At 41.4% G+C, this 62,069-nt stretch overlaps 1 protein-coding gene and 1 non-coding gene across 2 annotated transcripts; one reads left to right on the forward strand and one right to left on the reverse strand.

Moving 5' to 3' along the window:
* Positions 1-1,670: 1,670 nt before the first annotated feature.
* On the reverse strand, positions 1,671-58,036 carry LOC144489451 (zinc transporter 6-like; the record flags this gene model as incomplete). Its single annotated transcript, XM_078207312.1, has 5 exons — positions 1,671-1,736; positions 3,171-3,213; positions 38,310-38,394; positions 41,571-41,657; positions 57,956-58,036. Coding segments are annotated over 5 exons (362 nt in total), but the record flags the coding sequence as incomplete, so codon positions are not given.
* Positions 8,142-8,340, forward strand: LOC144489452 (U2 spliceosomal RNA). The gene has a single exon (XR_013496979.1). It is a non-coding gene; the product is annotated as a U2 spliceosomal RNA (small nuclear RNA).
* Positions 58,037-62,069: the final 4,033 nt, after the last annotated feature.

Raw genomic sequence — 62,069 nt, forward strand, 5'->3', positions numbered from 1 at the left:
GACTGATCTGATCTGATAATCTTCAACACCACTTTCCCACTTATCCCATAACCCTTGATTCCATGAATGATTAAAAATCTATCTATCTCAATCGTGAACATATTTAAGACCTGGCCTCTACAACCCACTGCAGTAAAGAATTCCACAAATTCATTACCTTATGAGAGAAGAAATTCCTCCTCATCTGTCTTAAATAGACAATCCCTTACTCTGGTCCTAGATTCTACCACAAGAGGAAACAACCTCTCAGCACTTGTCCTGTCAAGCCCCTAAGAATCCTATATGTCTCAATAAGGTCGCCTCTCATTGTTCTAAACTCCAATAAGTACAGGTCCAACCTATTCAGCCCCTCCTCACAAGAAAATCGCTCTACACTTGGGATCAACCTAGTCAACCTTCTCTGGACTGCCTCCAATGCCAGTATATCTTTCCTTAACTGTTCACAGTACTCTAGGTGTGGGCCTAACTAGTGCCTTGCATAGCTTTAGCAAGACTTCCCTATTTTTATACTCCATTCCCTTTGAAATAAAGGACAACATTCAATTTGCCTTCCCTTTTATCTGCTGAACTTGCATGCTAGCTTTTGGTTATATATGCATGAGGACCCCCCCCAAATCCCTCTGTGCTGTAGCTTTCTGCAATTTTTCTCCAGTTAAATAATAATTTGCTCCTTTATTCTTCCTACCAAAGTGGATAACTTCATATTTTCCTATATTTATATTTCATCTGCCAAGTTTTTGCCCACTCACTTAATCTGTCTATATCCCTCTGCAGATACTCTATCATCTCCACCACTAGTCTTCTCACCTATTTTTGTGACATCTGAAAACTTAGCAATGATACATCCACTTCCCTCATCCAAGTCATTAATACATACTTGTAAACAATTGTGGCCCCAGCACCAATTCCTGTAGCACTCCACTAGTTACAGACTGCCATCCTGAAAATGCCCTCTTATCTCAACTCTGTCTTCTGTCTGTTGGCCAATTCTCTATCCATGCTAGTATACTACCCCAACAGCATGGGCTCTTACCAAGTAGCCTTTTGTGCAATACCATATTGAACCACATTGATATAACTGAAAATGGTCCATTTCGGTCACCTCCTGCGGTCCTCACCATCAAAAAAGCCAATCTTAAGTCAATTTGATTCACTCCACATGATATCAGGAAACAGCTACAGGATATAGCAAAGGTCACTGGCCCCAACAACAATCCACTGTTGTGAAGATGTATGCTCCTGTGCTAGGCATGCCTCCAGCCAAGCTGCTCCAGTTCAGCTACGACACTAGCATCTAATAGACAAAGTCACAAATTGCCCAAGTATGTTCTATTCACAAAAAAGGCAAATCTCATCCAGCTAATTATTGCCCCATCAGTCTACTCATCAGAAAAGTGATGCGATGCAGTGTTTTATCCATAGCAGAGCAGATAAAGGATGAAACTTCACTACATGTGACACGCGGCTGGAGACTCTGTCAATCTTATGTTGTGAATACAACAGACTTTAAAACCTGTTACTTTACAAATAGGCATCATGAAAACAAATGTCTTAAAAGAGTTAAACATCTTACTTTTGATAAAAAGGACAGAAGCACTCATCAAATTAGTATGGGTCAAAGGAGCTACTTCATCTAAGTGTCTACTGAGTAATGCTGAACATACACTTACCCAAAAGAGTACCCTGGACTAGGTTTCTTCAAAGTCACCCAGAAACTTATTAGGCAAGTCACCAAACTAGTAAATAAAGAGATTAATGTCAAAAGGGACAAAATCAAATATATTCATAAGCTTCAGGCCTTCTTACAAAGTGTTTTTTAAAATTAATATTTCACATAAAAATCTAATAGTGTGTACGAGATATATTTTACAATTCTAACCCCAGCCCCAACAATTTTGTGCATAATTATTCACCATTGGGGGAGCCTTGGAAGATGTTTTTGATTATTGGAATTATGTCATTAATGATACTGAATGTCATAATCTCGACAGTAGCACTGCCCATACTCTGAAAAATACTAAGCTGTGCCTCATAAATTCATGTAAAAAATTGGTTCACAGTGAGAAGAACAAACTACAGTTATTCCCCTTTTCAATAAAAAAAGAGCATGGGTGACCAGACAACCATTTCTTAAAGGTAAGGTAACAAGTGCATGCACGAATTGCATTTTACAGGTCTCCCAATCACATTTTCTGCTGCCAATTTAAAAATAACAAAATCCAACATGACTTTGCTACAACAAAGCTATGCCATTTTCCATTCTGCCTGAATGATGTCACCCCAGATAACAGTCAATTGCATTACTCACTTTCATAAATGACAGCAGGTACCAGATTGATAATCATTCCCTAAGAAAGACAGGAAGGGCAGGCTACTAGAAGCGTTCCATCGGAAATATTAACTTCTTGCCACTATTAAATGGACTTCTACATATTTCTACCATGCGTGTCTTTTTCAATCCACACCTTCAGGGATTGATTAATGTTCTACAATCTAACTCAAATACTGACTGTCCTTTGTACTTTACAAAGTAATGAGTTTTGAACAGAATTTTACAAAAATGTTGCAGGAATTTTCATGTCAAAATTTCAATAGAGACTCATTCAGAGATATAGATCAAGGTGCAGAAGGTTTAATATTCTCAGAAACAAAATGGTTATTCTAAGATATCCACCATCAGAACAAAAATAACTTTTCCATTATTACGTGGCAGAACAACCAAATTAAGTGAGTTGTGAAATTACAAAATGCGAAGCAGGCAACACTGCATCGCCATGGCAGAGCGTACCATAGCAGGTACCTAATCTCAGAGCTGTGTAACCAAAGGGAAGCTACAGTGAGCAGACGTCAGGCATCATCCCTGAGAATGTGGATGATCTCCAAGTCTGTTCTTCTGAACATCCAAGGAGCTGTGGTAAGAGCAGCAGAGGGCAAGAAACAAGTCACTTGTCCACCCTCCCACAAAAGGGGAAGTGTTAACAAAATAAATAGATAACTCGCCAGTTCCATTTAAAAGCAAAACTGATCACAGAATGACAACTAATTCCGAATATATTTCACTACAGACATTTACAAGATTTGAGAAAATAAATCTAGCTTTTATCAATTAAGCTTTAATATTATTAGGTATAAGTGCACTAAAAATTGAGGTTCATAATAAAAACAATTACCTGAAAAGGTCAAAAATGGTAAGGTATGTATAGGCAGTCAAAGCTGTAGAGAAAAGGAGGGGAAAATGTCAAATTAACACTGAGTCAAGTAAACTTCGGTTCAGTCACAGCAAAATATAAATTATATTTTTTGAGTCTAATGTAGTCATTTGTCTTTGAGAAACTCTCAAACTTGATAGATATTTACAATTAATTTTATACTGAAGAACCATTTCAAAATATGATTGCATACTAACTGTGCCACATGAATGCAGACTTGCCAGTAAAAACTAATTTTGCCTCATTCAGATCTTTTTCTCCAGCAATTCAAAAATCATTCCATTGTACATGTAAATTTAACATTGCAAAATGCATCAATCCTGTAACATCTGCCAGAATTCATTGCTTATTTTCAATTTTCTAAAAGTCTGTATTATTGCTATGACCAAGAAAAATATAATTATGACAGGTATTATTCATTTTCATTACATTTTCATCTTCAGCTTGTTGGCCAACTTGACAGTAATGTGGTCCTGATTTACTTTAGGAGGATTCAGACAAAATACATTCTAGTGGATTGGGCAGAAAATGATCCTATTAGTAAGATGGATGGGTATTAATACTAATGAGGCTGGAGTTCTTAAAAATTTCCATTTTAATCCAGGTTGCTTCAATAGAAATAATCTTTACTACAACATACAAGATTAAATCAAAGTGTATACAAAATACTAGGAAACACCTGCAGCTGTAAAATCATCACCAATTGAATATCGTCAAAGCTCCTATGACTATCCTGCGCATCAAAGGCAGGGACATGAACCCTGGTGGTGTGTTTCAGACTGTTCATGATTGCTCTTTCATTGAATTGTTATGCACTGCAGCAATGTCATGGCTTGTACAGTCGTAGATGCTATTTGCTAACTGAAAGCTCCACATCCTTTTATGGTATTTCCTCAGCCAAGGGTTCCACTAACCATCTCCACTGACAGAGATCATGAGCAGAACATAGGAATCAAAAATGTTCAAAAAGATTTATGGTTAAAAAACCATAAAGTCTTTATTACTGTTTTGTATGAATGAAAAATAAATAACAGCATATTTATTAAATTCTGACAACATACAACTGTCCATCAACATTACCTAACAAACCTAACCTTGCCACACGACAGTCTTTCATTTATTAGGTCAAATGAAAACATTTGCATGTCAAAAATCATTTTTGAAATGGGTTTATCTTTTGTTCCTGTAATACTTGACATTTGAAATCCATGGAGCAATTTACTTTGACACCCTGATCCGACCAAAACCGCATCAGAATCCTTAATTCACAAAAGCACTTTTGAAATGACTTGTATTCAACTACTTTATAACAACTCAATTCCTAAAATACATGTTTGGGGGATTTAAAACCAAAGACAGCATTAGTAGAGAAATAAAGCCCACTGGGGCAGTTCAGAGTGAGAGATGATGCAGGTTTAATTCTCATTCCATGGTTCTTGATCTCAGGTGTGCAATTGTGTGGAGTAGCCAAGAAGCCAGACATCTTATAAAGCATAAATAGAAAATAAAGAAATCTTCCTCAGAACCCTTAGCAAGCTTAAGGGCAACACTTGGGACATCTTGTTGAAGTTGTACAAGACATTGGTAAGGCCACACTTGGAATACTGTGTGCAATTCTGGTCACCCTATTATAGAAAGAATATTATTAAACTAGAAAAAGAGTGCAGAAAAGATTCACTAGGATGCTACTGGGACTTGATGGATTGAGTTATAAGGAGAGGCTCAATAGACTGGGACTTTTTTCTCTGGAGCGTAGGAGGCTGAGGGGTGACCTTATAGAGGTCTACAAATAATGAGGGACATAGACAAGGTAGATAGTCAATATCTTTTCCCAAAGGTAGGGGAGTCTAAAACTAGAGGGCATAGGTTTAAGGTGAGAGGGGAGAGATACAAAAGTGTCCAGAGGGGCAATTTTTTCACAGACAGGGGGGTGAGTGTCTGGAACAAGCTGCCTGAGGTAGTAGTAGAGGCGGGTACAATTTTATCTTTTAAAAAGCATTTAGATAGTTACATGGGTATGATGGGTATAGAGGGATATGGGCCAAATGCAGGCAATTGGGATTAGCTTAGGGGTTTTAAACAAAAAAGGGCAGCATGGACAAGTTGGGCTGAAGGGCCTGTTTCCATGCTGTAAACCTCTATGACTTTATGACTTCTGGAATGCTGGCAGCAAAGCATTTAGAAGAACAAAAATCTTCTTAAAAAAAGTTTATTTATTAGTCACAAGGCTTACATCAACACTGCAATGAAGTTACTATGAAAATCCCTTAGTCGCCACACTCTGGCACCTTTTCGGGTACACTGAGGGAGAATTCAGCATGGCCAATGCACCTAACATCTTTGGACTGTGGGAGGAAACCGGGGCACCCGGAAGAAACACACGCAGACACAGGGAGAACGTGCAAATTCTACACCGACAGTGACCCAAGCCGGGAATCAAACCCGGGTCCCTGGCGCTGTGAGGCAGCAGTGCTAACCACTGTGCCACCGTGCCGCCTTGTTGCTTTTCGCATGTTGCTTCTGGGTTTTTTGCAAATCACCATAAATCAGTGCCCATTGGTTGTCAATCTTTCAGTTGTTGGAAATGGCTTATCTTTATTCACTCTATCTAAACCCTTCATGATTTTAAACACTTCTATCAAATCTCCTCTTCACTGTTTGAAAATCTCACAGAGGCACCAATTTCACAGCTCGTATTCAAATTATGCTAAATAGAATGGGAAGTGCGGCAGGATGTACAAAAAGCAGTTTCTATCAGTGAAAACGACCCCCATTTCACTCCCTCTAACAAAAGAAATATATCCATTTACTAGAAATAATACAGGCTAACTTACTGCACATTCAATAGCATTTGATAGACCATTCTACCAATTATATGGTCTGGTGATGCAAGACATTAATCTGTAATTAAATATACAGAAACATTGAAATATTTGGGGATTATTTCTGCTGTTTATTAGATTGAAAAATCATTAATGGGTGCATAAGTAACAATCTTGTTGAAATGAAGGGTAACATTTTCCTCCATAGTTTTCTAGTTGGCAGGCTTGGGAAGAGAGGCAGCAAGGAAACAGTCTGGGTTAGATTTTTTTTGTTTTTGCAGAACATAAAATACTCAGTTTACTTACATGCATCTCTGGTCATGAAATTAATTATCTTGAGCTTCTGTAGTAGGTAACACTGTAATTCCCAAATTAATGACTTACAACCTTACAGTATTAGTAACTACAATAGTCATCCTGATGGCTGTACTCTAAGTTAAAGGAATTACATTATGCCTAGGATGACAACTTCAAGACTACTGGCAGGGGCAAGGTACGGATAGTTGCAGTAAGAAGATCCCTTGTGTACGCAGCTGATCCTTAGTCAGTACAACAAATATACACACAGCAGCAGAGATCATCCCAAAATATACAGCACACCTTTTAAGCAAGTATTGGAATATGCTGACAGCTACGAAGAAATGTGCAACAATGTTTTAGTCATGTAAATACTGCAACGCACTGCAACGGGACAAAACTGTACGTTTTATTATCGACTAACACAGTTCACTCAACTAGCTAAAGTTCTGTGAATTGAAAATAAATGCCAGAGAGCACAGAGGAGATTCACAAAAATGATACCAGGGATAGACAACAGCAGCTATGAAGACAGATTGGGGAGGTTGAATCCATTTTCCTTGGAGAAAAGAAGGCTGAAAGGAGTCATGATAGAGGTATTCAAGATCTTGAGGGGTACGGACAGGATATACAGTGAGATACTGTCCCATCTCAAGAGTACACCAAGAACTAAAGGGCAAAGATTCAAAATAATAGACTAGAGGAGTAAAAGTGATGAGAGAAAAAAAAAAGTTCACAGTGGGTAGCTGAAGTCTGGAATGAACTTCCCGAGAGGGGGGGGGGGCGTTGGCAGGTTCAATCCTGTTATTCAAAAGGGAACTAGATTGCTATCAGTAAAGAAAGAATGTGCAAAGTTGCAGGGATAAGGCAGGGAAGCGGGACTAAGTAGAATGCTCTTTCAGAGTCAGTGCAGACCCAGTGGGCCGAAAGGCCTCTTTCTGCACTGTAAAGATTTTGTGATTTATAAATTCAAATTAACTCACCTTGCTTAGAATAACCACTGTGAAATGCATGTAGAAATTTGCAACAGTTGGAAATAAACGATTGGGTTGATATGTGCTTGTAGGCTGTCAGATGGGTTTATAAACGATGGGAGAAAAGCGAGAGCAATCATTGACAGGACTGTCCAAGCTTCTCTCTCTGAAGGAGACATTAAGGTTTGTGACTATAAAAACCCAAAATCAAAATTTCACAAAATGAGATACTGATACTGGGACACCTCGTGTGTTTGAAATGTGGATTTATTCACAAAAAAGGTAGCCACACGCCAGTAGAGCGGCGATGCTGATTGGCTGTTGCAGGGAAGATTTGTATAGGTGCAGTCACTGCTTTCAGAAGGTGGACCTCCAGAAGACACCCTCCATGTTCAAGTGAAGGTAAGTGTCCAGCAGAGTGGAAATTGTGGGACCGCTAGCAGAGATATTTGAATCGACAGATCGCTTCTTGGCCTTTTGGCATCGACAGAATCATCGCTTCTCGGCCTTTTGGCCAAGATCAAGTGTGGTCTGCTGATGCTGCACTTGGTTGAGGTCATTGGGTTGCGTTTAAGCTTCATTTTCATATGAAGCAATTTTTAAAAGCAGCATCTCGGCCTTTTGGCTAAGTTGCAAATGAGATCAAGCCTTGGAGGAGGAAACCTCCACCTACTCCAATCAGCTTGGCTCATGTAGATCAAGCCCAAGACAGGGTAGGGGTTGCATACCCTGTCTTGTCAGCTTGGATCGGAAATGTCTCAACTTGTTGAGACTCTGAATTGGACTTGATTTGATTGAATTGGAAAAGTATATTAAAAAAAAATTTGAATCATCGACAGATCGCTTCTCGGCCTTTTGGCTAAGATCAAGTGTAGTATCGACATGCTGTGCTTGGTTGAAGTCATTAGGTTACATTTTAGCTTCATTTGAAGCAATTTTTAAAAGCGGCATCTCGGCCTTTTGGCTAAGATGCAAATGAGATCAAGCCTTGGAGGAGGAGCTATGCCTACTCCAATCAGCTTGGATCATGTAGATCAAGCCCAAGACAGGGGGTGAGAGCCCTGTCTTGTCAGCTTGGATCGGGAATGTCTCAACTTGTTGAGACTCTGAATTGGACTTGATTTGACTGAATTGGAATAAAAACAAAAAATAAATTTGAATCATCGACAGCCACAGGTGAGGTGCCTGAAGGTTGGAGGGTGGCAAATGTTGTGCCTTTGTTTAAGAAGGGCTGCAGGGAAAAGCCTGGGAACTACAGGCTGGTGAGCCTAATCTCTGTGGTGAGTAAGCTGTTAGAATAGTGTGATAGTGGAGTCAGACACTTTAGGAACATTTAAGCGGTTATTGGATAGGCACATGGAGCACACCAGGATGATAGGGAGTGGGATAGCTTGATCTTCGTTTCAGATAAAGCTCGGCACAACATCGTGGGCCGAAGGGCCTGTTCTGTGCTGTACTGTTCTATGTTCTAGAAGGTATTCTGAGAGACAGGATCTACAGGCATTTAGAGAGGCAAGGATTAGGGACAGTCGGCATAGCTTTGAGAGTGGAAAATCATGTCTCTCAAATTTAATAGAGTTTTTGAAGGGGTAACCAAGAAGGTAGAGGAGGGCAGTGCAGTTGATGTTTTCGACATGGACTTTAGCAAAGCCTTTTACAAGGTACTCCATGGTAGGTTGTTGCAGAAGGTTAAATCTCTTGGGATCCAGGGCAAGGTAGCCAAACAGGTACAAAATTGGCTTGATGACAGACGACACAGGGCGGTTGTAGAGGGCTGTTTTTCAAACTGGAGGTCTGTGACTAGCAGTATACCTCAGGGATCGGTGCTGGGTCCACTGTTATTTGTCATTTATATTAATGATTTGGATGAGAATTTAGGAGGCATGGTTAGTAAATTTGCAGATAACACCAATATTGGTGACATAATGGACAGTGAAGGAGGTTTTTAGGACTGCAACGGAATCTTGATCCATTGGACCGATGAATGGCAGATGGAGTTTAATTTAGATAAATGTGAGGTGATGCATTTTGGTAAATTGAATCAGGGCAGGACTTACTTAGTTAATGGTAGCGTCTTGGGGGGGGGGGGGGGGGGGGAGGAGAGAGTTATAGAAAAAAGATATCTAGGAGTACAGGTTTATAGCTCTTTGAAAGTGGAGTCATAGGTGGACAGAGTAGCGAAGAAGGCATTCGGCATGCTTGGTTTCATTGGTCAGAACATTGAATACAGGAGTTGGGACGTCTTGTTGAAGTTGTACAAGACAGTGGTAAGACCACACTTGGAATACTGTTTATAGTTCTGGTCACCCTATTACAAAAAGATTAAACTAGAAAGAGTAGAGAAAAGATTTACTAGGATGCTACCAGGACTTGATGGTTTGAGTTATAAGAGGCTGGATAGACTGGGACTTTATTTCCCTGAAGCGTAGGAGACTTAAGGGTGATCTTATAGAGGTCTATAAAATAATGAGGGGCATAGATCAGCTAGTCAACATCTTTTCCCAAAGGTAGGAGAGTCTAAAACTAGACGGCATAGGTTTAAGGTGAGAGGGAAGAGATACAAAAGGGTCCCCAGGGGCAATTGATTCACACAGAGGTTGGTGAGTGTCTGGAACAAGCTGCCAGAAGTAGTAGTAGAGGCGGGTACAATTTTGTCTTTTAAAAAGCATTTAGACAGTTACATGGATAAGATGGGTATAGAGGGATATGGGCCAAACGCGGGCAATTGGGACTAGCATAGTGGTTAAAAAGTGCGGCATGGACAAGTTGGGCTGACGGGCCTGTTTCCATGCTGTAAACCTCTGTGACCTCTATGACTCTAAGAATAGTTCTTCCAAACTTCCAAGTATCCTAATACTGTGAAAAAACTGGCTTGAGAATTCTGTATTTATATTTGTTAACTGATAAGTGCAAACAAAACATATTTCTTTTGGTGGCTGACACCTTATTGGGATTCATATAAACCACATCAATAGCTTCAGGATATCGACATCTCTATCTATACCATTGCCTCAGTAAAATGAGAAAAAATCCAAACAAAAATCATGTGTTAAATCAAGGCTGAAAAGTCAAATTTAAAATGGCAACAGATTATTCTGATAAATAAAAGACATATGAATCACAGGAGGGTACAGTAAGTGATTCATCTCCTAATGGCTGGATTTGAGCAACTTTCACTCCAAATTTATAAATTGAATTGAGAGAGCATCGCACAATCAAGAAAACCCATCTAATTCCAAAAATTATTTTTGTAACTAGCAAAATACACTAATGATCAAATAATCATGAATTATTGGAATATAGAGGAAAACAATATTACTATAAGACAAGTACAGGGGATGAACAGTCTCCCAAGTTACCAATGTTTTGAAATCATCCTTTATTACTGGTATTGGAAATGCTGATAAGGGAGTCTGGGGAAGAGATTTTATGGCTCCTGATTTTGCCACATCCTTCTGTCTACTCCAGTGTCTCAAATAGGGACTGTGAACTTGTACGCAGCACTTGCCATTCATACAATCACCAGAGCTGAACTCCACGTCATTGGCTCCCTACTCTCATTACTGTTTTATTCTGGTCTTCATGAGAATTACAGCCAAAACTCTATTGGATGAAAGGGAGAATGGGGATTGAAGACCCCAAGAGATACCCTCCCCTTCATTGGTACCCTGGTGCTAAAAAACATCTTACATTTTTGGTCCTTTCAAGATCCATCAGTATACATGTAGCCACAGGAGATGATTAACACTGCATCCGTACTTTATTGCTTCAGCAATCAAACTAACACAAACATGAATTCTGCAATCCCATAATGCACTGGCTTGCAAAGCACAGCAAGCCAGACAAGGCATACAATGCATAACAATACTGGATTTATTTTTGAGTCCCCAATCATTAATTTAGAATCTCTGGAAAAACATCAGTTAACAGTGCCAACTCTTTACAGAACTAGCACAGTTGAAAACGCAGGCATTGTGGCCACTTATGCTTACTTGTGACCAATTTAGTCTCCCATGTATGCGTGAAAATAAACTAAAAGAAAAGTTGACTGGTTGGGGTTGAAATGGGATCCCTGTATTCACACACAATAATCATGGCTACAGCTATTAAAAACGATCTTCATTTTTAAGCTTCGTTAACCCTGTCCTCAGGCAGCAGCCTAGTCAAAGAAAAGTTATGGGAAGTGACGAGTATGAGTTAAGAGTCTAGATCTTTTCTTACTCCATATGCTAGGTTCTGTAGCTGGACCCACATTAGTGGCTATTGGAGTGAAGTCATCCATTAGAGTAGATCTCTTGAATAAGTTGAAATATGTGTACTATTCAAATTTGGACAACCGTATTTTCACCAGATTTAACAAATCAGCACCTGAACCACCACTCTTTTGAAACACCAAGTTCAGGATCAGTTACGGTAAATAACTGTAGAAAAGGCAATTCTGCAGAAAACCAGGATGGTTCTGCATTATTCTGCCTTCGTTAAAGCACATTGGTGGCCACAGTGTTGCACACTACCGTCTTGGAGCAACATATCAGCAGGATAAGGTCAGCTGTGTATGTTTACAAAAGTGGCCAATCAAGATAAAAGAAACAAGAACAATAAAGGTAAATTAATCTATCTTTTTGGTTTAATTTTTAATGCTGACTGCAGAACAGAAGACAAACATTCATATACTCCGCTCTCTCATTTTATTTGTGCCATTTTATTTCCTGCCCTGGGGACAGATACATTTCTTACATAACTGCAGCGCTGTTACCAAGGGATCAGCAATGTTAAAGGCTCTGCCCTTTCCCATCCATCTATGCTACATTTAGCCTGTTCCCCTGGCAGGGCTGCAACTGAGCCAATAGAATGGTGTAGAAATGTTCGATTTCCAATATTGAAATCTTAGCTAGTTTTCAGACTCAGAGAAGGAGATTTGCAAACTACAGCATTCTGCTGTCATTGCTTCATGAAACACATATCGACCACTCAGTGTCGGATGTCGTAAAATGCTCTGCATTAAAAGAGAATTCTCCAATAAGTAAACTAAAAGCTTTATTGACTGAAAACAAGAATCCACTTGGTATACTCTGAAAAGAAATTTAAGACTTTAAAAGGAAGCTTTGCGTCAAAGCGTCCCTGCAAAGCTACCATTAATGGCTGTGGATTCAAGTTGATAAAGGCAGCCGTCTCCTACCAGTCACTGAGACAATCTTCCCACTTTAGCAAACTCCAGACATCCAGATGGATTGAGCTGTCATAACATTACAACAGATACTGTCAGCTAGGCTGTACAGATTTCATATCTCATCTGAGATTTCCACTTTGCTGCTTCACAGCACAGTCTGCAAATTAAGTCTGTTTACTATGTTCTGCCAGACTGGGTTTGAAGGTTAATACAGAATATTTGAACAACTGTACAGAAAAATTTTAAAATGCATTAGCCCATATCCCAAGGTAGTGCTCACATGCAAAGTTTATTTTAATTAAATATGTCTCTTGCTGTAATGATCTCTCTGCTTGCCTCATTCCAAACATTTGCTTCAGTCTCTCCATATTTTACAGCGTGTTTGGTCCTATTTTTATTGTCTATTTGAGTCTTTTTAACCATAACCCCCCCCCGCCCCGCAGTCGAGTCTTTAGATCTCACAACGCTGCAGTATTAATTTAGTTTGCATCTTTTACATTTTAAAAGTCCAGGATTCCCAGTGAGATGGCAATGAGCACGGTCGTGGGTGGGGATGTGGAAACTGTGCATGTGAAATGTTTTCAGGTAAGAGAGAACCTAGAGCCAGGGTCCTGCTAAAACAAACCAAAGTGTGATGGGGGAACCAGCAGCAATGAGCCAATCAGCATGGTGTCCGAGTGTGAAACAGCAGATGCTTGGGGAGTACAAGGTGGAGTTAAGGAAACAGAGTATAGACCTAAGGAGAGAAGCTGAACTACAGCACTCAAGGCACACACAGTTGTTCAAAGCCAGCTTGCAAGGGACTAATTCTCAGCAAGGAGGGTGGGATTTCCTTCTTCAATGCTAAAGATATCTATATTTTCATGTACCGTACTAGGTTAACATCCAAAATGTAAGCAAATCTATGTATGTGGTAGCCGTAAGTTAAGAATGCATAGTTTTGATATTTGAAACACCAGATTGTCCCAACGTTTTATCTGATTTGATTTATTGTCATTATTAGTATACAGTGAAAAATATTGTTTCTCGTGCACTATACAAAGCATACCGTGCATAGAGAACGAAAGGAGAGAGTGCAGAATGTAGTGTTACAGTCATAGCTAGGGTGTAGAAAAAGATCAACTTAATGCGAGGTAAATCCATTCAAAAGTCTGATGGCAGCAGGGAAGAAGTTGTTTTTAAGTAGGTTGGTTTGTGACCTCAGACTTTTGTATCTTTTTCCCAATGGAAGAAGGTTGAAGGAGAGTACGAGTGGGGTGCGTGGGGTCCTTGATTATGCTGGCTGCTTTTGAGAGGCAGCAGGAAGTGTAGACAAAGTCAATGGGTGGGAGGCTGGTTTGCGTGATGGACCGGGCCTCGTTCATGCCCTTTGTAGTTTCCTGCGGTCTTGGACAGAACAGGAGCCATACCAAGCTGTGATACAACCAGAAAGGATGCTTCCTATGGTACATCTGTAAATGTTGGTGAGAATTGTAGCGGACATGCCTAATTTCCTTAGTCTCCTGAGAAAGTATAGGCGTTGGTGGGCTTTCTTAACTATAGTGCGGCATGGAGGGACCAGGACAGGTTGTTAGTGATCTGGACACCTAGAAACCTGAAGCTCTCAACCATTTCCACTTCATCTCCATTGATGTAGACAGGGCATGTTCTCCACTATGCTTCCTGAAGTCGATGTCTATCTTTTTCGTTTTGTTGACATTGAGGGAGAGATTGTTGTCATTGCACATATTCACCAGATTCCCTATCTCTTTCCTGTACTCTGTCTCATCATTGTTTGACATTCGGCCAATATGGTGGTGTCAACAACAAACTTGAAAATTAAGTTGGAGGGGAATTTGGCCAGACAGTCATAAGTGTGTAAGGAGTATAGTAAGGGGCTGAGGACACAGTCTTATGGGACATCGGTGTTGAGGATAATTATGGAGGAGGTGTTGTTGCCTATCCTTACTGATTGCGGTCTGTGGATTAGGTATGCTGGGTTCAAAAAATAGCAAAGTACCTTTTATTGAAAATTTACAATAAAAAGAAAATGCTGAAAACATGTGGATCCAAGTAACATCTGTGGAATGAGGAAGTGTGTTAGTGGGCAGAATTTTAACAATGGCACCTGCTCGCAGCAAGGGGTAGGCTGGCTGCAGCTTGAAACCTATGGGGTGGGCTTTGCGTTGACCGAGTTAAAAAGCGATCCCGCATCGCTGCCCTACCGACACTCCCACAGCCTGCATCCTGAGACTGTGATCACCATCCTTTCCCCTCCAATGATTTAAACTCTCCAACCAGTGGAAAAAATCCCTCAGCATCTACCCTATCAAGTCCCCTCAGAATTTTGTAAGTTTCAATGATACCACCTCACATTCTGCTAAATCCCAAAGAATACAAACCTAATTTACTTAGCCTCTCATCAGAAGGCAACCCCTTCATCCCAGGGACCAGTCACAGTAATAAACTATCCTCTATAAAAGACCATTAATTGATAATGGGTTGCATGTTAAATGTTTCAAGAAGTTATCATGGTAGATTTTAATAGTTGCAAAAGCATTCAGGCCTACATCTTAAACTGTAGGAAAAAAAGCTATAAAAAGGTGAAACCACATTATATAGAGTCAGTGGTGGCTGAGCACAAATGATAAAGAAAAATGTTTGATTATAAGTACCTGCCAAAAATCTATGATTAATAAGATCCTTGCTGCACTTCAGTAATTCAGTACCACAGATGCTAGAGTAGACTAAAGACATTAGAGAAGACTAAAGGCATTAGAGTAACTAAATGGCAATTAATGGATAAGAGTGAGGACCCATCAGAACTCAAACTCGTATTACAGCCGGAAGCTGAGGTCACTTTCCCAGGAGGATTAATCCACAACATAAATGATAGGCATTACTGTTTCTTGAATGAGAATAAACATTTACATTCACTCAAAGCTGTTTTGTAGAATTAGCTCCTACCAACCTCACAACAGCAATGTATTAGAAAGACATTAATATAAACTTGTCAGTATATAAATGCCTCTCCCAGAGACGTTAGTAAAATCTGTGTATTTCAAAGTTGTGGGGGGAGAGGGAGAGCAAAGGCATGTATGAGCAATGTTTCAAAATCCTCTCTTTGCCACCAAAATAAAGTTGTTGTAAGTTTTGGCAGAAATTATATTTTGAAACCAATTTAGTTATAGAGTGCATAGGATCACCAGAGTTGAAGGAGGAAATCTGATTGGGGAGTTTGTGTTATAGCAGAATTAATAAGTATTTTTGGATCAGTTTTTTTAAAGGGAAGTAAAAGTAAAAACATAGAAGATACTGAACTAAACTTCAGTTCATGACTAACCTTTTGAACTAAAATAAACTAAAATAAATAAACTTAACTAAAAGTAAAGTTTATTTATTACTGTGAAATTCCCCTAGTCGCCACAGTCCGGCGCCTGTTCGGGTCAATGCACCTAACCAGCACGTCTTTCAGAATGTGGGAGGAAACCGGAGCACCCGGAGGAAACCCACGCAGACACAGGGAGAACATGCAAACTCCACACAGACAGTGACCCAAACCAGAATTGAACCCGGGTCCCTAGTGCTGTGAAGCCATGATGTGGAGATGCCGGCATTGGACTGGGGTAAGCACAGTAAGAAGTCTCACAACACCAGGTTAAAGTCCAACAGGTTTATTTGGCAGCACTAGCTTTCGGAGTCTCAAACTCCTAGGTGAGGAGTCTCACTTGAGGAAGGAGCTTGAGACTCCGAAAGCTAGTGCTGCCAAATAAACCTGTTGGACTTTAACCTGTTGTGAGACTTCTTACTGTGCTGTGAAGCAGCAGTGCTAACCATTATGCTACCGTGCTGCCCACGGTATATGTTTAAAAAAAGCAATTAGTTTTGATTTGATTTATCATTGTCATGTATTTTTTTTTGCATGTTATATAGACAAAGCATACATACACAGGGAAGGAGAAATGCAGAATGTAGTCATAGCTGGGGTGTAAAGAAAGATCAACTTAACGTGAGGTAGGTCCATTCAAAAGTCTGATGGCAGCAGGGAAGAAGCTGTTTTTGAGAACTGAGTGTTGATGGACAGGGCTTCGTTCACGACCCTTTGTAGTTTCTTGTGGTCTTGGACACAGCAGGAACCATACCAAGCTGTGGTACAACCAGAAAAAGTGTTTTTTATGGTGCACCTATAGAAATTGGTGCGTGGTCTCAGACTTTTGTATTTTTTCCCGACGGAAGGTGGTGGAAAAGAGCATGTCCGTGGTGGAAAAGGCCCTTGATTATGCTGGCTGCTTTTCCGAGGCAGCGGGAAGTGTAGTCAGAGTCAACGGATGGGAGGCTGGTTTGAGTGATTGACAGGCGTTTGTTCACAACCCTTTGTAGTTTCTTGCGGTCTTGGACAGAGCAGGAGCCATACCAAGCTGTAATACAACCGGAAAGAATGTTTTCTATGGTGCATCTGTGGAAGTTGGTGAGAGTTGTAGCAGACACGTCAAATTTCCTTAGTCTCCTGAGAAAGTAGACGTTAGTGGATTTTTTCAACTATTGCATCTGCATGGAGGGACCAGGCCAGGTTGTTGGTGATTTGAACACCTAAAAACTTGAAGCTCTCAACCATTTCTACTTGGTCCCCATTGATGTAGACAGATGCATGCCCTCCGCTATGCTTCCTGAAGTCGATGACTATCTCCTTCGTTTTGTTGACATTGAGGGAGAGATTACTGTCATCGCACCAAATTCTCTATCTCTTTCCTGTACTGTGTCTCGTCATTGTTTGAGATCCGACCTACAACAGTGGTGTCATCAGCAAACTAGAAAATAGAATTGGAGGGGAATTTGGCCATATAGTCCAAGGTGTATAGTAAGAGGCTAAGGACACAGCCTTGTGGGGCACTGATGTTGAGGATGATCGTGGAAGAGATGTTGTTGCCTATTCTTACTGACTGCAGTTTGTGGGTTAGAAAGTCTAGATCCAGTTGCAGAGGGAGAAACCAAGCTCAAGCCATGTAGTTTGGAGATGAGTCTCATAGGAATAATGGTGTTAAAGGCTGAGCTGTAGTCTGTGAATAGGAGTCTGACATAGGAGTCGTTGTTATCTAGGTGTTTCAGGGTTGAGTGTAGGGTCAGGGAGTTGGCATCTGCTGTGGACCTGTTGCAGCGATAGGTGAACTCTAATTGATCCAGGCAGTCTGGGTGTCAGGATTTGTGCCATGACTAACCTTTTGAAGCACTTCATAATGATGGATGTCATTAAGGCACTCTGCCTGTCTTTTCTTTGGTACTGGAATGATGGTCGTCCCGAATACATTCATAGAATGTAAGGTGAATAAGCCATCTGGCTTAGACAGCACGCACCATTGTCTGACAAGCAAGTCAGAGGGGAGAGCAGATGCTCCCTAAATATGCTGTGGGACTGCAGAATTCTCAATGTAACACCCTTGTTCAAGATAGAGAAGAATAAGAAAGTGGGCGCAACCATTAGCTCTTCTGACTTTGGTTGTGGGTAAACTGATAAAAATCCATGACTGGAGATAAAAATTAGTGAGAGCTTATAGATGTACAAGTTAGTCTTCAAGGACCAGCATTGATTTGTTAACATAAAGTCATGTTTATCAAGTTTAATAGAGCTTTGTTTGAAGGAGTGAATAAATAAAATAAAACTCGTGATATTGTGTGTCGGTTTTATGGCAACATTCAGTAAAGGTATCTCACCAGAGGCTGGCTCATGAATGTTTAGGGAATATGGTACATAGCAGCAACAACAGAAAGCTGGCTGTAGGACTGAAAAGAAACAAGGTAAATCGGTGTTGCTTCAAATGGAAAGTGCCTGGGATCAATGCTAGTTTACTTCCGTTTTTTGTGATTCAGATTTGGGAATGGGAAACATGATCTCAAAATTTGTTGACAATATAAAGTGGGGAGGCATGGAAAATAGTGAGAAGGAACTGTAAAAGACTTCAAGGAACACAAGTTATCAGAAGAAAAAGAAAAACAATAAAAGTGGCATATCCTATTTTGCCTCGTTAAGTATGATGTAATATCTTTTGGGAAGATAAGCAAAAGAATGGAAATACTGTACATTATATTTGTAACTGTATATTGTGGAGGTGCACTAAAGGGTGTCAATCAACAAGTGCATCTAGGTCCCCAATACATAATTCCCTTAAAATGTGAGAGTTAGTAGATGAAGCCATAAAAAGGTCAAGTAGATTTTATGAATAAGAACACAGAGGAGTGGAATAAAGAAGTCATAATAAACCTAATTTGTTAGGCCAGCTATAAAAATAGCAGTAGAGCAGCACAGAGTAGTGCTCGAGTTTCATGTCCTGAATTATAGAAAGGATAATAAAGCTATAGATAGCGTCCAATGTTGACATTAGGGACAATGCCAGGAACAAGAAACTATAGTTATGAGTTGAGACCTCACATAATGGGATTATTTCCAGTGGAGTTGGGGAAATTTAATCGAGATTTTAAAATTCTGAAGCGCTTGAATAGTGTAAAACTATTTTTGTCTGGTTGGGGAGCCAATGACAAGGGCAATTGACAGGTGGAGCATGTGTTAATTTTGTGTGAATGGAATCCATCGAGTTGGTGTAGACTTAATATGGCAAAGTTCTTGTTTTAAATGTTTTTAGTCACTGATAGAGTAGGATTTTCTAATGAGGCTATTGGAAACTGAAGAGAGGGTAGGGGGATGATGGAAAAATCTACAGTTCAAGTATCATATATACTCATGCATAAGTTGAATTTATGAGACCAGATTTTTAGGCAAAAGGTAGGGGTTGACTTTTACATGAGTAATGCTTCTGAGTTCATGCTGGCTGTTGGGAACTGCGGATAACAACATTGTCTCAGCAGTTGCTGCCCATGGTTCTGAACTCCCAAGCTATTTTTTTCTGATGGTTTAAATGAGAAGAGAGTAATTTAGAAAAAAGTAATTATGAAAAGGACTAACTGGGCTGATCCTGCTAATCTCAATCCAGAAAATGAAAACAAAGAGAACACATATTTATTTGTGTCACCACTAGGCTTACATTAACGCTGCAATGAAGTTACTGTGAAAGTCCCCTAGTCACCACACTCCGGCATCTGTTCGGGTACACTGAGGGAGAATTTTAGCATGGCCAATGCACCTAACCAGCACGTCTTTTGGACCGTGGGAGGAAACCCACGCAGACACAGGGAGAGCGTGCAGACTCTGCACAGACAGTGACCCAAGCTGGAAATCGAATCCGGGTCCCTGGCGCTGTGAGGCAGCAGTGCTAACCACTGTGCCACTGCGTTCAAAACAGAAAAATGGAGAGCACACCAGAGCAAAACAGTGAATATGAATGAAAACAGGATAAGTGCACAAAACAGAAAATGGAAATCTGATATGGAAGAAAATGGAAAGCATACTTGCAAGAGGAAAATGGTGAGAAAAAGAGCAAGAGATAAAAATTGAGAGAAGAATGAGCTGGAGATGCTGAATGTGCGGGATAAAAGCATACAAGGAAGAAAAATGGTGAGCAAGAACATGAATAATACCAAATGCATGTTGGTGAAAAAGAATGGCCAACATGAGCAAGAGTGAGAACACATGAAGGAGAAAGCAGCCAGTATGCATTTAGGAAGTGCAGGTAGGAGAAAAGTGACAACCATAAGAGGAAAACAAAACAATGAGGGGAAAAAGCAACGAGTAGAACAGTGCACAAGAAATAAAAACAGTGACATGGATAGAGACAATAAAGCAGGTCAAATAAAACAATCGATATTTGCTATAGAGCAAGAAAAATATAAAGTTCCAGCACAAAACAAAGTACTGCAGATGCTGGAAATCTGAAATAAGATCAAGAAATGCTGGAAATACTCAGCAGGTCAGGGCAGCCCCACTGGCGAGAAACTGTCTAAACGTTTCAGGTCAACGTCTTTTCATTCCAATATGAAAGGTCATTGAACGGAAACGTTAACTCTGTTTCTTTCCATAATATAGCATTTCCAGCAATTTTTGTCTTTTATTGCAAGTATCAAACTTCTAATAACATGTCAAAAGTGCCACAAGAGGGGATTAAAAGCCTTAAGTGGGGAAAAAAAGAGAATTTGCAGGCCTGAAATAATCCATCAGAAATGGGTATTGCATTTGCAACAAACAATTACTTTGGTAAATAAATGCATTGTTCAGATGTATGCTCAAATTTGATGAAGGCATGTGAGCAAATATGTTTTTAAGAGGTAATCATTAGAGGAAATCAAATTATTGTATGTAATTTTGTCTTTGGGACTATGTGGATTTTCTTCCAGAACACTGCCTCATCTCAAATGTTCTGACTGGGTTTCAGGTCACCTTAAACATCTCCCTATACACAGTGACATTCCTAAGTGATTAAATGTCAATAGCTGATTGAAACCAGAAGTCAAAGGTTCACATGCTGCAAGTAACTATTCCCAGATCATATAATAATTGTTCTTTTGTCCAAGTCCTCTTGGGATCAATGCCTGTGGTTACTGGCTTCTGGTTTTGAATTGGATGATGATTGTTCTTTTGTACAGAACCTATTCAGATTAATGTTGGTGGTTTGGCACATTGTTTATTCTTGTTGTTCAAAATTTGAATTTTACCTTTTAAAATTCCTGGATTGATTGTATTGTTATTTTTGAGTCCGTTAACGTTTTGCATATCCCTCCTCATAGCAGCTGATAGTGGTTAATGTACTCTCCTTTGATCTTATGGTTTCATTACGACTGCAAGGTTACTGCCTTCAGTACCATGAATGCTTTCAGCCCTGCAGGATAAACAACCCAATAATCTTGTCTTCAGAAACAGCAAAAAAGTTGTGGAATTTAGTTGCTGTTTCTGACTCAACAACCAATGGTTTAGGAATTTAGGTCCACCACCTTGTGGGGGGTGGCAGTTGGCTATAGGCAGTTTGATCTGTCGGTCCACATTTACAAGACAGCAATATTAGCAATCAGCAATTAGCATTACTGCAATTAGTAATTAACAATATTTTGCTAATGTTGTTTGCAGCAACCTTTCCCTGGTATTAGGAGATTAATGGACTGAATGAAGAAGAATCAAATGCAATTGTGCATCAACTCCCAGTGTGAGAAAATGACATAAGTACATTAACGTTACTTTGGCATTTATAACTTTAGAGAACCACACAAGTGTACATTCTCCTGTTGCATCACACCTATCTTGCCACCAATCAGCTGTAGAACAGCCAAGCCATTATCACACGTCCTCAAATAGGATGCAGATGCTGGGTCAATGGAAATTTTCAAGACTTGAAATTAAGTTTTTAAAAAATATATTGATAAAGGACACAAGGAATTTGGATCAAAGGTGGATAAATTGAGTTGAGGGACAGAATCAGCCATGATTTAATTAAATAGTGGAACAGGCTGCAGGAGTTGAATAGCTTTCTCCTGTGATAATGCCGTGCTGATAGCCCATTAAAACAAGACTAATGCAGCAGGAATTCAAGAGTCATTTTACAATAAAAAGCTTCACACTGTTTGCAAATGATCTCAAACACGATAAAACCCAAAGCACCCTTAAATTTAATTAATGGAGACTTCAGTGCATTTTCAGAAAAACTTAAATATAAAAGTACGAGCCACAATTTTAAAACTGCAGGACTCATGGGCAAATGGAATGGCACATCCTTTTAAAAGGAACCCAGTAAGTGAAACTACATTCTGCACCCTCTCCTTTCCTTCTCTATGAATGGTATGCTTTGTCTGTATTGCACGCAAGAAACAATACTTTTCACGAAATACTAATATACGTGGCAATAATAAATCAAATCAAAAATAGTATTTCTTAATGTCAGGGAAACATTCAAATGTGGGGTAAATACTTGAGATTACGGGGAACAGGTCTGGGTGGGATTACCCCTTAGTGTCAGGTGGATTACATGGGGTTACAAGGATAGGGCTTGGGTGGGATTGTGGTCGGTGCAGACTTGATGGACTGAATGGCCTTCTTCTGCACTGTAGGGATTCTATGAAATGATTGTCAGAAAGAAAAAAAAGTCATTAACTTAAATAATTAATTATTGGAAAAAATAAGCCCATAATATACAAACCATAGAATTTTCAAATTCTATTCTTGTTATATTACTGATGCTACTAATTGTCTATGTGGTAATATCAGTGCAGTATGAAGTTTCTAAATTGGAATTGATCAAGAAATAAAGTCATTAATTAGCTTCTAACATTAATATTGCATTAGTTAACAGGGTATAACACTGGTTCACAGTTGTTAAAATTTGTTTACATTATGTACAACAGGCAATTTCAAGTCAAGATGCTTCTTGCCATTAATATAAATTGGTTGGCCAATTAATCGTTGTATTTAATTACTGAAGTGGCTGCAGTGTTAAATTGAGATTGGCTATCACCTCTGGAAATTAGTTTCACTATGCTGGCTTGCTATAAGAATTATTAATTGTGACAGGAAAATGAAGTATGATACCAGACCCAAAAAATGCATTGGTAGTCATGGAATCTGAGGGAGATGGAGGGAGTCTTCTATGGAGCATTTGATTATCAGTACCAAAATTAAAATTTTCTGAATTATATTCAACTAACTTTTTTTGGAAATGCCTGTATAATTAGCTCTCTTTAATGAGAGTGGCACAGCAGCACAGAGGTTAGCACTGCTGCTCACAGCTCCAGAGACCTGGGTTCAATTCCCGGCTTGGGTCACTGTCTGTGTGGAGTTTGCACCCTCTCCCTGTGTCTGCGTGGGTTTCCTCTGGGTACTCCGGTTTCCTCCTACAGTCCAAAGATGTGCAGGTTAGGTGCATTGGCTGTGCTAAATTGCCCCTTAGTGTCCCAGGATACGTGAATTAGAGGGATTAGCGGGGTAAATATGTGGGGTTACAGGGATAGGGCCCAGGTGGGATTGTTGATGGTGAAGACTCGATGGGCCAAATGGCCTTTTTCTGCACTGTAGGGATTTTATGATTCTAATGAGACAAAAACAGAAAATGCTGGAAAATCTCAGCAGCTGTGAGGCCTCTTGTTTCTGATTTCAGCATCCGCAGTATTTTGCTTTTATCTCTTTAATGAGAGTCCAGTTGACAAGTTGGTAGGAGGAGAGGAGGCGGAAACAGTGAGGAAGAAAAATAACTGGGATAGTTTCCGCTTGGTGTTATCAGTGCAATTTTCCCTAAATCAGTCAAACTGATGGATTTTAAGCACAAATTGCATCCAGCTCAAAGTTTTCGCGATCTTTTGCCCTAGGTTAAAAAAATACACTAGAAGCTGGCCCCATCCCTAAAACTGCCCACAGTATCAAATCAATCACCAATGTAAGCTCTGCTAATGAAACCCATTTGCAGGCCTTTGAGGAGGCTCTTGGAGAACCAGTTCCTTTTAGGTGCTAGGACACTAACTTTTACTTTCTAAGTGTTTCTGAATACAATTTTTAGTTTGCTAAGAACTGACTACTGCTCACCAATTAAATCAGCAAACGCTTTGTATATTTTCTTAAAAACAGGTTATTCTAAGGTGGCAGATTAGCATGGATTAAAAACACTTGCTGTGATAAACCAATTTTCAGCTTATTAATGCAAGGTTGCTATATCAAGGACTTTAAAAAAAGTTTTAAAAATCTATTCTAAAATGTTGCCTTAATCCATTGGTCAATGACAGATTTTACATATGGCAATATGCAAATAAGTTTGAGTGGAAACCTAAGCAAAAATGCTTTTCAAAATGAGCACAACTTTGGGCATCATTTTCACTCCGATCACCGACTGATTTCAAGGTGGAAACTCTGCCCTAGTCTTTTTCTGAGGCTTGCCAATTTGGTACTAACCATCTCTCATTTTGAAATCACAGCTGAAGGTAAATTATATTATCAGCATTCTAAAGGCAAGGATCATGTTGCCTCTCAATCTTCTCTGCTGACAGCAAATCCAATGTAACCATTCTATTCTGATAACTTGATGCTCCAGTGGTAGCCTTTCTTTCATGGTCAGCAAGTATTTAACACTAGCAGCAACCCACCAGCATGTTTAAGAGTGTCCATGCCAAGTTACTGAGACGTCAAACACTTGGAGAGAGTTATTGTTTGTCAATACAAAGTGTATACTTTCTTCCTGCACATGTCCCAGTTTATTCAAAACCTGAGAGCTTTGTGCAGGTTGGAACAGACATGGTTTGTGGAATGCCTATAGACGGTGCTGGAAATCAATCAGCTAAAACAGCGTGGTTTTCTAGTGCTGAGTGATGGTAAGCTTTCCACTGCTATTCCAGATTGGGACATCTACCCATAAACTGGAGCAAGTGGGAAGATCCAAGTTCCCAATGACAGGTTTAATCTTCCAGATCCATTAAACATTCAAGCTACCTAGCCAGTCACCAGCAATCCCTTGGCATACGGTGAACCTGCATACTTCAGGTACTAAATTACAGGATCTACAAACACACATGGTTTTGAATTTGCGCTGCTAAACTGGTCACCTTGACCTCCAACTAACTTACTCTGTCCGCCTCCAACACTGACCATGTTCCCCTTGTCCCTACTTCCCGGAGGGTAGTCATCATCTATCAAGCGAAGATTTAAGCCTTTGTTTGGAGGATAGCAGGAGTGAGATCATTGCAAGTGGGATAGTGAACAGCACAGGCCACATAAAATCTGTCAGTACGACACTACCATTTCCTGACCGTGGCACAGATAAACACAATATCCCTCCCCATTGAACAGTGGTTTCACCAGAAGTGCAGAGCATCAGAAATAGTTGCTCTGCAACCTGATCTGCTGGGCCAATCATAGTGGGGAACAAGCAGTCGATATTATTAGTCATAGAGGTTTACAGCATGGAAACAGGCCTTTCGGCCCAACTTGTCCATGCCCCCTTTTTTTTAAATCCCTAAGTTAATCCCAATTGCCTGCATTTGGCCCATATCCCTCTATACCCATCGTACCCATGGAACTATCTAAATGCTTTTTAAAAGATAAAATTGTACCCGCCTCTACCACCACCTCTGGCAGCTTGTTCCAGACACTCACCACCCTCTGAAAAAATTGCCCCTCTGGACACTTTTGTATCTCTTCCCTCTCACCTTAAACTTATGCCCTCTAGTTTTAGACTCCCCTACCTTTGGGAAAAGATATTGACTATCTACCTTGTCTATGCCCCTCATTATTTTATAGACCTCTATAAGGTCACCCCTCAGCCTCCTACGCTCCAGAGAAAAAAGTCCCAGCCTCTCCTTATAACTCAATCCAGCAACTCCTGGTAGCATCCGACTAAATCTTTTCTGCACTTTTTCTAGTTTAATAATATCCTTTCTATAACAGGGTGACCAGAATTGCACACAGTATTTCAAGTGTGGCCTTCCCAATGTCTTGTACAACTTCAACAAGACGTCCCAACTCCTGTATTCAATGTTCTGACCGATGAAACCAAGCATGCCGAATGCCTTCTTCACCACTCTGTCCACCTGTGACTCCACTTTCAAGGAGCTATGAACATGTGCCCCTAGATCTCTTTGTTCTGTAACTCTCCCCAACGCCCTACCATTAACTGAGTAAGTCCTGCCCTGGTTCAATCTACCAAAATGCATCACCTCGCATTTGTCTAAATTAAACTCCATCTGCCATTCGTCAGCCCACTGGCCCAATTGATCAAGATCCCGTTGCAATTGGAGATGACCTTCTTCACTGTCCACTATGCCACCAATCTTGGTGTCATCTGCAAACTTACTAACCATGCCCCCTATATTCTCATCCAAATCATTAATATTCATTAAATCATTATAAATCACTATATTCTTTATCATTAAATCATTCTTTATAATTAAATCACTATATTCTCATCCAAATCATTAATATTAGTAGTGGTGGTAGTAGAAGACGACCTCTATTCTAAACTTCTGTGGAGAGAGAATGATCCCTCTTAGGATTATCCAATGTATGGCAACAGTAGGAAGCTATGCCAAATTCAATCATTTGTTTTGTTCATGGAACAACTAATCAGCATTCATACACAGTGTTTAGTTAATTACCCAATTAAACTTATTACTTTTGTTTGAAGTACGTTCATATGTTGATCCTGAACTAGTTGCGGTGGCTAAAAAGAGAATCAAAATGCCTTTTAAACTAGCAGTTTCTCACTAGGAGGAAACATATACCTGAGTCTATGCTCCTTTTAATAGGCCATTAATTCCATTTCAGAATAATCTACAACATGCCAAATTCTATGCTAAATAACTTTTTTTTGTATGTCACCTCAATTTCTTTCTCTCGCTTATAAGAACATAAGAACATAAGACCATAAGAAATAGGAGCAGGAGTAGGCCATCTAGCCCCTCGAGCCTGCCCCGCCATTCAATAAGATCATGGCTGATCTGACGTGGATCAGTACCACTTACCCGCCTGATCCCCATAACCCTTAATTCCCTTACCGATCAGGAATCCATCCATCCGCGCTTTAAACATATTCAGCGAGGTAGCCTCCACCACCTCAGTGGGCAGAGAATTCCAGAGATTCACCACCCTCTGGGAGAAGAAGTTCCTCCTCAACTCTGTCTTAAACCGACCCCCCTTTATTTTGAGGCTGTGTCCTCTAGTTTTAACTTCCTTACTAAGTGGAAAGAATCTCTCCGCCTCCACCCTATCCAGCCCCCGCATTATCTTATAAGTCTCCATAAGATCCCCCCTCATCCTTCTAAACTCCGAGTACAAACCCAATCTCCTCAGCCTCTCCTCATAATCCAAACCCCTCATCTCCGGTATCAACCTGGTGAACCTTCTCTGCACTCCCTCCAATGCCAATATATCCTTCCTCATATAAGGGGACCAATACTGCACACAGTATCCCAGCTGCGGCCTCACCAATGCCCTGTACAGGTGCATCAAGACATCCCTGCTTTTATATTCTATCCCCCTCGCGATATAGGCCAACATCCCATTTGCCTTCTTGATCACCTGTTGTACCTGCAGACTGGGCTTTTGCGTCTCATGCACAAGGACCCCCAGGTCCCTTTGCACGGTAGCATGTTTTAATTTGTTTCCAAGCTATACATTACTTTTGGCAAAAGGCTGAAGTTTTGAATTTGCGCCGCTAAACTGGTCACCTTGACCTCCAACTAACTTACTCTGTCCGCCTCCAACACTGACCATGTTCCCCTTGTCCCTACTTCCCGGAGGGTAGTCATAATCTATCAAGCGAAGATTTAAGCCTTTGTTTGGAGAATAGCAGGAGTGAGATCATTGCAAGTGGGATAGTGAACAGCACAGGCCACATAAAATCTGTCAGTACGACACTACCATTTCCTGACCATGGCACAGATAAACACAGTATCCCTCCCCTAACTGAGACACTCAACCCTGATGACCAAGAACTCTGGTTAATATTTCAGTATCTCTAATTGTATTGATTTGGTGGTTCTTTACAATTTTCCATCAATTCATATTTCTAAGATCAGGACAAAAAATGAGTTCAAATCTTAATATTTTAGATCATAGATTCAGTATAGAACAGACATGGTTATACGGTATCTCAAGAGGATACTAATAGCCAATTAGCAAAAGGACAGCACAACTAAAGCAACAATTATTGTGGATATTAGGTACTTTTCCCCCCTTTGTGTTTTTTATTTTGCAACTTTCCATTCAATGTAAAAAAAACACCTTTCAAGGACTATTAGGCGGAAAATCATTAAGACTAACACACCTGTGACATCTCTGGGGGTTCAGTACTTATCCCTAGAGCTTTGCACTCTGATTTTTAATACATCTTTATTGTATAATAATAACTCAGCTACTTGTTTATTAGACTAGATTTGGTTTTCCTGAATCTGCCAAGCAGAAAATAAAACACATATGGTTTTTAAAAATTATTCAATTCATAAAATACATATTTCAACAAAACAATCTCAAGAGTAATCTTTTCAAACTTGGGCATCAATACCTTCTTTAACTCTTTCCAAACCCTATACTTCACTTATTATTTCCACAAGTCACTCATCATACTCTGACTAGAAGGCAGGTTCCAAGAAAAATACTTCATACAAAATATCGAGAAACCTGGGTGATGGATCAATTGTTTAAAGTTTTTAAAATGCATTTATTAGCGTCACAAGGCGGCTTACATTAACACTGCAATGAAGCTACTGTGAAAATTCCCTAGTCGCCACACTCCGGCACCTGTTCGGGTACAGAGGGAGAATTTAGCATGGCCAATACACCTACCCAGCATGTCTTTTGGAGTGTGGGAAGAAACTAGAGCATCCAGAGAATACCCATGCAGACACGGGGAGAACGTGCAGACTCCACACAGTGACCCAAGCCGGGAATCGAACTCAGGTTTCTGGCGCTGTGACGCAGCAGTGCTAACCACTGTGCGACTGAGAGATGAAAGGAAGGCTGAAGGAGGCAATGAACGCCATGTTGAACAAACATTAATAAATTAGATTAGGAAATGGTGGAATGAATGATTTTAGCATGGGTGTCGATAAAGGGAGAGCATGGGTGAGTGTATAGGATGACATTAAAGTTTAGCAAATGCACTATGTGGCAAAGTGTAAGAACACAATCGCCTTGGGTGACCTATATTCTCCATTATTTCTTCGACCCTGTAAGAAAACTCCTTGCTCCCTTTTCCTACGCATTATAAAAATCTTAACATTCATAATTCAGATTCATACCAATCAGGCTGCATTTGGATAATATTTTTGCAACAGTTTATTGGAAAGCCACCTTTACACTTAGTAAAATGGCACCCATGTAATAAAACATTAAAATTTGAATTTTAAAATACATCCTGTTAAGACAGAAACTTTTAAATGAAAGCATAAAGCAGATGTTGGAAATATGCAGCAAGTGTAGCAACATCTGTGGAGAGAGGACAGAGTTAACATTTCAAGATAAACATGATTCCTCAGAACTGAAGGAATGTAGAAATGTGGTGGATTTTGTGTGGTTGAAAGGAGGGAAGGGGAGGAAGAACAAAGTCTGGGATGGGGTAGAGGGCGGGCGAGTTAAATGATAAAGATATGATGGAACATAACGGAATTGTAATGGTTGTAGTAAAGAAGCAAAGCATTTGTCCAGAGCGAGTGCCAATGAAAGCAAAAAACATGAAAACAAGAATATTGAAGGGTACATGACATTGGAGGAGGACAGGAAGCTAGAAAAAGTTGGAGGGATGGTTCTGTTAATTAATGATAGTACTAGCACAATAGAGACAGATGACCTAACTTCAGGAACCAGGATATAGAGGCAGTTTGGGTAGGGATAAGAAATTATAATGGTAAGAATTCATTTGTGTGAATGGTGCATAGCCACCCTAACATAATCCACATGGTGGAAAAGGGAAGAAATGATGTAAGCTTGACAGAAAGATGTGATAATCATGGGAGATTTTAATCTAGTAGGAAGTCTCACAACACTAGGTTAAAGTCCAACCTGTTGGATTTTAATCTGGTGTTGAGAGACTTCTTACTGTGCTTACTCCAGAGCAACGCTGGCATCTCCACATCAGATTTTAATCTACACAGACTGGAAAAAATCAGATGGACAAAGGTAGCCTATCTGAAGAATTCATCGAATGTGTTCAGGATAGTTTCTCAAAGTAGCACATTCTGGCATAATAGAGTATGTCCATATGATTCAGACCAGCACACACCAAAAAAGGGAAATCAAAATGGGGTACAGAGCTCATGGTCTGAAATTATTGAAGTCAATGTTGAGTGTAGACGGCTGCAAAGTGCCTAATTGGAAGGCGAGCTGCTGTTCCTCAAATTTGTGCTGAGCTTCCATGGAACATGGAAGCAAACACAAGAACAGAAATGGGAGTGCAGAATATCATGGTGAATTAAAAGGGCAAGCAACCACAAGTTCAGGGTCATATACAAGACCTGGGCAGAGGTATTCTGCAAAGTGGTTACCCAATCTGCATTTTGTCTCCCACTGTAGAGACCGCTTTGTGATCAATGAAAACAGCACACTAAGTTGAAAGAAGTAAATTGCTGCTTCACCTGGAAGCAGTGTTTGAGGCCTGGACAATGAGGAGAAAGAGGAGGCAAATGGGCAGGTGTTATGCATTCTGCACAGGGAGGTATTATGGGAAGGGAACAAGGTGCTGGGGGTAATCAAGGAGTAGACAAGTGTATTAAAGAGAGAACAGTTCCTTCAGAATGCTGACAGGAAAGAGGAGGGGAAGATGTTTAGTAGAGGCATCATGCTGTTGGTGGCAGAAATGGCATAAGATAATCCCTTGAATGTGGAGGTCAGTAGGGTGGAAAGTGAGGACGGGGGGAGTCCTATCATAGTTCTAGACAGAAGATGAAGAGTGAGAGCAGAGGTGGTAAATGCGCTGGACATGGTTGAGGGCCCTGTCAACTGTAGTGGGGGGATTTCTTGGTTGAGGAAATAGGAAGACACTGGTCTAGTTGGACCAAGGAGCGGCACAGGCTTGGAGGGCCGAAGGGCCTGTTTCCTGTGCTGTACTGTTCTTTGTTCTTATCAGAATCGCTGTTGTAGAAAGTTGCATCATTAGAACCGACGTGTTGGAGACAGAGAAACCAGGAGAATGGAACGGAATCCTTACATGAGACAGGGCTTGAGGTATAATCGAGGTAGCTGTGGGAGTCGGTGGGCTTATAATGAATATGAGTAGACCAGTCCATCTCCAGAAATGGAGTCAGAGGTGTAAAGGAAGGGAAAGGAAGTGTTGAAGTTGGACCATATGAAGGTCAGAGAAAATTGGAAGCAAAGTTGATGACATTTTCCAGTTCTGGCCAAGAGCAGGAAATGGCATCAATACAGTCAATGTACCAGGGAAAAAAAAGAGTTGAGGAAGAGGGCCCAGAGTAGGACTGGATTAAGAAATGGTCCACATATCCCACAAAACGACAGGTGTAATGAGGATCCATGCGGGTACCCATAGGAACACCTTTTATTTGGAGGAAGCAAGACAAATTAAAAGCAGAAATTGTTCAATGAGGGAACAAGATCAGCCAGGTGGAAGAATGGTGATGGATGGGAACTGGTTTGGCCTCTATTCAAGGATGATATGGAGAGCTATCAGACCATCCTGGTGGGGATTTCGGTGTAGAAAGAGATTTTATGTCCATACTGGAGAGGTGGTGGTTAAGACCAGGAACTGGAAATTGTACCCTCTCCTTTTTTTCTCCCCTATGTACTCTATGAATGGTATGCTTTATCTATATAGTGTGCAAGAAGCAATACTTTTCACTGTATACCAATACATGTGACAATAATAAATTAAATAAATCAAATAATGACATACAGTATCAGAGGGTCACAAGCTGCTAGGAAGTGCATGAAAGCAGCTTAAATTTAGGGCTTGACAGACTGGATACTGAGGCATTTTTCCCCTGATTGCGGAATCTGGAACACAGGGGCACAATCTCAGGGTAAGGGGTTGACCAATTTATTCACTCAAAGGTTTATGAATCTTTGGAACTGTACATTTGTGGGTGTTCCATTGACGAATATATTTAAGGCTGAGATAGACTGATTTTTATCTCTCAGAGAATCAAGGGATATGGGGAACAAGAAGGAAAGAGAATTGAGGCAGAAGGTTAGCCGATATCATACTGAATGGTGGAGCAGGCCCAAGAGGCTGTATGGTTCAGTCCTGCTCCTATTTATTATGTTCATTACGACTTGAAAATTGCTAATCTATGACTAAAAGCAGAATGTAGGGAAAATTTGATCTGCAATAGTAGATGCTGGCTGACTGCTTAGGAATACATCTCCTTCACCCTGGCTCTTGCCAGGATACAATATTTCCAAAGACTGCAAAATGAAATATAAGATAATAGGTAGCTTGAAAGGAAGTTCACATTTGCAGTTCATTTGATATCAGGAGAGGCAAGTGTTTTTGAACAACAGAAATTGTATCAGTTTATTGCCAGCAATAGTTATGCTTTCTTGTATGAAGTTCTGATTTATACAAAAACATTTAAGCAGCAGCAGATAAAAAGATTAGTGATGCACAGTGACACAGTGGTTAGCCCTGCTCCTCTCAATGCCAGGGACCAGGGTTCGATTTTCGCTTGGGTGACTGTCTCGTGTGGTTTGCACATTCTCCCCGTGCTAGCATGAGTTTCCTCCAGGTGCTCTGGTTTCCTCTCAGTCCAAATATATGCGAGTTAGGTGGATTGGCTATGCTAAATTGCCCCTTAGTGTCCCAAGATGTGTAGGTTTGATGGATTAGCCATGGTAAATGTGCGGGGTTACAGGGATAGGGCAGAGGGGAGGGCCTGGTGGGATGCTCTTTCCGAGAGTCAGTGCAGACTTGATGGAATGAATAGCCTCCTTCTGCCCTGTAAGGATTCTTGGTTCTATGATGCAAGAAATGATGGGCTATGCTGCTTTTTAACATTAATTCAAATGTCAGCAGAAAACTTGGGAGTTCTATAACTGATTACTAGGAATCTCAATATAATATAATCTCTATCTGTTCAGCTCTATACTCTGCTGTTCATCTTTCTCACCCGTGATTAATATTCACCTAAATCTTGATATAAAATTTATACTAAAAATGTTACAAAATGTTAAAAATGCTAAAAATGCTCCGAAAATATTTTTAAAAATTCATTATTAGCATTTGGCACAGTCAATATTTATTTCCTCTCTCTAGTTGTCCTTGAGTATCTTTGTAGATGGAATTGGAATTATGTAAAAGGTTAGACTGAGTAAGGACAGCGGGTTTCCTTTCCCAACGGATCTAAAGATGAACTAGTTGGGTTTTAATAATAACGTCACTGTTACTGCCATTAGAATTTTATTTCCTTTTCTTTTTATTAAACTAAAATTAAATACTCCAACTGCTACAGTGGGATTTGAACCCAACATTTGTCCAGTCTCTCAATTAGTAACATAACTATTACATCACCCTATCTCAGATAAGTTGTACGTATGAACGTTATGTTTGATCTTCAAGTTTGGACACGTCCTGTCTGATATACAATGAACATTGCACAGAACAGAAATAATTAATGCCAAGAATGTATATTAGCAATGGAAGGCTCCTTTATGACCACTACAAAAATCAAAATAATCTACAGGGACCCAGTTTTTCCTTTTATTTCCCAAATGTAGTTAAGTCTTAGGGCTTTAAAAGAAGATGACAATAAAACATTAAGTAAATTTTTTAGGAAATATTTTGGAAAAATCAGCAGAAAAACACACCAGGCAGTTCATGCTTCATTATTAGAAGCAGGTTAAAAAAACAACTAACAAGTTTCCTCCATCAGGATCATCTTTCTCTTGTGAAATTCCTTTCCCTTTCTCCACAATCCCACCCCTTTGAATGTCAAGTGTGAGATTACAAAATCCAAGGCTCAACATTTTTGAATTAAAATAAACCCTTTCATGCACAGATCTCCAGTTCTTGATGAGTGAAACAACCCGGTCCCAAGGCCCCCCTCTCTAGCTTATTGGCAATCTCTGGAAAACGAGCTAGACAAACTTAAAGCTGGACACACTTTCCAAAGAGAACTGAGGGACTGCTGTGTGTTCTGTTTCACAGAGACATGGCTCATTCCTGCTTCACCGGACTGTGCCCTAGAACCAGAGGGCTTCTCAATCCACCGAATAGACAGTGGCCTCAGGCAAGACTAGGGGAGGCAAGGTCTGTCTCCTAACCACCTTGTGGTGTATAGACATAGCTACACTGGTGGGTTTCTGCTCCCCGACCTAGAATATCTGACGCTAAAATGCCGCCCCATTACCTTCCACGGGAGTTCACCTCTTATCCTGACAACAGTTTACATTCCACCCCACACGGACGTGAGGACCATGCTAGACAAAATATACACCACCACAAATAGACTTGAGACGAAACATCCGGAGGCCTTGTTCATCATGGCCAGGGACTTCCATCAGGCCAAGCTCAAGAGTGTTCTACCGAGATACCACCAACATATCTCCTGTTCCACCACAGGCCCAAACATCCTCGACCACTGCTACATAAATATCAAAAATGCCTGCCGCTCTATTGCCCGCCGACACTTTGGTAAATCAGACCACAAGGCTGTGCTCCTGCTCCCAGCTCAGAAGCAAAAACTGAAATGGGAGAATCCATCAAAGAAAGTCATGCAATGTTGGTCTGAGGAATCAGATGATCTCCTACAAGGCAACTTAGAGTCAGTAGATTGGTCAGTATTTAAAAACTCTGCGACTAGCCTGAACAAGTACGCCACTACAGTAACTGACTTCTTAATAAGTGTGTAGAAGACCGTGTGCAAAGAAGCAAATCCACGTGTTTCCCAACTGGAAACCACGGATGAACAAGGATATCCACTGCCTGCTGAAGTCCAGGTCTGAGGCGTTTAAGTCAGGTGACCCTAACCTATACAAGAAAGCCAGATATGATCAATGGAGATCCATCAAAGATGCCAAAAGACAGTACCGGACCATGCTAGAATCCCAGGCTAGCCATACGGACTCCCGCCGACTATGGCAAGGTCTGCAAGACATAGCCGGCTACAAGATGAAGGGAGGTAAAATCGCTGGCTCCAACACACACCTCCTCGATGAGCTCAATGCATTCTATGCCCGTTCTGAGCAAGAGGTCAGTGAGAGCACGCCCTCCATCCCAGAAGTCTTGGACGAACCTCTATCTGAGGTCACCATTGCCGATGTCAGAGCAGCCTTCTCAAAAGTCAACCCATGGAAAGAAACTGGGCCAGATGGGGAACGCGGACGAGCACTCAGGTCCTGCATGGACCAGCTAGTGGGGGTATTCACACACATCTTCAACCTCTCGTTACGCCAATCCAAGTTCCCTACCTGCTTCAAGAAGACGACCATCATCCCGGTACCAAAGAAAAGCCAGGCAGCGTGCCTTAATGACTATGGCTCTGACATCTATCATTATGAAGTGCTTTGAAAGGTTACTCATGGCACAAATCAATTCCTGCCAACCAGACTGCCTAGATCCACTAGTTCGCCTATTGACGCAACAGGTCCACAGCAGATGCCATCTCCCTGGCCCTACACCCAACCCTGGAACATCTAGATAACAAAGATACCTATGTCAGACTCCTATTCATAGACTACAGCTCAGCCTTTTACACCATTATTCCGACAAGACTCATCTCCAAACTTTGTGGCCTGAGACTCGGCTCCTCCTTCTGCAATGGATCCTAGACTTCCTAACCCCCAGACTGCAATCAGTAACGATAGGCAACAACACTTCCTCTATGATCATCCTCAACACTGGTGCTCCGCAAGGCTGTGTCCTCAGCCCCTTATACACCTCTGACTGTATGGCTAAATTCCCCTCCAACGCAATTTTCAAGTTTGCTGATGACACTATCGTTGTGGGTCGGATCTCAAACAATGACAAAACACAGTACAGGAAAGAAATAGAGAATCTGGTGAATTGGTGCAACGACAATAATCTCTCCTTCAATGTCAACAAAATGAAGGAGATAGTCACAAACTTCATGAAACGTAGTGGAGGGCATGCCCCTTGTACATCATTGGGGATGAAGTAGAAATGGTCAACAGTTTCAAGTTTTTAGGTGTCCAGAGCACCAACAACCTGTCCTGGTCTCTCCATGTGGATGCAATTTTTAGGAAAGTCCACCAACGCCTCTACTTTCTCAGGAGACTAAGGAAATTTGGCATATCTGCTACAATTCTTACCAACTTCCACAGATGCACCGTAGAAAGCATTCTTTTCAGTTGTATCGCAGTTTGGTATGGCTCCCGCTCTGTCCAAGACTGCAAGAAACTACACAGGGTCGTGAACAAAGCCCAGTCCATCACTCAAACCAGCCTCCCATCCATTGATACTGTCTACACTTCCCGCTGCCTCGGAAAAGCAGCCAGCATAATCAAGGACCCCATGGACATACTCTTTTCCACCTTCTTCTGTTGGGTAAAAGATACAAAAGTCTGCGATCACATACCAACCGACTCAAGAACAGCTTTTTTCCTGCTGCCATCAGACTTTTGAATGGACCTACCTCGCATTAAGTTGATCTTTCTCTACACCATAGCTATAACTGTAACACTACATTCTGCACACTCTCCTTTCCTCCCCTATGTATGGTATGTTTTGTCTGTATAGCACACAAGAAACAATACTTTTCAATGTATACTGATACATGTGACAATAATAAATCAAATCAAAATGTCGTGCAATACTAGCATTCTAAAGTAGAAATGCAAAACTACATTTCAATTCCGATTGGATCTCTAGAAAATGACAATTTTGTGGCACTCCTTTTCTTTTATAAACCTGGTATTCAGCATCTGTTGAACGTTAACTTAAATAAGCCAAATATTTTTCATACATAGTGTAATGAACGTTCTCTGAATTGTATAATATCCTGGTTAAAATCAATTCAAAATCAAAGTCAAATCCTGCTGAGTAAATAACATATTTACTATAATCTACTACACTGTAAAACAGTCTCCTTTAAACTTACCAAATAAACAAAACAGACCTTCATTAAAACTTTTGGTGGCTGAAGTTCCTCCATCGGCTCGGAGGAGAGCAAGTACGTTTTCTTTCCCACCCTTCTCGCTAGCTTGTGGAAACTTTCCTTATGTTGTGTTTGTCTTGGTTTTGTTGACACCTAAATCTTAAACCATAAGAGCTTGAACTTTCTTCCTTGGCAGCAACTGCAGTTACACCCAAAAACATGCTGGCAGTTGCTCCCATGTTGATGTAAGGTTACACCTAAAATACCTCCCAAATTCATTCAAACACATCCAAACCTAAAATGCACATATAAAGAACAACAATCGGTGTGAGGAATTGGGGTTCAAGGAAATGCTGAACCGCAAATTCTTCCTTGAGCCTCAAAATTAAAAGTTTCAACCACTTAGCCATCATCCATACATATCAAGTATCTTTAAGAATTTGCAATTTGAGAAGTTTTTTCAGTTCTAAAAGTAACTTGTACTTTGCCTTAAAAATGCATTCAAAGGAATAGATAATACAAAACTGGTCACAAAAAGAAAGAGGACTTTTCAAAATCTCTGAAACAGATTGCAATTAAAAGACCAGAAAAATCCCTGCTATGCCTAAAAACAATATTAAAAGACCCCTGAACAAGTCCAATTGGAGGATGCTTGCATATGAGAGCCTGGGGCGTGGCCCATTTTACATGCTGGGATTCGTTAGGCTGGCAGATTTGATGGATGGGCGTAAAAGACTGAGGAAACTTGAGCACACTGTAGTTACATGCATGACTTACTATGTTCAAAATTCCTCAATCTTCTAAGTCACGCGATTGTTTTGCACCCAGACAATAGGGTGTGATATAATGGAAATGCTCTGAACATCTGCCAGACTGTAATTACACCTTCCCACCAGTATAGTGCTGTTGTTTCACATTTGCATCTCTCAGATCTGCCGTCTGTGTTACAGATAAATTCTTCTACTGCAACCAGCTCTATTTCTATGCTTCCCAAACTACTCCAAGTTACAAAAACTTTACTTTATCGAAGTTGACGAAGATGCTGTCCAAAGCTAAAGGAATTCAGGTTAAATCATCTTAAAAAAGGTCTAGAGTAAGAAGGATAGCAAAGACCCAAAAACATAACAGTAATATTGCACCATACAGATGAACCGTATGTTTTGAGTCACTGAGTTCAGTCAAATATAGCAATGGGTTATTACAATTGGTTGAAAATCTCTGAACTAGGAAAGGAGAGGAAAAGAAAAATCTCTCTTCTGGTGAATGTTATCTAACGACATTTGTGGAACAGTGCACAGTCATATGGATAAATTCATCAAGCTAGGCCAACAAAAAATAAGCTCACATATGAAGGTCACCCAATCGATGGATGTGATGCGCACAAATCTCCGTGACTATTTTTCAAATCAAATGCTAAAGTCGGTGAATACAGAAAGTTCATACTTACCCATACTATTTGTAGAGCTGCACCACATCAGCAGAAAGCCAGTGCAAATCAAGTTCAATAATCCAAACAGTAAGATCTTCCAAGACTGTGGAGTAGAAAAACTGCATCAACAGCAGGGAAATATTCAGAACATATCTTGCACTAAGTTTGGTTTTTGTCATTTTAATCAACAGAAGTAACTCTGCTGTTCAGCTCAATGAAAGCGTTGTCTGAAATGGTTGCATTTTCAACATTCTGCTCAGATGACCAGCGTGACAATGGTGTGCACAGCGAATACAAACGGAGCCCAATTTGCAATAAAACAAGCAGAAATTGATTTTCTGAACTTTTCAACTTTACTAACTGGACCCCGTGTGCATGCTGGCTGAAAGCAATGGAGTTTAGAATGAACCGCATTTGTGCATGCCAGAACTCAAGTTAGCTAAGAAAGTTAGAGAGGGAGTTAGAGAGGAGAAGAAAATAAGTTGCTCTACTTGAATTCTCAATTCTGTTAGCCAACTGTTGAATGTAACTGGCAGCAACCCAAATCACCTCATGGTCACGATTTAAAATATATTGTCCACTTAAATGAATTGGCAAATTTAAAAACCAGGGCAGCAAACACAAAGTTAACAAAAGTAGGGATTGAGTCAATGTGTGTGTTAACCTGCAACATTAAGAAATAGTATGGTGTGGATTCATGCCTGCAGTTCCCTAACTAACTTCGTTAGCTCAAGCCAGACAGGCAGGAGCACCAGGTAGATCCTAGGAAGTTGTCCACAGGGAAAGAACAGAAAATGAGGTAGATGAATTAGCCTGGGTTGGGGGGGGGGGGGGGGGGTGTGCAGTGATTGGGCCGTGGGGTGGGGGTCAGCACTGCTGGGGTCCTGGGCTGGCCAGCAGAGAGAGGCTGACAGTTCAGGGCCACTGTGCATGCGCAGAGGCCCTGAATTGTCAGCCTTCTGGGTGGAAATACGCCCCACCCTCCTGAAATCTAATGATATTCATGCTGGTGGCCTCTGCATTGTACAGAGATTGTGGGGGATTCTAGTGTGAACTCCCACTGAAAAAAACTGCATGATTTACTCGTTTCCCCATGAATTCGACACTTATACACCAAGCAAATGCATACAGGTGATAGCAGAAAAGGGGACAACTAGAGTTTATCAGCCAACACGGTCAATAATATGGCTTTTTTCCAGTTCCAGGGCCCTTATCGGCACCTGGATGAATTCCCAGGTTGTGAACCTGGAGATGGATGTGGCGGAACCCTGCAGGAGATTTGAGAAGGTGGCCATTTAAGAGGGCACCTTTGGGGTAAAGGACAGCAAATGGGCTCCATCGCCAGGGCACCATTTCATCTCTGAGTTCTAGTCATATCAGGGGCAATCCAGACAATGTGGGTAGAGTACCCTCGAATGACACAATTGGCATAAATGATGGGCAGATAGTAGTCAATCCCCAGAAGTCACCCATCCACCTCAAAAATAGGCTGCAGACGGGAACATGTCGTTAGAATGGCACAGCAGCTGGTAACAAGAAAATGCCGCCAAATTCTGGCCTATCAACGACTGCTTTCCTGACTTAAATGAAATGTGTTGGGGATTGGCATAGAGAAGGGAAAACTGGGTTCAGCACTGCTCATCTGCCGCTGGCATTATCCAAAGCCCAAGCAAGTCCAGCACAGACACAACAGACCAAGAGACCTCCTTCTGTGTTGTAAATTTTCAATTATTTCTATGAGAGTCTGATGCCTACCATCTGAATCACAATGTGAGCAGCCTAGGGAATCTTTTAAAAAATGGCTTTTAAATCTCGTAATTAATTGAAATATGTCCTTTGTAGCTTTTGTTAAAATAGCTTTTTCCTCCTTTGCTCACTGAGGAATTTTGTAAGTGGAGTCAGTTTTATGAAACACATTCTTAAAGTTTCTCGATGGCACAGGGTTAGCACTACTGCCTCACAGTGCCAGGGACCCGAATTTGATTCCGGCCTTGGGTGACTCTGTGGTGTTTGGACGTGCTCCCTGTGTCTGTGTGGGTCTCCTCTCACATTCCAAAGATAAGTAAGTAAAGTTTATTTATTAGTCACTAGTAAGCCTTACATTAACACTGCAATGAAGTTACGCCACATGCCGGCACCTGTTCGGGCCAATGCACCTAACCAGCATGTCTTTTGGACTGTGGGAGGAAACCGGAGAACCTGGAGGAAACCCATGCAGACACGGGGAGCACGTCCAAACTCCGCACAGGCAGTGACCCAAATCGAGAATCGAACCCGGGTCCCTGGTGCTGTGAAGCAGCAGTGGTAACCACTGCGCCACCGTGCTGCTAGATATGCAGGCTAGGTGGATTGGCCATGTTAAATTGCCCCTTAACGTCCAAAGATGTGTAGGTTAGGGGTTATAGGGATAGGGCGGGCCTGGATTAGGTGTTCTTTGGAGAGTTGGTGCAGACTCAATGGGCCGAATGGCCTCCTTCTGCACTGTAGGGATTTTATTGTTCTGTATAAAAAGTGAAATAATGTAACTGAGGGACAGATAGGTGCAAGCTGCAAATGGTGCATCATCTCTTTACTGCTTCTCAAAATTACTGGTACACTGTACAGGGAATGCTATGTAATGAAAATATTGTTAATGATGTTCCAAGAAACCTTCAGTGATGCATTGCAAATATATGCAAAACTAATGTGATCATTCAGGAATTAAATGCATTTTTCAGCCTTGTGAAACCAATGAGAACATTTGGAACATCCAAACATTATGAAACCGTACACTTACCTTTTTGAACATAAAATATAAAGCTAGTAAAAGAAAGATAATATCCAAAATCTAATCTTGGAATCTATAGATATTGGCTCTGATTTTCTGGTTAGCGGTGAAGGAACTTTGCTCCTTGACCTTGAAGTGGATTTCCTCAATTCTGACATGACTTTGAAAGTGGAACCACCTTTAGGGGATCCAGGAAAAGAGCAGGCTGATCAGATGTTAGATAAAAGATCTCCTAGGCAACAAAGCAGGAAGTAAAGTTCATTTTAAAATAAATAATTTCTATCATGATAGCTACAAATTTGCAGCCATTATTGCCTCAATCAAATTACAACCCAATACCTCATTCCAATACACATTAACAGATATTGGTCTCGCAAATAAATAAGCTGTCCTTTTTTAAATGACATTTGATGATCAAAACCTGTCCTGCAACCTCTACAGCTACAGAAGGAATAAACATTTTAACTCAACAAGGCTACCGTCACTAGGTGCAAGTTTTGCACAACACTTACCCGTCTGTCTGCTGCCACCAGCCAGAATTCTTGTGTAAACTTTCCACCTAGAGATCTATGCGTTTTGTGGAAAGGATGAATGGTTCCCTTTAAAAAAAAATTCAATTTTAAGTATCATCATATTTCATTGCAGAGAAACGCTAATGACTTCACCAAATATTCTGTGTTGACAGTTTAGTGGATCACAAAGGGTATTTGCGATATCACAGGCACTAGCTTTTAGACATGAAGTTAAAATGGAAATCATCTACTTTAGGTGGACCAATAAATCTCACTGTATTATTCAAACACTCCTTCCTCAATGAACAAGAACAGTCCAACCGATCCAATATTATATACATGAACCCCTCTGAAATATACAAATGACCACAACATAACAAACTGATAAAGCATAGATCAGAAACAGTTAATTGCTGTCTGATGACCTGGCTATTTGAGTCAACTCTTTATCCCATGTAGAAATTAACCCCCTGTGCCACAAATTTAACCATATCAAAAGTGTAGAGGTAAAGTCTTTCCTAGTTTGCACTTGTTCTTTTATCACAACTCAAGTGAAAACAGTGGAAACCAATGCAAAAGATAAGAGGATTTTAAACATAAATGTCAAACAAGAATAAAGTTTCCAGGATCTTTAATACAGTTTTAAAAATCACTTTGCCCAAAACCAGCCTAAAATCAAAATAATGAGGATGGTGAATTTTTATTAATTGTGGCTGTTTAAAGAGAGTGTTCAAAATGGAGCACATTATCTCAGGTACACAGGAATAGTAGGCATGTTTTAGAAGTTTCAACATCTGAAAAAATATTCAATTTACTAAGAAACTGAGTGGTCTTTTTCAGCGATTTAAAATGAGGCTACTCGCAGGTGGAGTATCACACTTATTAAATTTCATGATAAATCCATTTCAGCTATATTAATAACACTGTACAAAGTTGTCACTTTCAAATAAAATGAATATTTTGAACACAAAGGAAAATATAGGACTATGTTCTATTAGATTGATGCAGGGAAAATGTTGTTTGTAATTTCGTAAATGAATTTCAGCAGAAACTTGAAATGTAACTGAGCCAGCACAACCTGCGTTCAGTGGCTCAATTGATCCCAAAAGCAGAAACTCTATCCCATTATAACTCACGGCAAAATCTGTTCTTAGCTAACCAGGCAAATATCTAAAAATGCAATAATGTCATGAACATAAATTTCCTTACTGCAGGCATTTGATGTAATTTTGCTACTGATTTGCTCATTAGGTAAAAATGTCTTGCAAAGAATAAATTGCCAGATGAAACAACCATTTCTAATACAGTGAGACACTGCTTTGTGAAAGTCAAAAGCTGAACTATAAAATGGTAAAACTCTCCAGCTACTTGTAAGGGAAGTTTAATTGGAGAGTTCATATAAAGACATGCAACATTTTGATTTCCAGGAAAACTTCAGGATTAAAGGTACATAACAGCCAGGCGTTGTGAAAACTCAAATTAAAACTGGAACATTACTGCATTCAACACAAAGAAATTTACCACATTAATTATGCTTTCTACTTCGAGCTCACCATCATTATACGTTGAAGATGAAATGACTATAGACAAATAAACAAAACTGAATGACAACCATCTATTTATTAATAATGAAAAACCTGGATGAAATGGTAGTGTCGCAGTAATGTTACTGGACTAGTAATCCAGAGGCCTAAAGGACACCATCACAGCAGCTCATGGAATTTAAATTTAATAAATCTGGAAATAAAAGCTAGTCTAATGGTGACCATAAAATTAGCATCGTTTGGTTTTTTTAGGGAAGGAAATCTGCTGTCCTTAACTTGTCAGACCTACATGTGACTCCAGATCCACAGCAATGGCCTAGCAGGGCTCAGTTCAAAGGTGATTAGGGATGAGAAACAAATGCTAGCTTGGTCAGCAAGAAAGAAAGAATAAACAAAAAGAGAAAATTTCTATTCCCTCAATGAACCTACAAGATAAGTCACAGGAAATAGTCAAAAATGTAGGAACTACTGTGTCTAATGTGACCACAAATGAGGTGGGAAAAAGATAATAATTATATACATATATTTAAAGAAGTGAAAAATCTAAAGGCAAACTTTAAACTAGTATCCTGGATTTTCCAGATTACAAATTGTGTGTTCACTTATCATTGAAAGCCTACACCATCTGGAGAGATTACTAGGAGGCATGATAAATCACGGTCATTAGCTGAAACATTATCCTGCTAATACAGAACACTGTATCCATTAAAGTCGGAAAGTTATGAAGTCCACCCTCCAACATGTGCAAGCAAGATTCCATGCACTCAATACCGGTAATGGAGATTTTTCAGTGACATTTCAATTTGCCATACTTAGAGTAGCTCTTTTGTTGTCAGTTTACATCTCCTTTCACTCTAGCAGAGGCCGACACAAATTACTGGGTTTTACAGCATACAGGGGATGCATTATTTTGACTGCTTTTGTAAAGGGGGACATTTTACACTTCATTTGTCACCGAGGAAGAGAGCTGCTCCCTGGTTAACCCTTCAAGTACAGAAAAACCTTTGTAACCATCAAACTACATAAGGCTTCTCATCATAAAATCCTACAGTGCAGGAGGCCATTCAGCCCATCGAGTCTGCACCGACCACAATCCCACCCAGGCCCTATCCCCGGAAACCCCATGCATTTACCCTAGCTACTCCCCCTGACACGAGGGGGCAATTTAGCATGGCCAATTCACTTAACCTGCACATCTTTGGACTGCGGGAGGGAACCGGAGCATCTGGAGGAAACCCACGCAGACACAGGGAGAATGTGCAGACTCCGCTCGGACAGTGACCCAAGCCGGGAATTGAACCCAGGTGCCTGGCATTGGAGGCAGCAGTGCTAACCATTGTGCCGCCCAATGATTTTTCCGGTAATATAATTAAATGCATTTTAAAATTACATTGTGTTAAGCAACATCATCAAATACAATAACTAAAACAAACCAGCTTAGAAACATGGGGAGAAAAACTTGAGAACAGACGGTGGATCTTTTAAGCAGCAGCGAAGGGTAATCCTGTAAACATTAACTTTAATTCACTTTATTTTAAACAACTTCGTTTATATAATTAGTATCAAAAGGCATTCTGACATTATAGTACCCATTTAGAGTGATGCTGCATAGTATAGCAAGCTGTTCCAATTATGGAGGCAACAAGTTATGCTCATTTTTTTTCAGATTGAAGGGAAAGCTACTTAAAACACAAAGCAAGATCCACTCGCTTTCATACTCTCACAATTATGAGCATGGACAATGATGGGAAGATGTTAATCTGGATGCAAGATTTCTTTCTTTCATGGATGTGGGCACCACTGGTAAGGCCAGCATTTATTGCCCATTCCTAACCACCCTAGAGATCACAGAATCCCTACAGTGCAGAAGGAGTCCATTCGGCCCATCGAATCTGCACCGACAGCAATCCCATCAAGGCCCAATCCCCATAACCCCATGCATTTACCTTAGCTAGTCCCCCGACACTAAGAGGCAATTTAGCATGGCCAATCAACCTAACCCGCACATCTTTGGTTTGTGGGAGGAAACCCACGCAGATGAGGGGAGAACGTGCAAACTCCACACAGACTGACACCAGCCAGGAATTGAACCTGGGTCCCTGGCGCTGTGAGGCAGCAGTACTAACCACTATGCCACCGTGCCGCCCAAGTGATAGTGGTAAGTCACCTGCATCATTTCTAAGTCATGATGTGGAGATGCCGGTGTTGGATTGGGGTAAACACAGTAAGAAGTCTAGCAACACCAGGTTAAAGTCCAACAGGTTTATTTGGTAGCAAATGCCACTAGCTTTCGGAGCGCTGCCCCTTCGTCAGGTGGAGGGGATAGTGTCTCTGTATACCCCGGAAGGACCGTGGGGTCCGGGTCCATAGACTCTAAAATCGGCCCTGCAGGTGGAGGAGGTGGTTAAGAAGGCGTATGGTGTGCTGGCCTTTATCAATCGAGGGATTGAGTTTAGGAGTCCGGGGATAATGATGCAGCTGTATAAGACCCTCGTCAGACCCCACTTGGAGTACTGTGCTCAGTTCTGGTCGCCTCATTACAGGAAGGATGTGGAAAAGATTGAAAGGGTGCAGAGGAGATTTACAAGGATGTTGCCTGGATTGAGTGGCATGCCTTATGAGGATAGGCTGAGGGAGCTCGGTCTTTTCTCCTTGGAGAGACGTAGGATGAGAGCAGACCTAATAGAGGTATATAAGATGTTGAGAGGCATAGATCGGGTGGACTCTCAGAGGCTTTTTCCCAGGGTGGAAATGGCTGCTACGAGAGGACACAGGTTTAAGGTGCTGGGGGGTAGGTACAGGGGAAATGTTAGGGGGAAGTTTTTCACACACAGGGTGGTGGGCGAGTGGAATCGGCTGCCGTCAGTGGTGGTGGAGGCAAACTCAATAGGGTCTTTTAAGAGACTCCTGGATGAGTACATGGGACTTAATAGGATGGAGGGTTATAGGTAGGCCTAAAAGGTAGGGATATGTTCGGCACAACTTGTGGGGCCAAAGGGCCTGTTTTGTGCTGTAGTTTTCTATGTTTCTATCTCCCACTTCACCTGACGAAGGGGCAGCGCTCCGAAAGTTAGTGGCATTTGCTACCAAATAAACCTGTTGGACTTTAACCTGGTGTTGTTAGACTTCTTACTGTGTTTACCTCATTTCTACGTCAGCAGGGAAGCTGTGTGACTTGAGAGGCAAGGAGAGGTCTGCTAAAAAATAGAAATAACTAATGATTTTTCAAAACATGATTTTTCAGCTATAAACTGCTGCTATCTAACAGTTTGAAACTGAACAGCTCAGTATACTCCAGTGACAGTCATAAAATCATACAATCATAGAATCCCTACAGTACAGAAAGAGGCCATTCGGCCCATCGAGTCTGCACCGACCACAATCCCACCCAAGCCCTACCCCCATATCCCTACATATTTACCCACTAATCCCTCTAACCTACGCATCTCAGGACACTAAGGGCAATTTTAGCATGGCCAATCAACCTAACCTGCACATCTTTGGACTGTGGGAGGAAACCGGAGCACCCGGAGGAAACCCACGCAGACACGAGGAGAATGTGCAAACTCCACACAGACAGTGACCCAAGCCGGGAATCGAACCCAGGTCCCTGGAGCTGTGAAGCAGCAGTGCTAACCACTGTGCTACCGTGCCGCCCAAATATTAAGTATAATAATTAATAATTAGACCTACTGAATTATGCTACATCTAATGACAATATAAATCAACTTTTCCTTTTCATTTAAATGAATTAACTGGAATTATTCAACACAATGGAGACATAAGTCATGAATCAGATTTATGTCTTTCAACAGATACAAACCTAATTTTAAAACAGAATTTTTACTGGTATATGCAAAGTTGATATGAGATGCATTATGCACAGGTTACATTTCACAGTAAATCTGAGGTTGGAATATTTGTTTCTGAAGAACTGTCAGTTTAAGTATCAGACCTTTGGCTACATTGATCTGCTGCAATGCATTGTAGTGATTCAACGAGGCAGCCCATCACTTTTTGAAAGGGTAAATAGTGTGATGATACTGTGCTTGTCAGAAAAGTGTTCATATCATGTTTCTTGTGAGGGGTATGTTTAAAATTCAGCAGTTTACACGGTGCTGGTAAGTCTGCACTGGACAGCTCCATGCTGAGAATGCAGGCTAATGCTTGATTTTAGCCAGTGAGGTGTTTATTTTAATCGGAGTGAATGCATTTTTGTTTACTTGGTCTTCCCCCTGGGGTTTTAGAGTAGGGTTTAGATTAGATTGATTGACAGAGGCAGAGTCATGTGAATGGGCGCAGCTAAGCTTGCAGGAAAAACACAGAGTTCTCTTTTATTTTAAAACAATCACTTTTCTGCATGGTCCTGCAAGAAGTAAGTGTCTTTCTGTTTCTCCCCCTGGAGTCTGCTGTAGGGGGTTGTCAGAAAACAAGTGTCCCTCTGTCTGTCTGTCTCTCTCTCCAAGAGGTGCCTTCAAAAGGTGCTGGGACTGTTGATAAGTACAAGCATGTAAGCTTCGGGGTTGCTAACTGATTTTGAAGAGGGGCTTTAAATCTGTAAGAGGAATATTGCTTGAATTGGAACTCAGAGATGGGTTAGCAGCTAAGAACTGTATCTTGTCATGTTTAAGTATTGTTCAATTGGTAAATGTTAAACTGTATCGTTAAGTAAAGTTTGTTTTGATAAAAGCTTCCTAGTGTGTCATAGAATCACACCTGGAATGAAATACCTTATCCTCAAATTAATGCCAAAATAGCATATAGCTGGGTTCTAGTCTAATTTCATAATGTACCTTGGGGTTTCCAATCTTGTACCCTAACAGTAGGGATATGCAATAAATGCTGTCCTTGCAGGTGACAGGCACACACATAGCAAGAATTAATATAATTAACATTTTCATCCCTTGTAATGAACTAGAGATCAACACTATATGCTGCTTATGGTTTTCATGCCCTTTTTAATAATGGGGTTTCCAAGGTTACACAGGGATACGACCAAACCAAATTCAGCCGTTTGTATCTGTTCCACTTTAGATTATAGCTTAGCTCAAATTCAACTCCATTTTCCTACCGTTGATTCATTTTCTTTGACACCCTAATACAAATGTCAATCTAAGACTTGAAAACCTCAATGTACTCAGCTCTTTTTAGACTGACAGTCTTTAGGCAGAAAACATTTCAGATTTTCACTACGGTTGTGAAATGCTGTTTCTGATTTCATACCCGAATGGCTCACCTCTAATCTTAAGATTGTATTCCCTCGCTTTGGACTTTCCATCAGATGAAATAGCTTCCCTGTATTGACTCTATAAAATCTCATTATTTTAAAAAACTTGTATTAAAATGCCCTTAAGCCATCTAAGCCCAAGCACGTTTGTACATTGTCTTCGTTATGTCCTCACTACAATCTAAGCCATTTTTAAAAGTCTGCAGTCTCTAAATATGCTTCACCAAGCAGCAGAACAGTAATACACAAGTAAACTTGAAAAACACAGAAATCATGGTCTTTGATTCCTACTCATCTAATCATTTATAACCCATCTTACTAGCAACACCAGATAGTGAAAATACAGAAACAGGTTGAGACCATGTTACCCCAACTACAAGCACATAGCAAAATTTCCCCCAAACTAGTGCAAGTATCTTTTCCTTTTTTTATAACCTTTAAGATCTGCACTGTACGAATCAGCATTTAAATTTCCTTTCCCAAAAGACCACCAACAATGTGTCAAAAATGGCAAACATTAACTGAGTAATGAATAATTGGATGGAAGAATCAACTGCCTTGAGAAACATTCTGCACAAACATTAGCTGCTCAAGGAAATGAAAACGGTTTAGATAAGTAAAATATTCCCAAATGTATGCATGACAGTACTGAGTCAAAGGCAGACAATAGGAGTTGTTTATTAATTTATTGACTTACCTACTGATGACACTTCACAACATTTTGTACTGCAGGTTAATATATTTTCAATTAACTGCATCATAAGAAAGCTCCATTTAATACCTTGTTGGATACAATGCACCGCAAACATCACCATAAGCACCAAAACATTGTTCAAAGGCTACACATGAAAGAAAATGACTAAAATTTACATTGCACCCTTGTTCTGATGTGCCCACAGCTTCTCACCCACCAGACATCTAGTCAGACATGAAGTATTGCAGAGTTTAACAATTGCTATGACCAACAGTAATAAAGGTTAGTACAATTATACAAATGAATAACTATTCGAATAGGAAAAACCAGTGACAAAAATGTATATATATCTTAATGATTCAATTTCAAGACCATTTCCCTTTGCAGTATTACACTAACTTTCACCAATTTTTCACACTTTTCCTCATTTCATAGTACTTGATTAATCTGAAAATATTCTCTTATTTTGGTATGGTTCCCCCCCTTGCAATTGATGAAGTAAAACATAAGAGCTGTTGATTAGTTTTCCAATGGCCCCACCTAGTGGATGAGAGCCAGATTTTTCAGTCTTTTATCAGGATCCCATTTTCCAATTAGATCCCTGTCAAACTACACACAGGAGCAATTTCAGACTTCTATCTTCAGAACAACGGTCCCAAACACGGCTTGAATTTTGTGCACAAAATTAGGCCACCCTATTTTAAATTATGCCACTGCATAACTCACTCCAAAGGTGATGATTGGGCAAGAATGATTTTTTTGCTCGTTCTCAAACTCCCAGAGCTGATCAGTTTTTGGATAAATATTTTAATTGAATCTGTCAAATAATTTTAAAATATGAAATGGAGCAAGAGTGGGGTGGGAGCAAAGAGCAACAGCTCACATAGATGGGAACCGTTTCAATCCACAGATTTAGGCCACATGGCACAGGAAGACTCTAGTCATCATAAAGTGTTGACAGAAATATCACAAAGTCCTCTCACACAAGCTGATACCTGGCAAAGAGGAGCTTTGGTGAAGTAGGTTAGCTATCTGCTCAACTATAGTGGATGTTGGACATTTGATTACATTAAAGGCACTATATAAATGAAAATTGATATTTTATGGTTAGCATTGAGCTTCTAAGACCAGAACAAGTTGAGGGAGAAAATAAATTTCAGAAACATAAGTACAAAAAAAAGCTTTATCTGCATTTGTGAATGCAGTACTGAAGATTTATTATCCATCCAAGAGGGAGAAAATCCACATGGGCAGGGCAAAGAGCCACAGTCTACAATCAACTGAAAGCATGAGACCAATGGAAAATTGGTGCTGCAAGTACAGAGGATAAAATCTAACCTAATAAGTATCAACAGATATTTTGGCTTTGCAATATAAACCTTTCCTAAGGAATTGGAGGATTTTTTTAAAAAAAGAGGCCTACTCTGAACATCTTCAAAATAAATACTCTGTAATGCTTTTGTAAATGAGCTATTTTCTTTCAGCACTTTATACATGCAAAAGAAGTAGAAGTCAAGCATCCTTCCACCTTTTCACTCCTTGAGGTGCCAACTCAAATGTTCAGTTCCAAGGGCATCACATGCTCTGTTTAACATTTTATTCTTGATGTGCGAGAGCATTATCAACTTATCCAACTCCGGAGGGAACCACAGTTGAACGCAAAATAGTTTTTGCTCAACATCCAGAAACGTGTAATTGGGTAGAGATCAGGTCTTTCCCTCTCTAGCACTGTGGAACCAAGATGGCATCCCAATTACTGCCTGAATGAGGTCAGTCAACTTTATCACCATAAATCAGATCAAACCTGGAACTTTCCAGCCTTCATGGCTTAGGATAGAGATGGCTGATACCTTTATGCATTGGAGAAGCACTTTTTGTTTTGCACTGATTAAAACAGATGTGTAGTTTTGCAGATTTATATCTAATTAGCAGGAACATCTTACAAGTAAACACAGCTTCATATTCTTCACCCCCAGTCTAATTAACACATTATCTCCAAGTTCCATCTTTACTTAGACCCTCTGATGTTTCCACCAGACTGCCCAGCTCAACAGGGGTCTTCACTTTATTTTCCCCTTTATTATCAGAGTACCTGTAATGTCACCTTATCATTGCTGCTTAAGCAATGGAAATTGGATACTTATCCAATTATTCATAAGTAAGGATATTAAACAGCAAATCATGCCATCATTGTCCAATCAATTTACAGCAGAAAACATGCACTATATTTAGCATTATGTTTATGCATTCAATCCCAGGATTTGGGCAACAATGACAAGGCTGCCAAGGTACTGATCAAGGATCCATTTGGCCTTGGTGGCATTGTTATGGCTATTTCCATTCAGGCAAGTGAGAAGTATTTCATCACCCTCCCAATGTATTCCTTGTCAGTGGTGGACAGAATTTGAGGAAGTTAAAAAGTTAGTCCTGCTGCAGAATATGTAACCTTTTGCCTGCTCTGGTTATGTTGTTTACATGGCTGATCCACCTTTCTTTCTCTCTCCCTCTCCAATAACAGGACAATAATTTTAAATTTGAAGTTATGGATGACAAGGAACGAATGTAATTCAGGATGATGGATAAGAGAGACTTGGTGCAGGACATAATAGAGTTATACTAAAATATGAAATTAGGTTTATGGCCTTTAGAGAGGAAAAATAGGTTGGAAATAATGCAGCAATTGCAAAGAGAGAAAGATCATGGTGGGGTTTTGAGGAGTAAGGTGGGCCTTGATGAAGTGGAAGAACCTGGTCACTCCTGGGTGACAGAGGTTGTCGTGGAGAGTCTGTAACCGGTCTAGGTTCGCGCTGGCACAGGTCCCCCGGGACAGGGCGTCTGGGGGCTCATTGAGCTTCCCAGGCCGGTATAAAATGTCGTAATTGTAGGTGGAGAACTCGAACCTCAACCTCAAAATCTTATCATTCTTGATTTTGCCCCGCTGTGCGTTACTGAACATAAAGGCAATGGACCGTTGGTCCATGAGCAGGGTGAACCGTTTGCCAGCTAAGTAGCGGCGCCAGTGCCACACAGCCTCCACGATGGCTTGTGCCTCTTTTTCGACAGAGGAGTGTCGAATTTCAGGGCCCTGGAGGGTGCGCGAGAAGGCGGCCACGGGTCTGCCCGCCTGGTTAAGAGTGGCGGCTAGGGCAAAGTCAGCCGCATTGCTCTCCACCTGGAATGGGGTGGATTCGTCTACAGCGTGCATCGTGACCTTCGCAATATCCGCTTTGATGCGGTCAAAGGCCAGTCGAGCCTCCGCTGCTAGGGGAAAAGATGTGGATTTGATGAGCGGACGGGCTTTGTCTGCATAATTGGGGACCCACTGGGCGTAGTACAAGAAGTAGTCTAGGCATCTCCTCAGTGCTTTGAGGGCGGTGGGGAGGGGTAGTTCCAGGAGGGGACGCATGCGGTCGGGATCGGGGCCGATGACCCCGTTCTCCACAACACAACCAAGGATGGCGAGGCGGCGTGTGCGGAATACGCACTTCTCCTTATTATAGGTCAGATTGAGGAGTGCTGCGGTGTGGAGGAATTTTTGGAGGTTGGCGTCGTGGTCCTGCTGATCATGGCCGCAGATGGTGATGTTATCCAGGTACGGGAAGGTGGCCCGCAGCCCGTTTTGGTCCACCATTCGGTCCATCTCACGCTGGAAAACCGAGACCCCGTTGGTGACGCCGAAGGGGACCCGAAGGAAATGATAGAGACGGCCATCCGCCTTGAAGGCAGTGTATTGGCGGTCTTCCAGGCGGATAGGGAGCTGGTGGTATGCAGACTTCAAGTCAATGGTGGAGAACACCCAATATTGCGCAATCTGATCGACCATGTCAGAGATGCGGGGAAGGGGATACGCGTCCAGCTGCGTGTATCGGTTAATGGTCTGACTGGGGAGAAACATCGATAACCATGCGATGTTTCTCCCCAGTCTTACCACCACTTGGGGTCTTCAGGGGCTGGTATTGGCCTCAATGATCCCCTCCCCCAGGAGGCGTCGCACCTCGGACTTAATAAACGCTCTATCTCCAGCGCTGTACCGTCTGCTTTTGGTGGCAATGGGCTTGCAGTCGGGGGTGAGGTGTTCAAAGAGCGAGGGAGGGGCGACTTTAAGGGTCGAGAGACCACAGGTTATGCGCGGTGGCTGGTCTAATAGCTGCGGATGGCGGACGGAGATTGGGGGAAAAGGCCCATTATATACCATAGTGACGCTCCCAAGGTGACACATGAAATCTAGCCCCAGTAGTACGCAGCGCAGAGCTGTGGCAGCACGAGGAGCCTGCACTTCTCGTACACCGTGCCCCATACGGTCAGAGTTGCCACACAGTAGCCGAGGACATTCGCCGACCGGGACGTCGAAGCCATGGAGATTGATTGCTGCTTTGGCAGTACTGGCAGTGCGTAGCGACTCACCGTGTTAGGGTGGATAAAACTCTCCGTACTCCCACTGTCAAATAAGCAGTTAGTCGTGTGGTCGTTTACCTTGATGTCCATCATAGACCAGGCGAGTTGATGAGGCCTGGACTGGTCCAACGCGACCAAGGCCACTGTCGGATTAGGCGAGGAGCCGCACGCGATGGACGGTTCCCAAAATGGCGGCCCGCGTGACTCGCATGCGGCTGATGCCATCCAAGATGGCGGCTCCCGTGGTCGCACGCGGCTGATGGAGTCCAAGATGATGACCCCCGTGCGTCGCGCACAGCCGATGGCTTCCAAGATGGCGGCTCCCGTGGATCGCACGTGGCCGATGGCGTCGAAGACGTGCCTGATGGCGTCGAAGACGTGCCTTCCGCGGATCGCACACGGCGCTGCTGGGCCTGGAGGCCGATTTTGCCCTGCAGACTTTCAAGTAATGGCCCTTCTTACCGCAGCCGGAGCAGATTGCGTCTTTCGCTGGGCAGCGTAGTTGTGGGTGCTTCTCCAGGCCGCAGAAGTAGCACCTCGGGCCTCCGGAGACTGCAGCAGTGGTCAGTTCAGCGTCGGGACAGGGCGTGGTGTAGGTTTGCGGCCCTCCCGGGTACAGAGGTGGCTGCGGTCGCGGTGTCCACGGTGCGCCCTCGTGGTCAGGGGTGTAGGCCTCGAGATTCTGGAATGCCACCTCCAGCGAGCCGGCAAGCTCCACAGTTTTCTTCAGGTCCAGCCCACCTTGTTCCAGCAGACGCTGCCGGATATAGGTCGACCTGATGCCCGCGACAAAGGCATCTCTGATCAGGTCGTCGGCGTTTTGGGCGGCTGAAACGGCCTTGCAGCTGCAGGCTCTGCCGAGTGCACGCAGTTCGTGCAAGAATTATTCAGTTGATTCCCCCGGCTGCTGTCTGCGAGTGGCCAGCAGATGTCTGGCGTAGACCTCATTCGGCTGCCAGTTGTACTGGCTCTTTAGGAGATCGATTGCCTCCTGGTAAGTTTCCGCGTCTCGGATTATCGCGAAGACGTGAGCACTGATGCGGGTGTGGAGCATGTGTAGTTTGTCGATGTCAGTTACGACGATGGCGGAGGAGGAGGCGATGAAGGTCTCGAAGCAGTGCAGCCAGTGATCAAAACAGTTTGAGGCCCCAACAGCCTGGGGGTCCAAGTCCAATTTATCAGGTTTTAAGAGTTGCTCCATCCCAAAAACTTTCGTTAATAAAATTGATGCACCATTGATTATGCAAAGACTCGTTGTTGCGAAATAACAGGCTTTTATTAACAATAGAATTGGAGCACACCCGAACCGATAGCTAATCCGAACTGAGGCAAAAGGGGCGGAGTGCAGTCGCCTTTATACCCAGAGAAGGGCGGAGTCCCAGATTGAGGCAGCAGGGGCGTGTCCAGACATATCACATAAACAGACAATACTACAGTGGTTCACCACATAGATGTTCATGTTTAATGCCACCTCTCAGGCTTTTTCATTGCCAATTACTTAATACAAGCCTAATGAAGGGGCTTTTGGCAAAGATGCACAACGGTTGCAAGGTAACACCTCCTTACAAGGTGCTTAACATCCTCAATGTAGGATGGAGAGACATTATCAAATATTGCTGCTGTGTATGTCTGACCTTAAAGTCTGATCCTATAATAGCTAGACATGGAAAACGGTTCAGCTATAAACCTGAATCAGGTTATACATGAACTTTTAATCCTGGGTCTCCAAGTCAGGTGAATCAGTAACTATTAAGTGAAAATAACAGACAGAAGTCTAAATGGAGTTCCAAAACACCACAGCACAAAACTAACATTAAATTTAATAATAGGTATGGATGAACATCAGAGCCAGAATTCAAATTAGGATTGTTTCAGTTTATGACCAAATGTCCAGCTGTCTTTTACAACCCAAACACTCAAATAACTATTTCTGGTAACCTGGTCAAAGACAGAGGTACCAGATATTTTCCCTTGCCTAGTGGAGAGTTTGCTTCAGATTTCCTGGCAATGCAACAGGTTTGATATTGAATAAATAAACTCAAAATATACATCAATAAATAAATAAAATGCAAAATCTGAAGAGGAAAATCTGAATACAGGAGTTGGGATGTCTTGAAGTTGTATAAGACATTTGTAAGGCCACACTTGGAACACTGTGTACAGTTCTGGTCACCCCATTATAGAAAGGATAAAGAGTGCAGAAAAGATTTACTAGGGTGCTACCACGACTTGATGGTTTGAGTTATATGACAGGCTGGGACTTTTTTCTCTGGGGCACAGGAGGGTGAGGGATGATCTTATAGAAGTCTATAAAATAATGAGGGGTATAGACCAGTTAGATAGTCAATATCTTTCCCAAAAGGTAGGGGAGTCTAAAACTAGAGGGCATAGATTTAAGGCGAGAGGGGAGAGATACAAAAGGGTCCAGAGGGGCAATTGTTTCACACAGAGGGTGGTGAGTGTCTGGAACAAGCTGCCAGAGGTAGTAGTAGAGGCAGATACAATTTTGTCTTTTAAGAAGCGTTTAGACAGTTACATAAGTAAGATGGCTATCGACGGATATAGGCCAAACGCAGGCAATTGGGACTAACTTAGTTGTTTTAAAAAAAGGGCGGCATGGACAAGTTGGGCCAAAGGGCCTGTTTCCATGCTGTAAACCTCGATGACTCTATGAGGTGTCAGATACAACTTGAAACATTAACTTTGTTTCTCTGTACGCTATCCTGCCAGACTTTGAGTATTTCCAGCACTTTCTGTTTTTATTTCTGATACTGGATCTCTTTTTGTTTCCCCCTACTTCTAATTAATAATGCTTTATCTATTTGTTAACCTTTTGTCAAAGATGAAAATCACAAGCAGCAACATGCTCTTAGTTCACATGCACAGACATACTATAAAGCAACTCAATTTTTAAAAATATATTTGTTCATATTATTCATTTTACATTCAATAACCATTTTCTTTCCACAACTCAATGCCATTTACATTCAAAAGTGATGAGCAATCCATTGGCTGGCCTCTTCCAATGGTTTTGCTCCATTGCAGACTTTGAGAAGAACTGTAACTGTTCTTTTTCACTGAACTGCTATATCAGTAATTTTTTGAAAAGCCACAAGTGGCTGACTTCCCCCTCATCAAGTATGGGATGCTGGCAGTGGTAATGTTAGTGAATTAGATTCACGAGGCCCAGACTAACGTTCCAGGGCACCCATCTTATCACAGCAGCTGGTGCAATTTGAATTAATTTAACTAATAAATCTTGAATAAAACATTAATCTCAATAAGGGTGACCATCAAAACTAGTGGACTGGTTGTCCTTATCCAGTCTGGTCTTCATATGGCTCCAGACCCACAGCCATGTGGTTGACGCTTAAGTGCGCACTGAAATGGCCTTACAAGCCACTCAGTTTTATCAAATGACAACAGGGAAGTCAAATAATAAAACTGGACTGACCACCGAGCATAAACTTTGGCACAATAAATGACAAAGGCCAGCTGGATCTGTAAAGTTCTCCTCGCTAACCTCTGGTGACTTTTGCCAAAATTAGTAGAGCTGTCCCACAGATGAGTCAAGCAACTTGACAGTCATTCTCACCGAATCATACCTTTGCAGCCAATGTCCCAGACTCCTCCAGAAACATTCCTGTGTATGTCCTGTCCGATCAGTAGGACAGACCTCCTAGAGATGGCGGCACATTTAGAAGGGAGTGGCACTGGGAGTGTTCAACATTTACTCTAGACTCCAAGAAGTCTCGTGGCATCAAGTTAAACACGGACAAGGAAGCCTCCTACTTTTTACCACGTAGGAAGCTCCTTCAGCTGATGAATCAATGCTCTTTTATGTTGAACACCACTTGGAAGTAGTACACATCCCAAGAACGAATAATACAAAATTATCTGTTCACTGGTTAGCTCTAGGATGATACCGAAACAGGAATGTTTGGGGATGGGGAGAAAGAGAAAAATATGCACTTTTAAAAATCCAGTTCTTTTATGGTAGACCTGTGCATGTGATCAGCCAACAGAATGAACATGTGAATTATTTAGTTGGCTCTTCCTTCAATTATCTTTAGCTCCAAGGGAAAAGCTGTAGCTCTGCTTAGCATCTACCGTATCACACTAAGATCAGCAATCTAATGTTTAATGAAAACTGTAATAACAATCCCACATCTTATCATTTTATGCTACTGTTTAAATTAATATCTATATAAGCAGCACATTCTCTCTCTCCCCCCCAACCCTCCCATCCCCCTTTTCAACAGGAAAGGTTTCAAAACTACATTTGTGTTCAAGAAACCGAAACTAATTGAAAAAGGTAACTCAAACTTTTGGTCATCACACAAACAAATACTGTCAGATGCCATCAGTTAAGAGACAGGAGGTACAATAGGGTATCTTGTCATCATTTACATGTACATTTCCTCAGGCAGCATAGCCACAAACTAGTGAAGGTATATTCCTAACTCAAGTTCTGTACGAATAAAGAAAAAGGAGAAATTGGGACAGCGTTAAACGTTGTACTTACCAGAAGGTAAGTACTGGTATCCTGTTTTCTCCTGTGACCTGGAAGATCAGGAAAAAGTTGATTAAGCTCTACGTGGATTTGCTTAAGTAATTTTAAAACAACTATACTATTAAAAGCATAATTTCAAACAAATCAAGTACAATATAAACAAACATTTTTTTTTTAAACAAAGTGCCCCGAATAACCCTTTATTTGAACGACAGGAATTTTTATTGCAATCTTGAACTTCCCTATTTGGCATTTTCCCATTTCCTGTTTTTCAAAGCAGATTGGAAAGCTGTATACTGAAACCCTTAGCAATGCATTTGCTGTTTTGGAAAAACAGTAATAAAGAAGGAGACTGCATGAAAACACCAGGAATTATAAAGGAAACTATCAAGCAAACATTTGGACACACAAGTAGTAACATGGAGTCCAAATGTTAGCTTATGGTCTTCTTTATAAACTCCAGTGCTTCCATTCAGTACTGATGTATTTTATTACAGTAGATGCCAACATGCAAAGCATTGTATGTAGTCACACCAATACAATAATAAGGATTATTCACTGTAGATCACAAATTTGTGGCAAATTCTTGAGTTTATATAAGATTTTAAAAAATCAGTTCCTGCAGCTCTTCCAATGTCCAAACAGTTGCGTAGCAAGTAGCAATATATTGCAGTCTAAAGTGATCCCAGATTAGGGCGTAATCCAGAGACCCAGAGCAATGATCTGGAGATCATGGCAGATGGTGAAATTTGAATTCAATAAAAATCTGGAATTATAAAACCATTGTCGATTGTGATAAGAATCCATCTGGTTCATGACCTTTAGGAAAATAAATTTGCTGTCCTTACCGATGTGTGACTACAGGTCCACAGCAATATGTTGACTCTTTAATTCCCCCCTGAGGTGGCAGTTAAGAATGGGCAAATAAATGCTGACTTAGCCTGTGACACCCACATCCAATTAATAAAACAAAATATTCAATCTCCAGTCTGTGCTGTTAGTTGTGGTGTGACAATTTTATTCAGTCTACAATTCCCTCCTTACATAGAACATAGAAAACCTACAGCACAAACAGGCCCTTCAGCCCACAAGTTGCGCCAGTCATGTCCCTACCTACCTAGGCTTATATATAGACTTACCTATAACCCTCAATCCTATTCAGCCCCATGTACTCATCCAGAAGTCTATTAATAGACCCTATTGAATTTGCCTCCACCACCACTGACGGCAGCCAATTTCACTCGCCCACCACCCTCTGAGTGAAAAACTTACCCCTGACATCTCCTCTGTACCTACTCCCCAGCACCTTAAACCTGTGTCCTCTCGTAGCAGCAATTTCAGCCCTGGGAAAAAGCCTCCGAGAATCCACCCGATCTATACCTCTCAACATCTTGTACACCTCTATCAGGTCACCTCTCATCCTTCGTCTCTCCAAGGAGAAAAGACCGAGCTCCCTCAGCCTATCCTCATAAAGCATGCCAACCAATCCAGGCAACATCCTTGTAAATCTTCTCTGCACCCTTTCAATCATTTCCACATCCCTCCTGTAATGAGGCGACCAGAACTGAGCACAGTACTCCAAGTGGGGTCTGACAAGGGTCCTATAAAGCTGCATCATTATCTCCCTACTCCTGAACTCAATCCCTCGACTGATGAAGGGCAGCACACTATACGCCTTCTTAACCACCTCCTCTACCTGCGAGGCTGATTTAAGAGTCCTATGGACCCGGACCCCAAGGTCCTTCTGATCCTCTACACTGCTTAGAGTCTTACCCTTGATATTATACTCCTTCATCCCATTTGACCTACCAAAATGGACCACTACACATTTATCCGGGTTGAAGTCCATCTGCCACTTCTCCGCCCAGTGTTGCATCCTATCTATGTCACTCTACAGCTTCTGACATCCCTCCAACCTATCCACAACACCACCAATCTTCGTGTCGTCGGCAAACTTACCAACCCATCCCTCCACTTCCTCATCCAGGTCATTTATGAAAATGACAAACAGCAAGGGTCCCAGAACATATCCCTGGGGCACTCCACTGGTGACCGACCTCCATTCAGAAAAAGACCCGTCTACACCCACTCTCTGCCTTCTGCAGGCAAGCCAGTTCTCAATCCACAAGGCAACAGCCCCTTGGATCCCATGCCCTCTCATTTTCTCGAGAAGTCTTGCATGGGGAACATTTGCAGCTTCATCCTGCCATGTCTCAGCTCACACCACTACTATTCCAACTATAACCCACATGGGTGACGAGATTCATTACTAGTGCCCCAATTGATATTATATTTGATAAGGTCCCCCATGGTCGGCTTATGATGAAAGTGAGGTGGTGTGGGATAGAGGGAAAGTTGGCCGATTGGATAGGTAACTGGCTGTCTGATCGAAGACAGAGGGTGGTGGTGGATGGAAATTTTCAGATTGGAGGCAGGTTGCTAGCGGAGTGCCGCAGGGATCAGTGCTTGGTCCTCTGCTCTTTGTGATTTTTATTAATGACTTAGAGGAGGGGGCTGAAGGGTGGATCAGTAAATTTGCTGATGACACCAAGATTGGTGGAGTAGTGGATGAGGTGGAGGGCTGTTGTAGGCTGCAAAGAGACATAGATAGGATGCAAAGCTGGGCTGAAAAATAGCAAATGGAGTTTAACCCTGATAAATGTGAGGTGATTCATTTTGGTAGGACTAATTTAAATGTGGATTACAGGGTCAAAGGTAGGGTTCTGAAGACTGTGGAGGAACAGAGAGATCTTGGGGTTCATATCCACAGATCTCTAAAGGTTGCCACTCAAGTGGATAGAGCTGTGAAGAAGGCCTATAGTGTGTTAGCTTTTATTAACAGGGGGTTGGAGTTTAAGAGCCGTGGGGTTATGCTGCAACTGTACATGACCTTGGTGAGACCACATTTGGAATATTGTGTGCAGTTCTGGTCACCTCACGACAAGAAGGATGTGGAAGCGCTGGAAAGAGTGCAGAGGAGATTTACCAGGATGCTGCCTGGTTTGGAGGGTAGGTCTTATGAGGAAAGGTTGAGGGAGCTAGGGCTGTTCTCTCTGGAGCGGAGGAGGCTGAGGGGAGACTTAATAGATGTTTATAAAATGATGAAGGGGATAGATAGAGTGAACGTTCAAAGACTATTTCCTCAGGTGGATGGAGCTATTACGAGGGGGCATAACTATAGGGTTCGTGGTGGGAGATACAGGAAGGATATCAGAGGTAGGTTCTTTACGCAGAGAGTGGTTGGGGTGTGGAATGGACTGCCTGCAGTGATAGTGGAGTCAGACACTTTAGGAACATTTAAGCGGTTATTGGATAGGCACATGGAGCACACCAGGATGATAGGGAGTGGGATAGCTTGATCTTGGTTTCAGATAAAGCTCGGCACAACATCGTGGGCCGAAGGGCCTGTTCTGTGCTGTACTGTTCTATGTTCTATATTCCTTTTTACCCATATCCATGACTTTGGTGCCCTCGGCCTTGCTGGTCAGCACCTTCAACATTAACAACAATAACACGGAGGGTTAAAAGTGACACAAAATCTAGTGGTTGGCCTTTCATTCAGGCAAGCACCCTTCCAGCAATTCCTGCAACCAAATCAGTCACATAGTTTTGGTCTTTTCTCTGGAAAGATGTTGAGAAGTGGTGTTCATATGTGAGGCAAGTCTGCACCTCTGAAAACCAGGCCTAGGCTATTCAAGCAAACAAAGAAAGGGAAAATTTTCCAGCTGAAATACCATTGTGCCCCGGCACAAACAATGACCCACGTTGCACATCCATTTATTGGCATGTCAAGAACACAAGACCACCATGAGCATGGTTTAAGCTTCACAGTCAACAACAGATTGATACAATCAACTCAGCACTAGTAGCAACTTCTGAAGGCCTCATCTCCTTGTGCCTATCATCTGACAGAGAGACTGTTAACATCAACAAGTAACGATCTGGCATTCAATGCCTGAAAGGGTAATGGTACAGATTCATCACTAACTTTCGAAGGGAGTTGGATAAAAACTGGAAAAGGAAATATTTGTAGGGTTTTAGTTAGGAAAGTGTAGAAGAATGAGACTAACACCAAGAGCTAATGCAAGCACAACGGATCAAATGACCTTCTTCTGTGCTGTAGGAT

The sequence above is a fragment of the Mustelus asterias genome, unplaced genomic scaffold, assembly GCF_964213995.1.
Source record: "Mustelus asterias unplaced genomic scaffold, sMusAst1.hap1.1 HAP1_SCAFFOLD_2203, whole genome shotgun sequence".
Lineage (NCBI taxonomy): Eukaryota > Metazoa > Chordata > Chondrichthyes > Carcharhiniformes > Triakidae > Mustelus > Mustelus asterias.